The sequence below is a fragment of the Gobius niger genome, assembly GCF_951799975.1.
Source record: "Gobius niger genome assembly, chromosome: 10".
Taxonomy (NCBI): domain Eukaryota; kingdom Metazoa; phylum Chordata; class Actinopteri; order Gobiiformes; family Gobiidae; genus Gobius; species Gobius niger.
In genome coordinates this window covers 1097143-1169231 of record NC_136861.1, presented here as the reverse complement: position 1 = coordinate 1169231, position 72089 = coordinate 1097143, and the positions used below count along the sequence as shown (strand labels likewise).

The following is a 72089-nucleotide window of genomic DNA, read 5'->3' as shown; positions in this document are numbered from 1 at the left end:
GCCAGGAGACACAACAACACAGGCTCTGGACGGTCCACTGTCCAGTCAGGAGACACAACAACACAGGCTCTGGACGGTCCACTGTCCAGCCTGGAGACACAACAATACAGGCTCTGGACGGTCCACTGTCCAGTCAGGAGACACAACAACACAGGCTCTGGACGGTCACTGTCCAATCAGGAGACACAACAACACAGGCTCTGGACGGTCACTGTCCAGTCAGGAGACACAACAACACAGGCTCTGGACGATCCACTGTCCAGCCAGGAGACACAACAACACAGGCTCTGGACGGTCACTGTCCAGCCAGGAGACACAACAACACAGGCTCTGGACGGTCCAGTGTCCAGTCAGGAGACACAACACAGGCTCTGGACGGTCCACTGTCCAGCCTGGAGACACAACACAGGCTCTGGACGATCACTGTCCAGCCTGGAGACACAACACAGGCTCTGGACGATCCACTGTCCAGTCAGGAGACACAACAACACAGGCTCTGGACGATCCACTGTCCAGCCAGGAGACACAACAACACAGGCTCTGGACGGTCACTGTCCAGCCAGGAGACACAACAACACAGGCTCTGGACGGTCACTGTCCAGTCAGGAGACACAACAACACAGGCTCTGGACGGTCACTGTCCAGCCAGGAGACACAACAATACAGGCTCTGGACGGTCACTGTCCAGTCAGGAGACACAACACAGGCTCTGGACGGTCACTGTCCAGTCAGGAGACACAACACAGGCTCTGGACGGTCACTGTCCAGTCAGGAGACACAACACAGGCTCTGGACGGTCACTGTCCAGTCAGGAGACACAACAACACAGGCTCTGGACGGTCACTGTCCAGCCAGGAGACACAATAACACAGGCTCTGGACGGTCACTGTCCAGTCAGGAGACACAATAACACAGGCTCTGGACGGTCACTGTCCAGCCAGGAGACACAACAACACAGGCTCTGGACGGTCACTGTCCAGCCAGGAGGCACAACAACACAGGCTCTGGACGGTCACTGTCCAGCCAGGAGACACAACAACACAGGCTCTGGACGGTCACTGTCCAGTCAGGAGACACAATAACACAGGCTCTGGACGGTCACTGTCCAGTCAGGAGACACAATAACACAGGCTCTGGACGGTCCACTGTCCAGTCAGGAGGCACAACAACACAAGCTCTGGACGGTCCACTGTCCAGCCAGGAGACACAACAACACAGGCTCTGGACGGTCACTGTCCAGTCAGGAGGCACAACAACACAGGCTCTGGACGGATCTATCTAATTTGATAACCGATAATGACATTATGTACATATATTTGCACTTTATTTTGTGACAAATCAATGTAACCGTTCACAGTTCTGCCCAAAATGTATAAACTCCACCAAAAAATATAAAGTGTTTGAATATAGATCAAATAATCCACCTTTTTCTAAAGCTCAGGGTTTTTACAGTTCATTATCTGAGCAGGTCGGTCTCTGTCTCTGCTCATCTTATTTTAAAAAATAAAGAATAATGTAACTACTTCCTTCCGTCTTTTCGTTGACATCATACTAATGAATTCTAGATACAATAGTGGACTATAGAGCGAGTATGTGTCTGAGTCTGGAGGCGTGTCTTGTGCGGTGCTGCTGTCGCCTGTGGCTGACATGACAGAGGTGACTCTCCTGCATTGGGCCAATCTGCACATCGTGAGGCATAAACCCGAGCAGCGCGGCTCACTTCAGCAATGTCAAACTTCTCTCGCTCATCTGTATTTGATCAGAAATACGAAGCTAATACATCACTTTTGGACCCGCTCTGTTGGAGTGTTAAACTTACGTGAGCGTGGGTCCACTGTGCGCGACACCTCGTCTTTTTTTATTTTGTTGCAGTGAGAATGTTGAAGTGACTTTGATGTAAAAATTAAAAAAAACTCTTCCTTCACAGAGAGCGTCTGAACAGGGTTGACTCTTCATATTCTTCTCGGCCGGGGAGTGCGGATGTCTGCTGCTGTAAATGTGCAGTCCTGAATCTGCAGCAGCTCCAGGCTGCAGGGGGAGAAAGGCAGCGAGCTGAAGCCGCAGATTCAAAGCAATTTGAGCAAATAAATTATCGGCCGATCATTTTTTTTTTATTATCGGTGCATTATGGTGTCCAAAAATGATATTGATATGCTATTATGGTGCATCCCTTCCGCAGATGTGTTTTTGGTCATTTACCACCGATTGGAGACGCGCTCTCTCACTTTCTCGTGCGGTGTTCGAAGTTTGGTACTGAGGGACTTCCACGTCCCGTCAGTGAAACTGTTCATGAACAACACGTGACACAAATAAACAAATGTGATTACACAGGCTCGTTTTGTTTTTATCCTGATGCCGCCAACGAGGGCGGGGGTCCAGACTGATCCCTCTGTATAAAAGAATACAGAGGGGAAACTTACATGCAGCCCTAATCTGACTGCAATCAGCTCCTGGTCCAGACCCTAACGGGGCACTAAGCACGGCACCAAGACAAAGTGAGTCAGACAAAGTGTGGTTCTACAAAAACTAGACTGGGCTGGTCCTTCACAAATCTCCATAATAAAAGTCAGTTACCAACCGCCTCAGACTGCGGGGGCATCTTCAGCATCATCATCATAAAAACTCCACTTTATTGAGTTCCAGACATTGACACTAAAACTAAACCACCTCCAGAATCCCTCTGAGCGGTTCATTCAGATCAATATGTCACAAAATAAAAGCACACTTTTAAACTCTGACCGTCATTCCCATATGGCCACCAGGGGGCGGTATTATAGGGGGGCATACGTTAGCTGTGAGTGAAAGCTTTTACTTCTCCTTTTACTGACATTCTAGAATAAACTAGATGAGAACATCAGCGGTGAGGTGAAAGAATGTGCATACGTTTAATCTTAAATCACGTCACATGACTGACTCTATATGTTGACTTTGTGTCAGTTTGAACTGATCAAAAGAGATTTAGATAAAAACAGATAAAAAACGCTAATACCAGTGAAATGAGCTGAAGCCCCACTTGAAATCAGACAAATTCACTTAAACATTTAAAAATATTTCCTTTCATGTGAAATGATACAAAATGATCCACTGGTGGTAAGAGGTTTAGTCTTAGACCAGATATAATCTCTTCATTCACGTTATTTTACGTAATTTCTTCCTATGGATGATTATTCTTATCTTTCTTTCTCTCTTTCTCTCTTTGCTTCAAAAGACTTTAAAATGACTAAAACAGAAGATAAAGTGGAGCCAACTTCAAAAACAGCAACAAGAATTCAACTTTAGCACATTTGAGGCCACGTGTGTTTTTAGGCTGTGATATATCGTTACCAAAACACTGTTGCCATAACGATAATAATAGTGTGTCGATGTGCAGCGCGTGCCCAAAGGCGAGCCAAACTCAGACGTGTCCAGTGACGCCGGCACATCCTGTCGCTGAAACAATGGAGGAGCAAGACTTCACCAAAAACCAAACAAACACACATGTGTCCGGCCACGAACACACGACTCCAAACGCTTTAAGTGCGACAGAGGGACCTTCACAGGGTCAGGGGGGTCAGGGGGGTCCGGTGATGCCTTTACCGAAGCCTCGCAGCCCCGAACTATTCAGAAACACTCATATTCTCATCCGTGCCAAAAGAACCGTGCGTAAAAGTGTGCGCGTAAAGCAGGCTCTGCTTTGTGGGGACTCTCCTGGACGACAGAGAGCTTTCAGAAACGTAACAACGCGGGTGTTTCGGAGGTGAAGCAGCAGCAGGGTTAAAGGTCTGCAGACACTCCACCAGCCCACACTCATCTGAGCAGACTCTGAACGCGTCCGTGCATCACACTTCTCCAAGTTCCGCGAGGAGGAGGCAGTGACTCCAAAGCAGGACATACCTTCAAAATCCGATAAAATCCCTTCCAGGTGGTCGTTGACCGAGAGCTCCGACATCTTGGGTCGGTCTGGGCCAAAGCGAGCGGAGGATGAGCGCGGACACGGGCAGGTGCTGCTGCTGCTGCTCTCACTGCGCCCCGGTGCTGTGTGCTGCTCTGCGCCGCTGCTGGTGAGTGAGAGCCCCCCCCCTCTCTCTCTCTCCCTCTCCCTCTCCCTCTCTCTCTCTCTCTCTCTCTCTCTCTCTCTCTCTCTCTCTCTCTCTCCCTCTCTCCAAGGCTCCACTGCCCAGGGCCACGGCGCAGGGGGGCGGGCTCGTCCACGCAACACCTGGAAAGAGTCATTTCTCTTTTCCTCCGGAGTTTTCACTGCGGCCCGTGCACGAGGGCCCGGGACAGAAAGGGACAGAGGGGGTCTGTTCTGGGAAGACCCTCAGGGCCGAGTTTATCACCATCAAATATGCAGCTCTTCCGTGGTTCCCACAGGGCCCTGAGGTCTGTCCACCTCAGAGGGGCAGAACCAGTGTTGGGGTGACGGTTACAAAACTATTTTACTTTTTCAGTTACTAGTGTGACAACCTCAAACAGTAAGTGGGACCAGTCACGTGATGCAATGGGACATAGAGGGACAGACTAAGATCAGTGAAGAGCCCCACAATCACACATAAAGATTAAAACAGGTCAACATGATTCACTCAGACAGATAACAGACAAACATTGTACATTTTATTGAAAATTGGGCAAAATAATTGTGTAAAATGGGCAAAGAACATGAGAAGTGAATGGAAACGTGACGTTGAATGAACTTTTGAATTTTTTGAAGTTTGAAGTCGACGAGAGAGAGAATGGGGGAACAGTGAAGGAAAAGGAAACCTTTGACATTGTAACTATAATTTTCACTTTATATTTTGTCAAAAGTAACACCGTGTACCTCAGCTACATTTTGGACACAATAATATGTAATACAAACATATTACACGTTTAAAGTTGTAACTATAGAATATGTTAAAAGTAACGTTTGAAGTAACTTCTCCAACACTGGTGTTGTTTTTTATTTCCAAATGTTACAAAGTGAATGTTGTGTGAGCACAGCCTGGACAGTCCTGTCCGTCCACAGGGACCACAACACGGCCCCGTATTATTCCTCTTTGTTGGCTTCCTGTACATTAGAGCAGTGGTTCTCAACCTTTTGGAGCCGCGACCCCCATTATAACAGGTAAAGGGGTTCGTGACCCCCCGCCCAGGTCACATCGTGAGAAATAGGAACATTAGCCGACATAATTCTTAAAAAACAAAGAAAAAAAACAAATGGCTGAAATAAAATTCATGAAACTACGAACAAATAATGGCCCTCTGGTACAATAGCAAACACATGCTACAATAAAACATTAGAATATTTGCTAATGAAAATATGTATATTTTATCTAAATGATCTGGCGACCCCCCAAATTTGTCTCGCGACCCGGATGGGGGTCCCGACCCCCAGGTTGAGAACCACTGCATTAGAGGATTCAGGTTGAGCTTCATGGCTCTGCTCTCGTCTCTGTGAGATAAAACTCTAGATCAGACATGACGCTCGCTGATGTGGCAAACGTGGCGGCCATCTTGTGACTGGCCGGCGAGGCTAACCCCTATGCCACCAATGCAAAGCCAGGAGCTACATTTTCATTCATTTTAAAGTTGTGGTGTTTAGTCGTATTAGCTTTGTTTTCTCCATTCATTCCCAGCATTCACTGTATCAGTGAATAAATATATATATATATAATAAATATTGGTCATGTGTTAAAAAGTACAGAAATTCAGTTTTAAAGTCGGAAACAAATGTTGATGATTTGAAGTTTGAGGAAAATCCATGAACAAATGGAGTTAAAGTCTGAGCCTCCTCTAAAGCTGGAATAACATGAGAAAAAACAGATCTGACAGAAGGTCAGTCACATGATCAAAGAGTCATGAAGCATCAGCCTGAAGGAAATAAGTGTTTCCATTTGATGACACTACTCTGGGTTAGAAGGGCCAGGCACAAGATGGCCGCCAGAAACACCATTGGTTCAAAGTACTGTGGCCATGTCCTGTAGAGTTTGATTAAAGATGTCTGAGGACAGTCCCAGCTCTCAAACTGTGGAATGAACTCATTCACCTACCCATAAGCCCCAGGGCCAACTATCAAATATAGCACCCCTAACCCTAACCTGAGAGGCCTTACTTTAACCAAATCAAAACATTATTGAAACAAACTAAAAGTGCACTCTCCCAGTCGCTTCTACAGATAAAACAATATTGAAATAGTATTAAACTGACTTAGTTGCTTTTGCACTCGTAAGACAAGTGCAGTCTTTCACTTCCTCCTGAGCCCAACACTGAACCACTCAGGCCTAAAGAGGATCAGAGGTGTTAAACCACCAATGTAGATCAATGTAGACATTTCTATGATCATTCTATTTGTTATTATGTTGTATCAAATGTATATGTTTATTCACCTTATTACGCCCCGCCCACTTTTGCCTCTTTTTCCGTTGTCCAGACACTTCCGGTCGAGCGTGAAGCCCGTTCATTTAAACGGAGAACGAGGGAAAACATTCTCCGCTCAAATCTGATGTTTAGTCGATAGATTTGTGTAAAATGTCCGATGTTCATTTGCACCGACATGTCGATGCTGCAGCGTTTCTCAGCGCGGCCGAAAAAGGGCTTTCGTGTAGTGACTGATTTTATGTGGACTTCTCCAGCACCTAGGAGAGAAGGGGCGGGCACAATTCATGGCTGATTATGGGGATTATGTGCATCTATCCTTCTGTCCAGGCTATATTGTGTTTACATATTAGTTACAAAGTCTTTTTCATACGGATTTTGGATCTTCAGACTAAGAATCAGATATTATAAAATCCCTCTGAAAAAACAACCTCCAAACATTGTTAAGTCCGAGGCTGTAAAGTTTGAACTCTGTAGGAGCTACATATGTGGAGACACTGAGTTTAGTTTGTTTCTAGGTGAAAGTTTATATATTATTTGGCCCAAAACTTGAAAAGAAGTGACTTTATGTGTCAAAAGTTCCAGCCACATTCAGTTCCCGAAGTTGACCATAAAAAACAGCAGCCCTGCTCCACATGCAGACAGGCAGGGATGTGTGGACTTCAGTCGTCTGCGTGTACCGGCCTGAACTCATCTCAGTCTGAGAGGGAACCGCAGACTCATTAAAGAAAAGGCAGGAATTCAGAGCAAACAAAGTGTAACCTGAACGCAGCGCGGCCCTTTGACTCTCACTATCAGCGCATCAGCCTCACGCCCACCTTTGTGCACCGCGTTCTCCCACCAATCAGACCCTGTTACTGTGATGGATGTGATGGGTTTGTCTCCGGGCCTACGGTTTAATACAGCCCCAAACCTAGAGGAGACCAGGACTATTCGTCATCATGATACATGGTGACCTCTATCTCTAGTCTGTTCATCACCACACCGGTCTTCAGCCCTGTTCTCGGAGGAACCTCGTCCATCAGCCACTGAAGCTCCAACAAGGACTGGATGTTCTGAGGGTCTTGGCCCGTCTCTGAGGGGCCCCCATCGGCCCTGGGTGTGTCTAACGCCTGCCTGTCCATGGGGGTGGATCTCTCACCCTGTGGTTCTCCCTGAGGCGTCTCTTTTCTCCCATCAGGTTTTGGACCTTCTCCTTGTCGTGTAGAAGAGTCTAAGGACAAGGGAACGCCTTGGACACGTTTCCATTTCCATTTGGACACTATGTTTCTTTAGACGTCACATAGTTATTTGTGCAGCTCGTGTAGGGATAATGTGCTGAACTAAACACTTTAATTTGATTTGAATCAACCTTCATTTTGTATTAGTCTAATTTCACTCATCATATAATGACTTTTGGGCTAAAATTATGACAACATATTTTGCTGAAAGTCGATTTTTAAGATGTCTAACTCTGTATTTTGTCAGTAAGTAACAGTGTAATATGCCTCAGACGGCCGAGGGGGGCCCCAGGGCACACTGCAGTCATAGCTCACAGTAAGGCTGTTATAGGTGTGTAGAAGGCAGCCTGACAGCCAATCAGTGAGCTTATAGCAGACGTGTGGCGGACGTGCACACGGGCTGTGCTCGATCCAATCACAACATGAGGAAACTGGCGACTCCTTCATGAATATGTTGTTCCTATGCTTCAGTGCTTCTGTCTTTTCACTTTTTGTGAAAAAAATATCACATTGTGAGGGCAGAGGAGAAACGTTCAAGCCATTTTGACGGGATTACGGTGGACCGGCCGACCGACTATAAACCAGGGCTCTATCTAAGAAGTTCAGGAAGCTCCTTCTCCTTATCGTGGACCCGAAGGTGCGTCATCGTCAGCTGTGATGAGGAGCATCCTAATGTGTCAGTGCAGTTAGGAGGACACATATCACAGTATGGAAAAACGGTGGCCTGTTCCTTTAAGAGCTCCTTTAACCTCAGGATGTTCCTCATCGGCCCATAAGGAGCTAAGAACAAACCCACAATGCACTACTGCCACTGAACGTTTCTGAACTCTGTGATCTCCACTCCAGTGTGAAATGGACAGTTTTGGAGTTTGCATGTTCTCCCCGTGTCTGCGTAGGTTTCCTCCGGGTACTCCGGTTTCCCCTACCACTAAAAACATGCACAATAGGCCAGGATGAATGATGTGTGTGTGTGTGTGTGTGAATGAATGTATGGTGGTGGTCAGAGGGTCCGTTGGCGCAGACGTGTGTAGTCGCGAAAGCGCCTCTGACAGTCTCCCCCAGGGGAAACTGAAGCTACAAACGTAGCTTTCCACCACCGAGTGTGGAGTGAATGTACAACTGTCTCATGTAAAGCGCTTTGTGACCATGTCTGTGAAAGGCGCTATATAAATAAAGATCTTCTTCTTCTTCTTCTTCTTCTTCTTGCTGCGTGACGTTTCATTCAATAAAAACATGAGCTTTGTCCTAAAATGATGCATAAAGTGTAAAACAGGTCATGCAGCGTCAGAGCCACAGCAGCCTCTCAAAGTGCTACTAGAATCACAATGTTTAGTTATTACCATGGTTATGAACAGGATCACATAACTTAGATAATAATAACCTATAAAAACTTAAAAGTATAAGACTGTACGGGCACATGCTCCGCTGTATCTGTCCCGCTCGCACTCTCAGGGCGGCAGATCATGTTTTGCTCGTGGTGCCTGAAACAAACAGGAAGCTTTGAGGCGACCGCTCTTCCTCTGTCGCTGGACCTAAATGATGGAATGCACTGCCGTTGTACCTTAGACAGGCCCAGTCTCTCACAGTCCCAGCTGAAAACCTACCTTTTTAGATGAGCTTTTACCTTCTGCATTGATTCATTGTATTCAGTTGTTTTTTGCACTGTATATGCTTCCTTTCATTGCACTGATTTGACTTCATCTTTTTGTACGACCTCGTTGTGTTGTTGTTTTTATGATGTGTGTACTGCACTTTGGTCAGCGCTGTTGTTTTTAAAGTACATTATAAATAAAGATGGATTACATTGAAACTATGATGAAGACGACCACATTGAACAGCAGCGTGAGTGTCTTTACAGATGTGCAGGAGTGTGGACGTAATACATAGTGTAATGGAGCAGGGCAAATGTCTGGAACAGGTTTTTCATAAAGACCATAAAGGAAATGGATGAACTCATGACAACGTTACACACTTTTGTTTACATTTGATAAACTACACTTCAGCCTCGTGGATCATTTGCATAAACTCCACTGACTGACAGACTCTGTGAGAACCAAAGAGAGAAGCAGAAACTGGACTGACTCAGGTACATTTACTCAAGTACATGCACTGAAGTCCCTTTTTGAAGTAACTGTACTTTTTTTTCGAGTCAGAGCTTTTGTCAAGTCAAGTCTTTCTGTTTCCGGCTGGTCACCTTCACCTTCCACCATTTCAAAATGTGTTTCATCTGCATGAAAATATAAAGTGTTTTCTCAAGATTTAGCGATTTCGAAAATTTAGGCTAAAATCCAACTTTTTAAAATCTAATGGATTTGAATATAAAGTCTAATTAATATTCAAATCGCTACAAAATTTAAAATATAGATATTTTCAATGCTTGAGTCTATGTACAAAATTACTGGGACAGCATTATAAGGAGGGGGCCCGAGGGGGGCGACTTAAAACATTTTTTTAAACAGAGTCTTTTAAACATGAGCTGCTTCATAAAGATAAATATAAAATAATATTTTTTATTCTAGTTAGTTTCTGGCATTTGTTCTGTCAGTGGTTCCTCTGCAATGCCCCAGCCCCTGTAACCTTGGAATCGCCCCTGCTCAGCCTTCAGTCCCGCTGTCACTGGGCTCTGTGTGGCTGCGGAAAATCAAACTCATTTTGAGTCTCTATAATAGAAAATGTTTTTCAAATAAATGAATAATAATGAGCTGTGATTTGGTCAAAGCCCCAACTTGACTGTAGCTTAATTAACAACAATGGCTTATATTACACTTGTATTGCACTTTACAAGCCTGTGTCACAAGTTCCTCAAAGTGCTACATAGTCGTCATGTAGGATTAAACAACGAAGAGCCTTAGTGCATTAGACGGTTATAACGCACGACGCGGAGTCAAGAACACGCGCAGTGGAGTTCCTCCTGCATTATAACGGCTAACGCGGCTCCTCGTTGTTTAATCCGCTTATACCAGGGTCCCACAAACGTAACATTTATGATAAATGTTTTTTCATTGACTAAACTCACTAAATCTGCCAGACTACGGGACTATTTTGTGTGGGTTATTAGCCGGTCACTGAAGGCTGGTCTCAGAGCGAGTCATTCTCCGCAGCTATTACGAGGATCTCAGTCAGGCTCAACGACACAACATCAGCACAGAATCACAACACAACAGGACTAACCCGGAAACACTTTTCCCTGGAAGGAAACACCGATATGCGGCACTCGTGGGCAGGAGTTATTTACCTTTTACAAGGTTTAACCTGAAGCTAAAGCTAGCTAGCTCAACCAGCTCAACTGTTTATGGAAACAGCTGCGGTGGAGTCGCTCACACCTGGGCCCCCCCAACTGAAACTTTTATGTTTGACTTTACTAATCCAGACAAATATGCTTCAATGCAGGATCATTTTATGTACGCCTGAAAATCATGAATAGCCTTAACCGTTTCCAATAGAAATGTAAAGCTCATATGTTATTAACAGTAGCTAACCTAGCTGCTCACTCTCCTCTACAAACATTTAGCAAACACTAAATCCATCTCATACGTTCCTGTCAGTCACTAATTACACCTTTATCTGATTCAGCTGTGTCAGGCGTTGCTATGGCGACGCCACAGCGGAGTGATATCCCAGTGATTTAACTACCGGACTACGTGTGCGGTTATACCAAAATAATGCACCAGCCAATCAGAATCCAGTATTCACCCAGACCAGGGTATAATGTTAGTTATTCATTCACTCCACACTCGGTGGTGATAAACTGTTATTGAAGCCACAGTCGTCCTGGGGCAGACTGTCCATTAACCATAATGTGTTGTTCATATCCTGAGCTCTTTTTATGTCAGTGCCCTCTGCTGGACATGTGTGGAACTCTTTAGTGGTCATACCGCCTCTGCTCTGCCCCATCCCGTCAGATCTCGGAAGCGAAGCAGGGAAGGGCCTGGTCGGTACTTGGATGGGAGACCAGGAAGCCTGGTGAATGTAGTGAGTGGTTGGTGGTGGTCGGAGGGGCCGATGGCGCAGACTGGTTGCCTCGATCCGTCAGTCTACCCCAGGGCAGCTGTGGCTACAATAGTAGCTTACCACCACCAAGTATGGAGTGAATGAATAGTGCAATGTAAAGCGTCTTTGAGTGTCCAGAAAAGCGCTGTATAAAACCAATGCATTATTGTAATTTTTTCCTTTTTTTAAATGTAATGCCCCCTAGAATTCATAACTCCGCACGGGAATGGGCTACAGACTTACTTTTATTTAAACTTTTTTTTTTTACATATGGAAAATACATATGGAATTCACGCTCTACAGGGCAGGGGCCAGATTAAATCATCTCGCGGGCCTGATCAAGCCCACGGGCCGTATGTTTGACACCCCTGATTTAGATAGTAATGAAAGTTTCCTTTGCTTTTTTTTGGCCCAAAGTCACACACACATTAAATATTCTGATCCGGAAAGTTAAGACACAATATTGAACATTCGAAGCAAAATGAAGTTGTTTTTTTAACGCCTCAAATGCAACAGATCTATGCATTTATCATTTCCAAACACGTGGAAACATTAGATCAAGCTGAGGAGTGGAGTCACGTTATTACACTGGAAATGTCCTCAAAACATGAAGCTGAATGTGTTGGGGTTAGACCAGACTTTATGGCACAAACGATGAAAAATGTAGATTTAAACATGAAACATGACACAGATTGATGCTTTGCTGCCATCTAGTGGTCAGAAGAGAGTATTGTCTCACTGTGTCTGATTCTGAAGTGGTGTTTTACTACAAGGTCTTAGCTTTCAAATGAATTGCACTGGTCTGTGGGCTGTAAACAAAAACACAACAAAAAAAAACGTGACAAGAAAAGAGATAAAAACATGAAAAAGCTACAAATAAAGCCATGAAAACACACACAAACATAAAATAAACGTGAAAAAAATGATTATACGTCAAAGAAACTGTAAAAAACACTGCAAGAAAGTGACTTAAAAGCCACAAAAAAGCGACAAAGATGCAACAATAATGCAACAAAAACGTGAAAAGTAACGTAAACGTGATGAAAACACAAAAAAACCCTGAAAAGGCCGGAAAAAAATCAACAAAAACAACTAAACAGCAACAAAACATGAAGTACATGCATCGAAAACTCAACAAAAAGGTTTCGATGAGTTCTGTAGGTCTTAGCTTTCAAATGAGGCGTTACTGTGGCCTACAGGCTGTAAGAGAAGCGTTCAGAGAATAGAGTAAAGCAGGTTTTTTACTCTCTTTATTGAGCACTTTAATGATGCAGTTTTTGATTCACAGAATAAGTGAAGCTCATTATGTATTATGTTTACAGAAACAAACAGAGCACAGTCTGAAACAGGCCTGTCCCACTGTCGGCCCAGCCCAGTCACCCAAATGTGCACTTCTTACACCATTATAATGCACTTCAGAAACGCCAAAGGAGCCACACGGGAATCACAGCCGAGAGCTCATGAAGGTTTGCCCACACCACTGACCCACAAAAACTGACTTCAAGTGAAGGGTTGTCCTGACTTTTGCTGTTGATTCCTCCAGTAGAAGTCCCACATGTGTCACAAATACACAAATGGATTTTTTTTTTTCTCTGTGAGGTGACTTTTGAAAGCTCTTACATTGCAGGCAATACTACACAAAGTTAATCATGTATTCAAATGAAAGTATGTTTTTATTAATTTACTTTTCATTGATCCTGCACAAACTGTGAGGCAAAAACAGTACTGCAATAAGAAAACAAATATCAAGACTTAAAATATGAGACCAATATTCATCTTTCCTTATGCTAAAAAAAACACTAGATTGACACAGCCAGTCAGAAGTACAGGTTTACGGAGCGCATCCTTCTCTGAGGTCACAGGTCACCACTGTGAACGCTTGTCATTGGCTGGAGCGGGTGTCAATCATCCTGCACTTGTTGACATTTATCATGCAACTTTTCCATCCTCCATACTGAGATATGTTCTTACCTGAGCTTAGACGAGTTGATGTGTACCTGTCTGGTCTTTTGCGTGCCCTCAGTCTCGCAAAAGACCAGAGTGTTGCTGATTTCTGGTGTGTTTTTTTTTTGTAATTCATGCAGTTCTTATATTTGAAGAGCTTCGTGGCGCTAGGCTAGTGCAAGGCTAGTGCATGTCTATGGTATCAGCTAGCATGCATTAAAAACATTGTGACCCGCTCCACAGAGCACCTGAGGCAAATCACTTATAACACCAGACTAACCATATACATGTCTGTGTCCATAGAATCATTTTAACCATTTTGTATTTAAAATACCTTATATTTGAGCAGCATCAGCTTCGTGGTTGTAGAAGCTACACAGAAAATAGAAAATAGTCCCTCAAAATGCGATCATTCATGTGATGCAAGGTCAGTTACATTCCAAAAATCATTCTATCGGGTTTTTAATGCAGTGTAGCTGCTACCATAGAAATGCATTAGCCTAGCGCCACTAAACTAAAACCAGTTTTTGTGGGAAAATAGTGTGTGAAACCTTCGTGAGATCTTGGCTCAGAGTTTGCCTGAAGGGCCCTGGCTTACGTCTATGGAAGATTATATAATATATATAATAGGCACCTTAATTCAATTGTCTATTCATTTGTCAAATGGCTATGCATTATGTTATTTTAGTATACATTTTGTAATTATATTTGGCAAAGTATAATGTTATATCCAATTTTGATATTTAATATTCTATTCTAAAAGTTCTAATGGCAATTCAATATGTAAAGTGTCAGTGCAATGTCTTCATATATTTCAAAATACAAGATTTTGAAATGAATAGCATATTGCCATGGGATTTTGGTCTCTTTATTCATTTTACAATGCAATTGAGAATTATGCATTTGACATTCTACAATGTGTAATGCAATTTACATTTGATAATGTATTATGTATTTTTAGTTGACTTTTGAGAATTATACATTTGACATAAAAGAATACGAGGTGAAACAGCACCATCTTGTGGTTACAGCATTGTGGATTACAAAACGTCTCACGCGCAGAAAGTCTCTTTATTCAATTGTCAATGCAATCCACTCCTGGCCAATCAGAGAAGAGCTCGCCTCAGCAGCGCAGGCGGCGCAGGCGGCGCAGGCGGCGCAGGCGGCGCAGGCGGCGCAGGCGGCGCAGGCGGCGCAGGCGGCGCAGGCGGCGCAGGCGGCGCAGCAGCCGTGAACCACAGCCAGGCAGGCTCAGGCTACGGTGGAAATAATTGCAGTCATGGCAGATTTGATGCAGCTGATCAGACTTCATGAAGATTCAGAGCTAATCCAACGTTTTGGTAAGCATTTGTCTTGTGGGTGAAAAAAATAAAGCTAGTCAGACTGCTAACAGGGTGCTAATGCTAAGCTCGTAGCCTCGATTCGAGTGTTTATGACCATGGTTCCCAGTGTATGCGCGTTGTGCCATCACAAGCACAGCGGACATTGATGTGCACGGCGTCGGCCTACGCTCACACCAATGGTCCTTATCACTCCTGGGTCTTCAGTGTGCTAGATATAACTATGTCCTTTGGTTTGGTTTTGCACAACACCCAGGTGCACAAGTTCTCAAAAATAGTGAAGGAGCCTAGAGGTTTTAGAGTTAGCCTATGTTATTAAAAGTAATAAAGCCGTATAGGCATGAGACACTGATTCAATTAATAAAGGGAGAACATTGCATGAATATCCATACACTTTGTTTGCTGCAGCATTCTGTCACGTTTTGAAAACTCACCTCTTTAAAAAGGCTTTTAATATTGAATAACTGCCCTCTATTTTAATGTGCTAATTTTATGTGTGATTTTATTATTGTTTTTCTGTAAAGCGTCTTTGAGTGTCTTGAAAAGCGCTATACAAATAAAATGTATTATTATTATTATTATTATTATGGGTGTTATTATGTCAGGCAGCAAATAAAAGAGTCCTTAAACTTTGTGTAATTGCTGATTATGTGCCAAAAAGTCACAAAAAATTCATGAATATGGTGGAATGAGCTGTTTTGGATTTGACTGTTTATTTTTGCAGATTGGTCCTTCACCCTACGTGGCAGACGAGTCTCAAAGGGGGTTTCACCACGTATTCTTTTATGTCAAATGCATAATTCTCAATTGCATTGTAAAATGAATAAAGAGACCAAAATCCCATGGCAATATGCTATGCATTTCAAAATCTTGTATTTTGAAATATATGAAGACATTGCACTGACACTTTACATATTGAATTGCCATTAGAACTGTTGGAATAGTCAAAATGTCAATGTCAAAATTGGATATAACATTATACTTTGCCAAATATAATTACAAAATGTATACTAAAATAACATAATGCATAGCCATTTGACATATGAATAGACAATTGAATTAAGGTGCCTATAGTCTTCCATATACATCTACATTGGTTTGAACGTGGATCCTCTATGTGACACAGGTTTCTGAAATGTCTTATGCAGTAGTAAGAACACATGCGGGTGTGACTGTGGTCGGCCAGGGCCCTGTAGACACATTAAAGTGTGTCTCTCTGAGGGCTCCAGGGGATCACGGGTCGGCGCCCTGCTCCTTCACCGGCCACCTCGTTTCAGCCGGAGCCGCCGGTCCGTCATGTCCAGGGTTCCACAGGACACGCAGGCGCTACAGGACAGAGAGGAAAGTCCTTCAGCGTCAGCTTTACTCATACATTTTGACCTCTTTACCACCACCTGACTCGGACTCGGACCTGCAGGTCAGGGACTTACTGTATGTGCATCTCTGGTGAGAGGTTCAATAAGGACAATACAATAAGAGAGAGCTGGCTGTTTGCCTCACACTTGATATCACCATATTTTCCTGCCTCATTATGTTGAACTTGAAAATGTGCTTTTGTGCCAGGCCCTGTTCCCCTGCAGCGTCCGGCCTTAGACTGTCCACTGGACTGAGAATGAGTCCTAAAGCTGCCGTACCTCGCGGACAGGACCTTTGGTGAGGTAGATCTTGGTGAGGGCCCACAGCGGGGTGGGAACAATAACGGACAGGCTGAGGGCCCACCCCAGACTGTAGGCCCAGCCCGGGAACATGGAGCCGTCACTGGAGGTCAGAGGGTCGCTGTTCAGGAAGGAGCACACCAGGAACACCTGAAGGACACGCCCACACTTCAGTTAGAGTTTGTGGAGACTGTGTGTTGATGTTTGGATCATCCCGGGCTAGAGCTTGGTTAAGCTAAGCAATTCCCGTCTGGGATCGGGAAAAAGTTTAGGTTCCACTGGCACTGAAAAAAATGAAAGCTTCGAAAGCAAGAAAATCTTCTCTCTTTAGATCCAAGTTTTGATGCTCCCCATTTTTTTCAATCTTTTTTCCCATTTTTTTTTCTTGTTTTGGCCACATTTTTCCACCCTTATTTTTCACAAATTTTTTATTGCTCATGTCGTCCTCATCCCCCAATTTATTCCCCTATTTTTGTCCCTTTTTCCTTATTTTTGCTACAATTTCCCCCAATTATTCCCCATTTTTCACACATTTCTTGGCATTAGAGATGAACCCGATATTGTAAATTTGCAGATCGGACACACATTATTGTTTTGTTTTCTGGTGATAGATGACAAATACTTTAGTGTAGGTATAGGAAAGTGTTAAAGGAAAGTGTTCAGGTGTCGGTATCAAAAACTAAGTATCTTCATAATACTGGTCTAAAAAAGAATGGAACGGTAACCAGCCCTACTGGTGATACAATACATTCTGAAAAGTGAGCCGTGACAGGTCTTTGAACTCAACACCAATGAGTGAAAACAGCTTAAACAACGACTTCAATAAAAGACCTTTAGCTTGAGCTGTTAAATGATCAATAACTTCTGACTGAAAAGGAAAACTACACATTAAACTTTCCACACAAAGTACCACCTCATAAAGAGTCCAACTGTCCGGCACCCACACTGATCCTGGATCAGATATCAGTGCAGACTGAGGAAAAACACTGGACTGATTTCTAACATTCGACACTGAAGAAATCTGGACAAGCTGTGCTCTTAACCTGTAGAAGTCAGTCACTGACTGGTTTTGTTAAGAGAGCACACTGGCCCCAATTATGGCCCATTAAAGTGACAGTCTGTAAGATTAAATGTTTTACAAATGTCATAGATGTGTGTAATTATGTTAGTAATATTCAATAACAATATTATCATACCGGTATAGATCTTGGACACCGGTGTAACTTTCATACTGCGGGAGATGAGATCATTTGTGGCGCAGCTCATGTCAGAACCACACGGAGATGCTGCTCAGAGTCACTCAAAGCAGCAGCAGAAACATGACTGTGGAGCTTCAGGGGCAGCGCTTAAACAATCTAATGATATGAAGGAAGTTTGTTGCTTTTGTTTCTCATATTTACGAGGAAAGGTCTCAGGATTTGCGTCCTGGATGAACTCCGGAGAGTTGTAGCATCACCTAGCTCGCTAGCTAACTTTCTGGCGTGTGTGTGTGTGTGTGCGTGTGTGTGTATTGCCTGACAGTAACACACGTGCACAGAGGAGGTGAACTTACAGGAGCATTTACTGTGATGGAGATGATGAAGGTGCAATATTATTTGATCTAATCTTCTGTGTTTTTCCAGATGGAGGCAGAGATTTAGATGAATTTAGATGGATAAAGAGAATAAAACAGCTGTAAATGAATTTTCCAATCGACAAAAGGCTTTGATTTTTATGTATTTTGCCAGGTGTAAATTATATATATTATACCAAATATAACGTTATCGATATATTTCATTTTCACACAGTGATATACATTTTTATATCGCCCTGCCCTAGTCCCCGGCCTATCACTCTGACCAATGAGACAAGCTCTCCAGTCCGGTCCAATCAGGAGTGAGTGGGAGGAGCTTGATCATTTTGGAAACTAGGGCTGTCACTTTCCCACTGCAGAGTGTGTGTGAGTGAGTGTGGTCTCACCAGGCTGAGCAGAGGGGTGAGTGAGTGTGGTCTCACCAGGCTGAGCAGAGGGGTGAGTGAGTGTGGTCTCACCAGGCTGAGCAGAGGGGTGAGTGAGTGTGGTCTCACCAGGCTGAGCAGAGGGGTGATGCACTTCCAGCACAGTGCGAAGAGAGAGGGAACCTGCTGTCCGGTCATGGCCTTCACTTCAGCACACAGACGCTCCGCACCTGGAGGAGGAAACATCATCCATTATGCTCTTCACCTGCCTCTGCCCAGGGTTCAGAGGAGCATCCTGGCTCTGACCAAGCTGTTTTTAGCTAAAGCTCAGCCTTCCTGAGATAGCCATGTGAATCATCTGAAATGAACCCATGATTAATGCATTCGTTACCTTTGGATTCACGGTGAGTTAAATGTTTTGACAGCAATAATTTTAAGGTAAATCTGTTACAATTGTCACAGCACCTCAGGCCTCATCTGCCTCCCTGGGGGGCTGGCTCCTCCCCCTCACCTTTGTTTATTGCAGGAGTGAAGACATGCGTGCTGGAGTTCCCACTGTAATCAAGGAGATTCAAATATCCACTCCAGTGAGCTCAGCACTGCCAGATCCTAAAATACTCTAGTCAGTACTACGTTCCAGCTTTTTGCTAGTATACTTACCTTTGGAGAATATACTTACCTGTTTTTCCATCCTGCTTCAGATCTCCGTACTCCAGCTGCCTGTCTTCTCGCTCCCTCCTGCCTGGTTCCACTCCCTCCCTCCTGCCTGGTTCCACTCCCTCCCTCCTGCCTGGTTCCACTCCCTCCTGCCTGGTTCCACTCCCTCCTGCCTGGTTCCGCTCCCTCCTGCCTGGTTCCACTCCCTCCTGCCTGGTTCCACTCCCTCCTGCCTGGTTCCACTCCCTCCTGCCTGGTTCCTCTCCCTCCTGCCTGGTTCCACTCCCTCCTGCCTGGTTCCACTCCCTCCTGCCTGGTTCCACTCCCTCCTGCCTGGTTCCGCTCCCTCCTGCCTGGTTCCGCTCCCTCCTGCCTGGTTCCTCTCCCTCCTGCCTGGTTCCACTCCCTCCTGCCTGGTTCCACTCCCTCCCTCCTGCCTGGTTCCACTCCCTCCCTCCTGCCTGGTTCCTCTCCCTCCTGCCTGGTTCCACTCCCTCCTGCCTGGTTCCACTCCCTCCTGCCTGGTTCCGCTCCCTCCCTCCTGCCTGGTTCCCCTCCCTCCTGCCTGGTTCCCCTCCCTCCTGCCTGGTTCCACTCCCTCCTGCCTGGTTCCACTCCCTCCCTCCTGCCTGGTTCCTCTCCCTCCTGCCTGGTTCCACTCCCTCCTGCCTGGTTCCTCTCCCTCCTGCCTGGTTCCCCTCCCTCCTGCCTGGTTCCACTCCCTCCTGCCTGGTTCCACTCCCTCCTGCCTGGTTCCTCTCCCTCCTGCCTGGTTCCTCTCCCTCCTGCCTGGTTCCACTCCCTCCCTCCTGCCTGGTTCCGCTCCGTCAGGCCTGGTTCCGCTCCGTCCCCCCTCCGATCTGCCCTGTCCTGCTCCATTGCTCTGTTAAATAAATACTCACCTTTTTGCACTTGTTCCTGTGTGTGCTTTTGGGTTCAGCCTGATACGTAACAATAATGTCGGGGAAGAACAATACAAATCCAATAGGGAAGCTGTGATCACTGAATGACTTCTATATTTGTTACACAAAGTTGTTCTGCTAGACTGTAAAAGAAAACCTGTTCCTCCTGGGGGGGCCCAGGCCATCTCACTTCTCAACAAACCACAGGAACCTTTTCCATCACAGCCTCCAGACCTCCTGTGAAATATAGAGGTGTTTCACTGATGCCAGTGGCTCCAGCAGAACAAAGTGAAGGTCCTGCTATTTGGAAGAGATGAAGATGTGCAAATTTACAATATCAAGTTTATTTACAATTTCAAGAGATGGGGAAATTAGAATATATAAAAGAATATATGAAATAAGGGGGAAATTTAGGGAATGTTGGTAAAACAAATTGAGTCTGTTCGGGGCAGTTTTGTTTTTTTGAGCAGTGCATATTTCTGATGGTTTTCAAAATGACTTGATGGTCTCACCAAAAGCCCAGCCCGCTGCCACACACTGGACCAGGCAGATGAACAGGAGGCTGCCCCCGGTCGCACCGTAGTAGTCGATGAGCTGGAACTGGTACATCCCACCCTGACAGAGCAGAGGTCAGAGCAGAGGTCAGAGGTCAGAGGTCAGGTCAGAGCAGAGTTGGTCACAGAACGAGATGCCTGACAGACACAGGCAGACCAACAATGATGAAGTCCAAACGCCTTCATTGTGACTGGGATTAATACATGGAGGTCATTTTGGATTGTGACCTGAGCTCTCTCGTTGACCAGACGCTGTGGCTCGTGCTTCTCTAAAGTGACACATCTGTGTATTGACTTTATTACTACAATTATACTTGTGGTCCTACATGTTGTCCAGGCTTTAGTGACGACAGAGACCTTTTCTGAAGTGTGAGTGTCTTCTGAGTTCTGTGTTTGGCCCCGCGGCCCTCTGACCGAGCTTTGGTGGCCCTCAGGCTTCTTCTTGAATTGAGACGCATCACTAGAGAGTTTTATAATCGTACACAATTATAGCCTCAAATAACAAACGTGTTGTTTTGGGAATGTGCTGGATTTGAAGCGGTCACTGCATGAAGCACTGGTCACTTCTGTGGCCCTCAATGATGCTGCACATGTAATTATGAACTTGTGGTCCAGTAGATGACTTGGGTGGGTGTCTTGCATTATGTGCTCACTTATATTCATGCAACTGCATTACATTTACATGTGTATCTATGTGTCCTTTATATATTGTACAGATATAGTATTGTTTGCAGGAAGTATTTTACCCATAGGGCATTGTGTGTGCTTTCTCTGATGTTTGACATGTAGATGATGAGTGTGGTGCTCATGGTCGAGGAGCATCACACATATTACACTGCACACTGCCATGTTACTCCTCGGGGGTGTGCTGACTGACTTTGATCGCCCTCAGCTGGTCTGACAAAGGGAGGGAGCGTTACCGATGTGGTCATAGGTATCTGCATGATGAAGCAGAAGAGGCAGAAGACAGTGAGGAAGATCTCCCTCCTCCATGGTCCCTTCAGGTGCCGCGGGAACAGGTCGATGACTGAGGAGATGATGGTCTCCAGCCCAGTAAACTGAAACAGAGCCGTAATCAGGAGGGGGAGGCACACATCCCCCTTATTCACTCTTCCTTTCAGTCACAAGTCTGCACGAAGCACAGGCACTGAACGCAGGGTTTATCCAGGCAGAGGCAGGTCAAATGGATTTCTTTTTAATGCCATTTTAATGCTTAAATACTACATTTTAAAATCACAAACGCAGATATTTAATTTCTGAGGATTTGTAAACATTTCATCAAACAGAGGAGAGAAGATTGGACAAAATGGGAAACCTTTGGGTCCGTTTCAGCCCAAACTGCAGCTGAACATCTTACACTTTGAACTATACAGTCAAAATTGTCAACCCATGTCATCATTTTCCAATAAATATAGGTTTAATGCCAGTTTGAATCTAATTTACTGCTTTTTAATTTAAGCCTTGATTTGGGCAAAATGTGTTTCATTTATGTATTGGTTTATTTGGTCGGGACAGTAAACACACCACACGCACGTTCGTTCATCCTGGCCAATTGCATGATTGCACATGTTTTTTTTGGTAGAGGACAGACACAGGGAGAACATGCAAACTCCACAGAACGGCCCCGCCCAGGTGGGAATCGAACCCGGGACCTTCTTGCTGTGAGGCATGAGTGCTAACCGCTGCATCACCATAGGCAAAATATTCATGGACAAACCTGGGACTGCATGATGTTCATTCCTTTACATTGACTAAAGTGGGCGTGAGAGTTGCATTGTAAAGCCCTCAGTCACCACTGATGACATAGTGTTAGTTCCAAACAAAGCCTCCAGATGGAAAATGAAACGACCAAACCACGACAGATGACAGACAGTTGAAAAGCTTGTTCTGTGATAGAAAACTCCTGTAGGACCGAGAGCTGTGATGATAGAGAGAGAAAAGGAAGCGATGTCCTCAAAATGTGCTTTAGCTTGAAAAAACACCATTTTCATACAGGTCTCATAGCCGAGCGATTCATCCTAAAAACAATCGGTAGCTTAATCGATTACCAAAATAATCGTTAGATGCAGCCCTATCAAAACACATTAGTCCACACCCAGAGAAGAGACTTAGAGAGGCTTATTTAGTGCCAGTGAATGACCTTCAGTGACCATATTAGGGTCATTCCTAAGTACAGACTCACCACAGTGTCCAGGCCCAGCATGAGGAGCATGATGAAGAAGCAGACAGCCCACAGCTGAGGCAGGGGCATCAGGGCCACAGCCTGAGGGAAGGCTATGAAGGCCAGACCAGGGCCTGAAACACACAGCAGCACTCCCATGTTTAGGCTGAGAAGGGAAATGGGACTGTTCAGAGTCACAATCCTAAAACTGGCTGCAGTAATGTGAATACACAGACGAGCTTCTTGCCGTCTGGTGACCGACCGCCTGCTCCTTCTTCTTCCAGGCCAGGTTTTGGCGTTGTTGGCATGGTCTTTGGCTGATTTCTTCTCCAGCATAGAGACGACTGTGTGTGTGTTTTGGCCAACCTGGGACTTCAAAACAAAAAAGACCGTCCCTCCCTCAGACCCCACACACACACTAGGCTGTGCGTATCGTAACCGGGGGCACCGGGGGCACAGGAGCCAGTGTGTTTTAGGCCTCTTTCACACCACCAGAGTTCCTGAACGAGCTGAACCCGTCTGTGGCATCATTCACGAGTCAGGCTTCAAGTGGCGTCCTGTAGTGCCGATGGGACAGCACGCCGCGGCGCCTCCGCTCCCAAAACCAAAACTGGAACTCAAGCGCGTTGTTTCAACACTAAAATTTTATAAAGCAATTTCACGTCTATCAAATCGTATACTTGGAATACATAAGGAAATATAACTTTAGGTGTGTTAATAACATCATTTTCCATGTAATACATTAGATTTTTTTTTTATTGTGCACGTTAAGGAAACATATCAGTTGTATTCCTGTCTTATAGTTATCATAGTGTTGCTTTAGAATGAACCACGAGGAGTTGTTTTGAGTCCAATACTACTCTAGGCGCTTCGCCCGCTCCGTGGCGTATGAATACATGCCGCTCGCCGCAAAGGGCGAGCGCCCTGAGCGGCCGAGCGCCCTGAGCGGCCGAGCGGCCGAGCGCTCGTACATGTACACTGCAGGCGCTATAACTCCCATTGTTTCTTTAACAGCTGAAGTGTGAACGACACCATGTATTATTTTTGACTAAAACTCATCCATCACATACTGTTGTATGTCATGAGGATGTTGTTTTGTGAAGTCAACATCTTGCTGTTATCCACCTTCACTGCTTTCCTTTTGGGAAAGTGGCGATGTGGAAAAATGACATGGCAGTGTAGCTATACTGCCATATGTCAGGCAATATTCCTCTCTTTATGAAATAAGCACCCAATACTCCTCGTAGTAGTAATACTCATAATAATAATCTTTAACTTTCATACACTCATATAAATAATCATACAATGCAGGACAATCATTTATTTCTTTAGTAATAATGTTTTTCATACATTTTCGGACAGAAATCGTCTTTGCACCGCGAGCTGCAGACGGGAAAAATGTGCTTTAAGTTTAAAAGTGCTAAAACTAAGCATGTTCCTCCCCCTACATGTTCCAGTAATGTCCTAATGTGTAGAATGAGCTCAGACCTGTTCACCACAACTGCCTCGAAAATCCTGCTCTTAATATACAGTGCCTCTCGAAAGTATTCATACACCTTGAACTTTTGCACATCTTGTCATGTTTACAACCCTAAACATAAAGATTTTATTTTGATTTTTTTACTGAACGTTCACACACAAGTAACAGACAACTGTGAAGTGAAAGCAAAATGATACATGATTCTGTTATTTTTCAAAAAATAGAAAAGTGAAAAGTGGGGCGTGCATAAGTATTCATACAGCATTTTCTGAGTGCATTAAATTGCCTTTAAAACATTCCTAATGACTCCAGAATGTTCACTCCTTGGCCTAACGGGTAAATAGAGGCACCTGTGTGTAATCTACTCTCAGTATAATTTCAGCTGTTCTTTTAGGCCCTCAGAGCTGTGGTCGGAGTGTGTTGGTCACTAAACAACATCATGAAGGCCAAGGGGCACCAGAGAGGTCAGGGATAAAGCTGTGCAGAAGTTTAAAGCAGCCTTAAGTTATACAAAGATTTCCCAAGATTTAAACATCTCCCGGGGCAACTGTTCAATCCATCATTCGGAAATGGGAAGAGTAAAGCACCACTGCCAACTTACCAAGACACGGCCGTTCACCAAAAATATCAGAGCGAACAAGGAGACACTGGTCAGAAATGCAACCAAGTGCCCCATGATAACTCTGGAGGAGCTGTGAAGTCCTGCCGCTGAGCTGGGGGAAACTGTACATGGGACAACTATAAGTCGTATCTACACAAATCTGGCCTTCATGGACGGGTGGAAGAAGATAAGATAAGATGATACTTTAGAAGAAAGCCATTATTGAAAGGAGGCCTTAAGAAATCCCGTTTGAAGTTTGCTGAAGTCATATGGAGGACACAGCTCCATGTGGAAGAAGGAGCTTTGGTCAGATGAGACAAAAATTGAACTTTTTGGCCCAAATGCAAAACGTTTTGTATGGAGCAAACCTAACACTGCTCATGGTCCTGAGTGCACCATCCCCAGTGTCAAATATGGGGGGGGGAGCATCATGCTGTGGGGCTGCTTTTCCTCAGCGGGGACTGGGGAGATTGTAATAATAGTTGTGAAGATGGATGGAGCCAAATACAGAGACATTTTGGAGGAAAACCTGCTGGAGTCACAAGAGAACTGAGGATGGGGCGGAGATTCACCTTCAGCAGGACAATGACCCTAAACACAAAGCTAAATCTTCAATGGAATGGTTCAATAAAAACATATTAATGTGTTAGAACGGCCCAGTCAAAGTCCTGACCTAAATCCTATTGAAAATCTGTGGAATAATCTGAAAACTGCTGTTCACAAACGCTCTCCTTCTAATGTGACAGAGCTGGAGTTGTTTTGTAAAGAGGAATGGGCTAAAATGTCAGTCTCTACATGTGCAAATCTTGTAGAGTCAAACCCCAAGACTTGCTGCTGTTATTGCCGTAAAAGGGGGTTCCACAAAGTATTCATTCATGCTGTATGATACTTATGCAAGCCCCACTTTTCACTTTTCTATTTTTTGAAAAATAACAGAATCATGTATCATTTTGCTTTCACTTCACAGTTGTCTGTTATTTGTGTGTGAACGTTCAGTAAAAAAATCAAAATAAAATCTTTATGTTTAGGGTTGTAAACATGGCAAAATGTGCAAAAGTTCAAGGTGTATGAATACTTACGAGAGGCTCTGTAGAAGGTGCAGTTACACGTATGACCTGAGGTGGCAGTAGTGAGTATAAAATGGCCAACTTGCATCTAGGCTCTTTAAGGAGCAGAAACGAGTGCGGCCGCCTCGGCTGTAGTGCACACACACGACACATCTGGTAAACAGGGAGTCACCTGAAGCGAGCCTTGTGAATGCACGAGGAGAGAGACTCCAAGACCCATTTGGCTACAAAAAGGCGTGTGGTGTAATACTGGCAAAGGCTGATCCTGTGTGCTTCAGCCAGCCCCATCCAAGAACACGCCTTGTTAGCGAGCTAACAGAGCTAACAGAGCTAACTGAGCTAACAGAGCTAACAGAGCTAACAGAGGGGGGACGGACCGCTCCAGTAGGAGAGAGACAGAAGGCAGTGACTCTGCAAGTCAGCACCATTGTTCTTTGAGAGAAAATGGGAAAAAGTCAGTCTAGAGACGCTACACTGAGGGGACTTCAGACGTCCCACAATGGCAATCAGGAAAAGGCCATTCTAACGTGTGGGGGACCTTCACAAAGAGTGACGGAGGCTGGAGTCAGAGCATCAAGAGCGTCCACACACAGACGGGTCCTGGACATGGGCTTCAGATTCCTCTGAAGCATCCTGGTCTTCAAACACCTCAGCAGAGCCACAGGCTGAGAGCATCCATGCCACGCCCCCGCGTTAAGGCAGTCATTCAAGTTAAAGGGGCCCAAACCAAGTACTAAGTACTTATACAGGATTAGAGTTTTCAGAGGACCCACATTTCTCTGTTTACATTTTTTTTTCATTGATTTTATGTAATATTCAAATTTTCAAAATTTACAAGCAGCAAGACAACATCTTCAACATTAAAACAAACAAAGGTCTGACGTATGTCCCTTTGCATGTCATGAGTCTATGTCATATATTAGTTTCACATTTTAAACTGAATTACAGAGATAAATGAACTTTTTTCACAATATTGTAGTTTTCTGAGTTTCCCCTGTAAGAAGGTAGAAAAGAGAAAACAAAATGGGAACATCACGAGAGCTCTTACTGGGGAGAACTCTAAGATGTGGAAGTAATGTTCAATAACAGTGTGTAAAAGAGTATACTGCACACACAGCAGGTCCGGGTTCCAGTCCCACCAGGACGGGGCCTTTCTGTGTGGAGTTTGCATGTTCTCCCCTTCTCTGCGTAGGACAACCCAAAGTAAACCAGACCCAGGGAAAACAGGCCAACTCTACACACACATCCTCAACATGAGTCATGACCTGCTGTGCTGACCACTCAGCCACTGCTGGGAGAGAGTCGTACCTGAGCTGACCACCATGTCCACAGTCACGCCCTGTTGCTTGGCCATGAAGCCCAGAGTGGAGAAGACAGCGAAGCCCGCCACGAAGCTGGTGCAGCTGTTGAGCACACAGAGCCACAGGCTGTCCCTGCACAGAGAAGAGACGGTCAGCACATGACAGGCAGAGACGGTCAGCAGAGACGGTCAGCACATGACAGACAGAGACGGTCAGAGATTGTTAAAAATGACTTATAAAACAATTGATGCTCAACTGACACTTTCAAAATAAACTAATATGGCATTTTCTTTGAGTTAACGAATACATGAGGTAAAGTCACTGTGCTGCAGATACAGGTGCTTTTGTTTTGTTTTTGTTTTGTTTTTTTGCACTATATTGCTACAATTGTTGATTTTGTTCTACTAAAACAAGGCTTTTGCCATAGTTACCATTTGTTTTAATATAGCTTGTTATTTGCATGGATAGAATTACATTGAACAAATAAAAATAAAATAAAATAAAGTAACTATTATTATTTGCAGTTATATGTGTTTCGTGCTTGACATCGCCGTGTTTGGCCCGTGACTCAGACACTTTTTCATTTCGGCCCTCAGAGACAAAAAGTTTGGGCCCCCCTGTGTTAGGGCCCTGAGGTCCTCAGGGAGGGGTCTCTTGGTGGTTCCCAGAGTGAGGACTAAACACGGTGAGGCTGCCTATAGCAATTGAGTGCTTTTTCATCAATAATACTATAATCATATATACAGTTGTGCTCAAAGTTTACATTCCCTGGTGCACTTCCTGTTGTCAACCAGGCCAATGATGGAAAAGTCACCATACCTTCTGTGAAACATGGAGGTGTTTCACTGATGACAGTGGCTCCAGCAGAATAAAGTCAAGTATATCATATACATATAATATGCAGGGTGTTACATACGGTTGTTAACCAATCAGGCGGCCTTCCAGACACACCTTGGTCTTGTTTTAATTGGTGAATAAACAGTCTGCTGCCCTCTGTTGGTGATTGGACCTGTTTTTGACATACACTTACCATTGAAGTCAGAACATACAGTGTGTCATGCTGTGACTCACTTGTAGCAGTTGTTTTGCTCTTTGTTGTAGCTGCTCAGTATGATGATACTTCCAGATGCCAGGCCGTAGGAGAACATGACCTGAGAGCAGGCGTCCTGCCAGACCTGGAAACACGCACCAGGATTCAGTAAAACATGCTTACAGCTCTCAGACCTCAACTGTAGCCATTATTACACAGTTATTTAATGGAATCGATGAGAATAGAAATATCATTTAAAACAAACATTTTTCTACGGTTGACAGTCCATGTTTTGTCATAATTGTTAAACTCTTCTAAAGTGTCTGTGCTGTCCGTCAGGGCAAACCGGTTTATTGGCCCTGACTGTTCCACTCTGTTCCTCATGGCACAGACCTCACCCCCTGCCCATCACTGGCCCATCATAGCACCAGGCACTGCCCACTTTGGACGGTCTTTTTGGACTGGAAGTGTAGACATTGAGGGCCCGATCTTCCCCCTCGCGCACCAACAGTGTTAGTGCAGATGAGGGTGACGTCTTACGTGCAAACCAACAGTGTGCAAATGCTTGCGTGGCTTAGAAAGAATGGTCCAACTGAGACATGGCGTGACTCTCCCGTCACTCTACTCATCTTTACATTAGCATCGAGCACGGCCTCATGTACTTCAGTCAGCGTTTAGGCTGAATCCTTTTCCTGTGAGTTACACATTAGCCGTGTCCTGAGAGAAAGAGAACATCCGGCCAGTCCTGCTCTGGCGCTGATATTGAAGAGCACGGGACAATTTCACATAACGCCCCTATCAGTGGCACAGTCTAGTCGACCGCCTGTGTTTAAAACAATAAATCAGGCCCTGAACGTGAACATTCAAGCAATAGCTGGACCTTCACTTCTGTAACCTGATACAGTTACTACAGGCCAGCCATTCATTTTGCTTCTTAATATTTTGAAGAGCTACAACACAGCTCACTCCACAGTTTTACTGCAAACATTCCTTTGGATATCTCTATGTTATATTTTTTCGCAAACATCATTTTATTTGATTTATTTTTAATTTGATAGAGACAGACACAAAAACATAGACAAACTGTAACATAAGTCTGATGAAGTATGTTGTGCCTAGAGCAAAAGCTCATTTGCAGCACTTGTCCCATTAGACAGTAGAGTTCTGAATGACAATCGACAGCTTACTAATTAGGAAAGAAGAACTTATTTTTAAAGGTTATTGTGGTCAACATACAGTGCCTCTCGAAAGTATTCATACACCTTGAACTTTTGCACATTTTGTCATGTTTACAACCCTAAACATAAAGATTTTATTTAGATTTTTTTTACTGAACGTTCACACACAAGTAACAGACAACTGTGAAGTGAAAGTGAAATGATACATGATTCTGTTATTTTTCAAAAAATAGAAAAGTGAAAAGTGGGGCGTGCATAAGTATTCATACAGCATGAATGAATACTTTGTGGAACCCCCTTTTGCTGCAATAACAGCACAAGTCTTCTGGGGTCTGACTCTACAAGATTTGCACATGTAGAGACTGACATTTTAGCCCATTCCTCTTTACAAAACAACTCAAGCTCTGTCACATTAGAAGGAGAGCGTTTGTGAACAGCAGTTTTCAGATCTTTCCACAGATTTTCAATAGGATTTAGGTCAGGACTTTGACTGGGCCATTCTAACACATGAATATGTTTTTATTGAACCATTCCATTGTAGATTTATCTTTGTGTTTAGGGTCATTGTCCTGCTGAAGGTGAATCTCCGCCCCAGCCTCAGTTCTCTTGTGACTCCAGCAGGTTTTCCTCCAAAATGTCTCTGTATTTGGCTCCATCCATCATCACAACTATTCTTACAATCTCCCCAGTCCCCGCTGAGGAAAAGCAGCCCCACAGCATGATGCTCCCCCCCATATATTTGACACTGGGGATGGTGCACTCAGGACGATGAGCAGTGTCAGGTTTGCTCCATACATAACGTTTTGCATTTGGGCCAAAAAGTTCAATTTTTGTCTCATCTGACCAAAGCTCCTTCTTCCACATGGAGCTGTGTCCTCCATATGACTCTTAGCAAACTTTAAACGGGATTTCTTATGTTCTCCTTTCAATAATGGCTTTCTTCTTCCACTCGTCCATGAAGGCCAGATTTGTGTAGATACGACTTATAGTTGTCCCATGTCCAGATTCCCCCAGCTCAGCGGCAGGACTTCACAGCTCCTCCAGAGTTATCTTGGGGCACTTGGTTGTATTTCTGACCAGTGTCTCCTTGTTCAGTTTGTTAGTTTAGGTGGACAGCCGTGTCTTGGTAAGTCTGCAGTGGTGCTTTACTCTTTCCATTTCTGAATGATGGATTGAACAGTTGCTCCGGGAGATGTTTAAATCTTGGGAAATCTTTGTATAACTTAATGCTGCTTTAAACTTCTCCACAGCTTTATCCCTGACCTCTCTGGTGCTCCTGGACCTTCATGATGTTGTTTAGTGACCAATACACTCCGACCACAGCTCTGAGGGCCTAAAAGAACAGCTGAAATTATACTGAGAGTAGATCACACACAGGTGCCTCTATTTAACCGTTAGGCCAAGGTGAGAACATTCTGGAGTCATGAGGAATGTTTTAAAGGCAATTTAATGCACTCAGAAAATGCTGTATGAATACTTATGCACACCCCACTTTTCACTTTTCTATTTTTGGAAAAATAACAGAATCATGTATCATTTTGCTTTCACTTCACAGTTGTCTGTTACTTGTGTGTGAACGTGCAGTAAAAAAATCAAAATAAAATCTAAACCTATGTTTAGGGTTGTAAACATGACAAAATGTGCAAAAGTTCAAGGTGTATGAATACTTACGAGAGGCACTGTAACCTGCTCTTAAAGTTATAATGCAGATCAGAGGTTACAGTAACCGACAGTTCTCAGTCATTTACACAATAGTTTTGCTCTGATGGAAAAATTGGAAGGCCATCCGTCATTTTGACAGATTGTAGATTGCAGCAAAAAAAATCCCCTCCTGGAATGGCCACCTTAACGTGGTGGAGGGGTTAGAGCACCCGAATGATCCTGGAGCTCTGTTGTCGGGGGCTTCGTGCCCCTGGTAGGGTCTCCCAGGGCAAACAGGTCCGAGGTGACGGGTTAGACCAAGAGCGGTTCAGAAGCCCCTCATGAGAGACCAACAGGCCCTGTTAGAACCATGAGGCCGTCCTTCTGTGGACCCACCACCTGCAGGAGGCGCCATAGGGGTTGGGGCAATGTGATTTGGGCAACTCCAACGGCTGCCCCCGCAACCCGGCCCTGGATAAAGCGGAAGAAAATGGATGGATGGATAAAGTCAGTGAAATAAACCAATCAGCGATTAGTGGACGTGACGACATCCGTAGACCAATTCAAAAAATATGAAGTGAATATAAACTCACGCGGAGAACGCGGAGGCAAAATCCCTGAGTACTTCATCCATGATTAGTTTTGGCTGATGTTGAAGTTAATTGAACTAACAACATAGTGGTGCGGCGAGTGACGTAACCTTGTCATTTCTCTGTGACGGTCGTGATTGGTTCGGCCTGAGCCATCAATCAGCAACTTGTTGACTGTGTGTGGCCACACCCACTTCTTCTTCGTGCAGAAAGAAGGTGGTTTATCAGGCTAGCGTGGTGAAACGCCGGTGTAGAGAAGGCTTCAAGATGCACGACATGAACTGCTGAATATTCCCCATTGTTTCTTAAAAATAAAGTTAAAATTGAGGAAATGCTAATAACAAGCTCTGCATTTGAAGTGGTGAAATATGAGCCTTAAAGTTGATGAGCAGAGAATGCTCTGAATAAGCCGTCCAACTTTGACACTTTCGTATGAGTTTTAATGTGTTTTTGTAGCAAAATGTGTGTTCCATGATTCTGTTTAGTATAGCTCCATCTATCCAGAAATATAGGTATATGTGTCTAATTAAATACCTTTAAATGGATATACATGTTTTTCTTAATTAGAAAATGAAAAAAGACAAAGACTAGCACGTTCTCCCTCATGTTTTTTTAGAATATACTGTAGGGAAAAGCTGCAGCTGTGTGGACTGAACGGACAGCAACAAGGGGGGACATGCTGTGGACCCTGGTTGGATAAGGTTCAAAATTTGATATGAAGATGACATCTAATACATAGTTTCATTGTTAAACTGACTGACTGAAAACATTGGCTGTCTGTGGTTCTGTACGGGCTTTGGCAATGATACAAAAAAATAATACACAACAACACAAAAAAAGATGAATTGAATGAGTTCATTTTTGGAACTATGAACGAACTATCAATGACACAATTATGAACGATGTAAAAAACAAATGGACGATCTCTTTGCTCTGAGATATTGTTAGGGGCACTATGCAAACGTAAACCAATGCTGAGCTCACCTCCAGGTCGGCCAGGCGAGAGGGCTCCGGGTACAGGTAGAACAACACTCCATCCCAGGCTCCAGGCAGTGTCAGGCCCCGCACCAGCAGCACAGCCAGCATCACATATGGGAAGACTGCGGTGACGTACACCACCTGACACAGGGTGCATGGTCCTTTAAACACATGTGAGGTCAGGCAAACTCACATCAACCCTCCTGAATCTGGAGTTCAACCATTATTCAGTTTCTTACAGTCCCTGGACGACCTTACTGGGACTGTAAACGGTTCACTAACGTTTCAGTTCAGCAAAAAAAAAACACAGAAAATAAACTTACAAAATGTAATTGTTTAAAAACAGACTGATCATTCCAGATGATTTAATGGGACACATTAATGTCTCTTTGAAAATCAATTCCAATTTCTGGAGATTTATCCACAATATTAGATTATATTTTCAATCATAGTTTTGTACTTCTACACCAAAATATGTCCAAGGAGAGATCTGTCACATAGCGTCCGTGTAAAACTGGTTCTGCTGCACTTCAACTTGCACTGCCAAATAAACTGACCAAAACTGTATCAAAACATTTTACGACTGTACCGAAGCTAATGTGCGGAAGTGAAGCGGTTTGTAGATTTTTAATCTTATTGCTTGCATATATAAGTCACAAAAAACATCTGCCTGTAATTGGCCATATGATTTCTGTTCTGTCATGGTTATATAAACTGTTTGTGCAAATGTTATTGTGACGGGGCTCGTATGGCTGATAGTGTTAGAAACGGCGTGACAAGGTTGTACGTTTTTTATAACACCATCTGTTTATTTTTACTTTATACAAACAACGTTCCCAAGGTGCTTACTACAAAAAAAAACCCAACAAACAATACATTATTTACAATTTCAATATTTACAATAATGAGGCACACAAGGCTCTCATAGTTACCTCCTTTGTAGATGGACCAACGCAGACTGGATGGGGTGAGAGGGCGCCCCTCTTTTATACTCACTGGCCCCTCCCCCCAGCCAATCACCACCAGTGTACTGTTTACTACCCTAAAACAGTATCAACCAGTCCTGAACAATTTACTACACACGCAGAATATCAATCTAACTACTTTAGCATACTCACAGAGCCCAGAAACTACCCTTTAACTTTACAATAATTTATTCACTGAAAACTGGGCTGGCCATGATGACGTCATGCGCCGGCGTCCCGCGTGTGACGCAATATACCCGGAAGAGTGCAGACGCTCGGTTTGCCCGTGGGGACATGGATGGGGAACACGGAGGTGTGGAAGAATGTTTGGTGGACCACGGGGTTATGGAAGGGAGATGGTTCAGCGACGGCCTAGTGTGCACCCAAGACCCCCGCGATGGACGTTGAACTACTAGCGTTTCGCAAACGCGGAACAGACGGAGGGAAAACGGGACCGAGCAACAGGTGAGTGTGGATGTGTGCGCGTTAGGTCCTAGGTGGGTCGCGGTAACTTCCCCGCGGGCTCGGACGGGGTCACTCCGTCACACCATCCTTCTCCTCCCGGAGGTTGACAAAGTCTTGGCAACCTGGAAAGGTAGTCGGCCACCAGGTTAGACTTCCCCGACCGGTGCTTGATCACAAACTTGAAGGGTTGCAATGAGAGGTACCAGCGCGTCAGTCTGCTGTTATGGTCCTTCATCGAGTTGATCCAGGCGAGTGCTCGATGATCCGTCTCCAGATCAAACTCTCTCCCAAGTAGGTAATACTTCAAGCTCTCCAGAGCCCATTTGATGGCGAGTCCCTCCTTCTCAACCACGGAGTATCTGGATTCTCGAGGCAACATCTTGCGGCTCAGGTACAAAACAGGCTGCTCCGCTCCGGTCTCCCCTTGGACAAGGACCGCCCCAAGGCCTACATCTGAGGCATCCACCTGCACCAGGAAGCGGCGACTGAAATCCGGACTGCGCAACACTGGAGAGGAACAGAGGAGAGTTTTCAGGGTGCTGAAGGCAGTTTCACACTCACCAGTCCAAGCCACTGGGTTCCTCTGGTCCTTCATGGTCAGGGCAGTGAGTGGGGCTGCAATCGTGGCAAACTGTGGCACAAATCTCCGATACCATCCAGCCAGGCCCAGGAAGGATCGCACCTCCTTCTTAGTTCGAGGACGAGGACACTTCTGGATAGCTTCAACCTTATCCATCTGGGGTCGTACCTCTCCTCTTCCCAGCTGATAGCCCAGGTATCTGGTCTCATGGCGGGCCCACTCACACTTGGCGACATTCAGGGTCAGTCCAGCCGTCTCAATCTTCCCCAGGATGGTCCTCAGGTGCTGGACGTGCTCCTCCCAGGAACTACTGAAAACCACCACGTCGTCCAGGTAAGCTGCGCTGAACGCGTCACAGCCCTGGAGCACTCGGTCCATAAGGCGCTGGAAAGTTGCAGGGGCACCATGCAGACCGAAAGGCATTACTGTGAACTGGAACAGTCCGGCTGGTGTCCTGAACGCGGTGTAGGGTCTACTGGAGGGCTCCAGCGGCACCTGCCAATAGCCTTTACACAGGTCCAGGGTCGTGATGAAGGCTGCAGAGCCAATGCGGTCCAGGAGGTCGTCTATCCTTGGCATCGGATAAGCATCAAACTCGGAAATGGAATTGAGCTTTCGAAAATCGATACAAATGCGCAGAGACCCATCCTTTTTGAAGACAATCACGACTGGACTGCACCACTCCGAAGTTGACGGCTCAATGACCCCAAGTTCCAGCATCGACTCCACCTCCTTCCTGAGTTGTGCCACCAACTGCTGAGGAACGCGGTAAGGCCGTTGACGGACAGGGTTGCGGTCCTTCAGCCGAATCACGTGCTCAATCAAGGTGGTCCTGCCAGGTTCCGCGGTGAAGAGTGATGGCATGTCTCGGAAAATCTTCTGAAGGTCAGCCGCCTGGTCAACCGAGAGGTGGGCGATGAGAGGTTCGGAAGCATTTGTCACTACCGGAACACCAGGGTCCTCCTCTTCCTCCACTTCCACCTCCCTCACCAGGAATGCCGGTACCGGAAGGGTTGGGGAGATTTCCTTCCATTCCTTCAGGAGGTTCACATGATAGGTCTGCTTGGGCCTCTTCTTATCCGGCTGATGCACCTCGTAGGTCACAGGTCCCATCCTTCTGGTGATGGTGTATGGGCCTTGCCACTTGGCCAACAACTTGCTGTTGGAGGAGGGAAGCAGTAAGAGGACCTTTTGGCCTGGCTGGAAATCTCTTCGCCTGGCCTGTTGGTCATACCAGGTCTTCTGCTTCTTTTGAGCCTCCTTCAGGTTCTCTTCAGCCTCAACCCGGTACCTGGACAGTCGATCCCTCATTTGCAGCACGTACTGGTGACCCCGTGCGCTTTTGACTAACGGGCCCACAATGTCCATTGCTATCCTGCGGAACGGAGTTTGGATAACTGGGAGCGGATGAAGGAGTGCCCTATCAGATTTACGAACAGGAGATGTCATTTGGCAGGTAGGACATGTGACGCAGTATGTGCGGATGTCATTGTACATACCGGGCCAATAAAACCGAGAACTGACGCGTAAATAGGTCTTGTGACGGCCAAAATGCCCTGCCCAGGGGAGCGTGTGCGCAACGTGCATTACCAATTGCCTACAAGACGCAGGGACAACCAGACGTCTATGAGCATTGCTATCGACACACAACACCCCATCCACTATGATAAACTGTTCTTTGCCAGTAACATTATAAATGTCCTGGTCAAATTACTGTCAGACAGTTCTGGTCAGAATAATGCCAGACTGACCAAGCTGTAAGGTTAATGATTAATGATTAAACAAACTTGTTTTGCCCAAACCTGCACGTACTATCTGAGTCAAAATCAGGTTGTACGTCTGATTTAGAGGCAGGACTAACAAGTATATAATGACAGGACAGACTTCCACAGACAGACTTCCAGTCGAATGCTTGTTGAGATGGAACTTGTATTTTTGTGCTATTTGATTGAATAAAGACTTCTTCGAACTATCTTTTCTTCCTGGGGGTTATTTTTGAGTCACGGACCGGAGCAGATAAATCAATAGGTTCAATACTCAGCGTGGACCGTTATCCCTTAGACCTGAAGGTCAAGGACCAACCACTCTGTAGTTGGAAAATGCTCTGCAGTACTGGTGTGTCTGAAGTGATCTGTCCCTCAGTGTAAAACCCTGCCAGTGATCTTAAAGGAACAGGCCACCATTTTTACATACTGACATATGTTCTTACCTGAGCTTAGACGAGCTGATCCGTACCTGTCTGGTGTTTGTGCGTGCCCTCAGTCACGCAAAACGACCAAAGATGTTGTTAGCATTTGGCCTCTCCCAATGTATTCCTAGAGCTCCAAACAGGGTTGAAGCTAGAAGCGACCACGCTCTTCCACGGGCACACAGACCACACAGGTCGAAGCTCAGGTAAGAACATGTCTCAGTATAGAAAAACCATGGCCTGTTCCTTTAAACTGAAAACTGATTCAATCTATGAAATGCTTTTCCAAGAATATAAGGCTTCTGTCCAAGGACCTGACGACCACATGTTTTAATCTGTAAAGTACTTTGTGATGCACCTGTGTATGAAAAGCATGTTATAAATAAATGTATGTATTTATTGATTAACGTCTTGACCAGACACTCCAGATATTTGGGTTTGTTGAAGGGTTCTCAGCTTCCTCCGGAGCGTTGCCCCACATAGAGATGAGTTGACAGCACAGTGTCTCCTCACTCTCGTATCAAAGTGACATGCCTCACAGCCCAATGATTGATCATCAGCAACCTGCTGCCAAAGGTGTCCAGGTAAAAGCTTCTTAGTTATGGTTACAGGTACAAACCTTCCCTGTGGAGCGGACTCCTTTCCAGACGCAGAAGTAGCAGATGATCCAACAGACAAAGAGAGACAGCACCAGCTGCCAATGCACCGGCCCCACGTCCTGGATGCCCTGGGACGTGGACAGCACCCCCCTCCTGAGAGGACATTATTATTAAGTCATTCACTTGATTTGTTTCAGAGATACAGACACACAAAATTCTTCACAAGGGACTGTTGTTCATTCATGGTAGTGGAAAACTCTGTTTGTAGCCACAAAGCACAGTTGCTAGTCTTTCATACAGGCCAGGTGAGTGAACTATGTGGATGGACTCACAGTCTGCTTACATCTGTAATGGAACTGCAGAACCTCCTGATCCAGTGATCATTGCTCTTTCCACTGAGCCACTGTCGCTCTGAGCTTACAGCAGCTGGTTTAGAGCTCAACAGTCATGTGCGTTATTTAATATATATATATATATTTATGTATACTAAGTGTTTAAAAGCATGGCACGGCTAATTAGCTCTGTGCTAACTCATGGACATAAAGCATCCATCCTTCCATTTTCTTCTGCTTTATCCGGGGCCGGGTCGCGGGGGCAGCAGTCTCAGCAGAGATGCCCAAACTTCCCGATCCACACACACCTCCTCCAGCTGTTCTGACCCCGAGGCGACACCAGGCCAGCGTGTCCTGGGTCTTCCACGAGGCCTTGTCCCACTAGGACATGCCTGGAACACCTTCCGCGGGAGGCGACCAGGAGGCATCCGGAACAGATGCCCGAGCCACCTCAGCTGGCTCCTTTCGACGTGAAGGAGCAGCGACTCTACTCCGAGCTCTTCCCGGGTAACTGAGCTCCTCACCCGATCTCGGAGGGTGCGCCCAGCCACCCTGCGAAGGAAACTCATTTCGGCCGCTTGTATTCGCGATCTTGTCCTTTCGGTCACGACCCAAATCTCATGACCATAGGTGAGGGTGGGAACGTAGATCGATCGGTAAATCGAGAGCTTTGCCCCGACTCAGCTCCCTCTTCACCACGACAGACCGATACAGCGACCGCATCACTGCTGACGCCGCACCGATCCGTCTGTCCATCTCACGCTCCATCCGTCCCTCACTGAGAACAAGACCCCGAGATACTTGAACTCCTCCACTTGAGGTAAGGACTCCCCACCGACCTGTAAAGGAGAGGCTCCTTTTTCCGGTGGAGAACAATGGCCTCAGATTTGGAGGTGCTGATTCTCATCCCGGCCGCTACACACTCGGCTGCAAACCGCCCCAGAGCAGCTGAAGGTCCTGATTTGTTGAAGCCAACAGAACAACATCATCCGCAAACAGCAGAGATGAGACTCTGAGGCTCCCAAACCGGACGCCCTCCGGCCCCTGGCTGCGCCTAGAAATTCTGTCCATAAAAGTAATGAACAGAACCGGTGACAAAGGGATGTTGCGATGTTGCAGAGACGTGTCAGTCAAGACAGTCCTACAACATCCAGAGACTTAAGGTTCTCAGGGCGAATCTCATCCACCCCCGGAGCCACCGAGGAGCTTTCTCACCACCTCCATGACTTCAGCCCCGGTGATGGGTGAGCCCACCTCCGAGTCCTCAGCCTCTGCTTCCTCATTGGAAGACGTGACGGTGGGATTGAGGAGGTCCTCGAAGTCCTCCTTCCACCGCCCGACGACATCCCCAGTCGAGGTCAGCAGCTCCCCACCCGCACTGTAAACAGTGCTGGTGAAGCACTGCTTCCCCCTCCTGAGGCGCCGGATGGTTTGCCAGAATCTCCTCGAGGCCGACCGATAGTCCTCCTCCATGGCTTCTCCGAACTCCTCCCAGACTCGAGTTTTTGCCTCTGCGACCGCCCGAGCTGCAGCACGCTTGGCCTGCCGGTACCTCTCAGCTGCCTCCGGAGTCCCACAAGACAACAAGGCCAGGTAGGACTCCTTCTTCAGCTTGACGGCATCCCTTACTTCCGGGCGATGTAATGGAACTTGCAGAACCTCTTGATCCAGTGACCAGTGCTCTTTCCACCGGTCACTGGATCAGGGACATAAAGCACACAAGGTTAAATTGAAGATTTGTCTAAAACGTTATAAATTGGATAGTTATTCAAAGCATTCTGTTGTATTTAAGAATTAGCCATGTCATGCTTTTAAACTGTATGCTAAAGATCCGGACTAAGGCACGTGTGGGTGGGTGGGACGGAGCTCCTGAGATGATCTGAGCATAGGGGGCGAGGTGTCCTCACACATTACAAATGCCTTCACACCACAGAGCGTCACAGAGACAAGTACTCACTCCCAGAACTCCGACACAGATGAGCGGGTCCCGTTTCCAGGGGCCAGGCTCAGGTTGAGAGCTGAGGTGCTGTTCATAGAGGTTAGCTCCACACACCTGTCTGTTCACACAAGTACACGGTCAGTGCATTGCAGAGGTTGAATTCACCCAAAATTGTTGATTCCCTTAAAAGCGGCTGAAGACCAGGGGCCTCATTTATCAAGCTTGCTGCGAACAAAATGAGGCCAAAACTTTGCGTAGCCGCTCCTCTGCGCCAAAGTTGGTATTTATAGAAAACAAACTGAACGTGAAACATTGCGCTCCTCCACGCAAACTAAAGAGCTGCCATACGAGGTGCGCACTTATCATGATTCGTCTTTTGTTCATATGTTTTCTTGTGTTTGGTCTTGTCCTGTGTTTTATTTTGACATGTGTTCTGTTCTTGTGATTTTGCTTTACTCCTCTCGTTATTGCCTGCCCCGCCCTGATGTGTTTCACCTGTGCCCCGTTTCCTCTTGTATTTATACCCCTGTGTTTCCCTTGTCCTTTGTCGCGTCAATAGGTGTGTTTAAGATGAAGTGCGCCTCGCCTCGATTCCAGACGAGACCAGGCGGTGGCGTCCGAGGGCGGAGAAAGGCGCCTCTAATCAAGGCAGACACATCTCAGCCCCGAGAACAGAGAGGAGCCTCAGGTCACGCAGCGTCTCGCGTTTGTTAGAAAGAGTTTGGGAATAAAACTATTTTAAAAGTTTGTGAACACATTTCTGCTTCTCCCACACACCAGACAGACCCATCACTACAGCTACAATAACAGACTCTCCTCTTACAGTTTAGGATTAGAACAATAAACTTATGAATATTTAAATGTAGGCCATATGTTGAACACACTGGCACTTCTGTCAAATATGAACCCTGTGAAGCATTTCTGCAGATTTAAGTAGATCTTGGTGATGAGAAAAAAGGAGGCAGGAGCTGCGGAGCGTCAGGGCAACACGTCTCCGATCTAAACACGACTCGTATCCAATCATCTGTCAGTCCTCTGTCAGCGTACGTGTTTACGGCACTTCATTTCCCACAATCCCTTTGGCCTTTGTAGTTCAGCCAGCCGAGCGAGGCGGAGAAAAGCAACTTCGCTCGCCTACCCAAGGCGCTCCAGCCGCCTCGGTCTCACGAGAATACGGGCACCGTCGCACAGGTGGCGTCAGAGCGATTCTGACCGGCATGCACCGCTCGCCTGCAGCCGCCTGCAGCGCCTCGCTCATCTTAAACACACCTATTGTCTATGTCAGCCCTGGTTTTTGGTTATGTCTGGATTTTGTTATTTTGGTTTTCATCCATTAAACGTCACCAGTTTTGTTGCAGTCCGGCATTTTGGGTTTTATTTTCTTCACACCACCACAAACCGTGACAGCACTTTTCTAAAAACACTGCGGAGAGACGGGGGAGCAGAGACATGACTTGTTTGAGGAAGTCAGGTTTGGTTTGAATTTACTTTCTTCAGCAATTACAAAGATTAGAATGAAATAAGCAAATTATCACGATGTTTGTGAATATTGGTGCGCACATACGTGCACGCTCGTACCCGTGCACGTATGCGCACTGGCACTAAAGCCTTTTAAACGGGAAGCAGGAATGACCCCGGACACTGACCTCTCCTCACTCCACCCGGACACTGACCTCTCCTCACACCACCCGGACACTGACCTCTCCTCACTCACACCACACCACCATGAAATCTCATTCATAAGTCACTTTGCATTGCCTTTTATGGTCAAATGGAGGCGGGCAGAGGGCGTGTCCAGAGGGCGTGGCGTGAGGTCCACAGCTTTCTGCTACAGGTGGAATCAGCGAAGGAAAGCTTGCGGTCAGGTGTGCGTACCGGCGCATACGCAGGGTTTTATAGATTGGAAACAAACTTTGCGTACAGAATTTTGCGTTACTTTCCTACGCACTTTCAAAGTCAGAGTCTCACGCACAGTTTGATAAATGAGGCCCCAGGCTGTTCAGACGAGCTTTTAGACGACAGTAAGTAATACTTACTTACTTCTAGACCGAGAACAAACTGAATTATATCTGGGATGTGATCATTGTGTGTTTTAAATAGTTTTATCTTCTGTGAAGCATTTTGGTCTTCCTGATGTCTGTGTAGGCGCTCAGTCTACAAAGACTTACATTACAGAGATGTTTACTATCGGGGAGAACAGCTGTTAATAGAGGGGAGGGACTAACTCCTCCCTATGGTCTTTATCTGAGCTGCAGGCTGAGCTGAACCTTAGTGCGCTGACGAAGCCTTTTGGATGAGAGGCGAAAAGTTGGACACTTCAACACCAGAGTACAGAGGATAACTCTTCTGTACTCTGGTGCTGTTTATAAATAAATATTGAATAAACTTTGATTGATTGGTTGGTCGGTTGACTTTAATAAACCATGTGACCTGAAGTTGAATGAGTGATGGTGAGTCTGGTGCTCTGACCTGTGTTCCAGGGGTTGCTGCAGGTGGCCCAGGGCAGCGGGGCTCTGAAGCTGTAGACCAGATACAGTAGCGCCCAGGCCAGGATGATGATGTAAGCTCGGGAGTACAGTTGGATTACCAGGATAGAGTACCCAGTTCCTGAGACACAAGCCACACGGGCACACTCTCAGAGGCGGCTAAACTCATGGGGAGCCTAGCTTTTAAATGTGTGGCTATGTCTTCTGAAGTTGTGTGAATGCTCACCCCGAGACAGTGGACACAGGCGGCTCCAGCACGTCACCGCCCCCTGCTGACAGTACTGCCCAATCGCGGTCTCCAACAAGAAGACAGGCATCCCTAACAGCACAGCAAACAGGCAGTAGGGGATCAGGAACGCCCCTGTGCACAAACACATGGATGAAGGACAAGGGCTCAATCCAAAATCCTCAAATTTGGTCTAAGTCAAAACTGGGCATGCTTCACCGACTGCCGTGATAAGAAGTGTCTGAATTGTCCTGTTAGTGAAGAAAGGAAAGGAGCCTGTGCTTCTTTAGGACAGGGACCTCTGTAAATGAAGTCTCCTCCAGGGATTCCTCTGCGCAGCATCGGACACTCTCACTGTTCTCGTTAAACAGGGGCAGGTTTTTGTCAGCTACATTAATCCCATTCGATGCCATTGGCCTCAGTGTGGTGCCCCTCGGAGACCTAATGCCTGACCCACAGTGAGATATGAGCGCATTGGCACATTTCAAAGTTCAACAATTCCAGGATTCATTGTCAGGGCTGCTCCCCCCACACCGATTACCACAGTCTGTCGGGTCACGCAGGTTTTATATTGGATTAAAGGTGCTTGTGTCTGTCAGAGCGGGAAACAAAGAGGGGGAAATATACTCTTGCACCAATTACTCCACCACTACTTTAAGGGCGCATCGTGCAACTGTTTATGTTCAAAAGAAAGTTGATATTGGCGTGTGTTTGACCCTTCAGTGACCCAGCGGTGAACAAGTGGTTCAGGAGCAGGATTCCTGATTTTCAGTTAAAGGTTCATGGAGAAAGAACATCTTGTGACATTGCAGAAGCTTATCACAACACCACAGTGAACGATGTGTGTTATCAAAGACAAAATGGAGCGTGTGACCTTGTGCTGTCTTTCGTTTTGTTGGAGTCAGGCAGTGTATCATTAACCCTGCTATGTGCGTCACGGCCGATATGTTGTCTGGGAGGAACAGGTCAGCTTGCATTTCTTTCTGTCAGTTCTGCGATCAGTGCTGGGGTAACATCTTACAAAAGAAAAGGAATGACAAAATATGACTTTTTTCAGTAACTAGGGAATTGAACATGTTACTTACACAAATACATGAATATATCAGCCATTACAATTCAACTTGAGTTACAAGAGCATTTAAATGTATGAACAATGTTTTGGGGTTGTTTTGCTGTGGGAGGGGCTGGTGCACTTCACAAAATAGATGACATCAAGAAGAAAGAAATCTATGTGGAAATATTGGAGCAACATCTTAAGACATCAGCAGGAAGTTGAAGCTTGGGGCAGACGGGTCTTACAGATGGACAATGACTCAAAGCAAACTGACAAACTGGTTACAAAGTGACTTAAGGAAAACAAAGTCCATGTTTTGAAGTGATCGTCACAAAGTCCTGACCTCAGTCCAGTTGAAAATGTATGGGCAGAGATGAAAAGGCATAGGCACACAAGGTGGTCTACAAATGTGTCTCAGTTACACCAGTTCTGTTTGGACGAATGGACCAAAACTCATCCAACTATTGTGGGAAGTTTGTGGAAGGAAATCCTAAACGTTACACAGTTTAAAGGCAATTCTACCAAACATTAATGAAATGTAAACAAACTTTTGGTTTTGTAAAAAGTCATTAAAAATGTGTAGAAAATCAAATGTGTTTTTGTGTAGGCGGACACTTGTAAAGACCATTGATGCACTTGCCCTCTTCTGTTTTTATGGACTTTTGACTTCTACTTGAGTAATATTAAAATGAAGTACAGTTGGAGGAAAAAGTATGTACACCATTTGAAATTTGATCTGATCTTTAGTAAAATCACAGGAATGATTAAACAGTGTCTGCTTAAACTAATACCACCCAAACATTTACTTTTGATCATGTTTTTATTGGCCATAACATGTCAACATTCACAGGACAGTGTGGAATGAGTAAGTGCACCCAGTTTTATAAAGAGGAATGATCTAAGATTGAATCACCATTCAACTTTGGGTCCATCAGTCCACAGTATATGTTTCCAGTAATGCTGTGGAGCATCCAAGAACTCTTTCACAAACCAAAGTTGAATAGTTTGGGAGTAACATACAATGTCATGTGTGGAGGACAAATGGAACTGTGAAGTCTGGAGCAGGAGAATCATGGTGTGGGGCTGTTTTGTTGCTTCAGGGCCTGGACAACGTGCTATCACCAATGGGAAAACTAATTCACAAGTTTATCAAGATATGTTGTAGAAAAACCTCAGACATTCACAACAGAGTGGTTAGTTTTTTTGGCAGCAATAACTTCATCCAGACATTTCTTGTAGATTCGACATGAACAACGATCAGGCTGAATCTTGGATCATTCCTCTTTACAAAACTGTTGCAGTTCAGCGAGATTCCTGGGTTCACTTACTTTTTTCTCCCTGGCCTGTGAATGTTTACATGTCATGGGCACTAAACATATGATCAAATGTAAATGTCTAGAACCATAAAAATAGTAACTAATGCACTTTGAGTAAATCTTTAAGTGACAAATCTTCATCTTGATGAATAAAATAGATGTATTTTGTGTTTCATTCTGATTCTTCAGAATGTTTCAGTGGGATTTTCTTCATGTTCTGTATGTTGCTCATCATTGATGTCATAACTGAAACATGAATCAAACTTTCACGCTCAAACTGTTACTCAGTATCCAAGTACATTAACTGTTTCTTCAATAAATACTTTGGCAACTCTATTATGTATTTATTTATTTGACAGGGGCATTTCTGTAAATGCACCGGAATTAGCTGAAAGGCTACTTTTCATGCGTAGTCCCTGGACAGATGTAAATAGTCTCAATAAAAACATTCAAGGTCAGTGCAATGAAATACAAATTAGGACACAGTCGATACAGTAAATACAAATACACAACAGAGCAAACAATAAAAGTGTCACATGATACGTGTACAGGCCGGCTTAATGAACCACTCATGCACTCTCCCCACATGAACTGCAAGTAGTTCAATTCAGCCTCCTACCTGAGAGTTAGGGTTAGCAGTATTGAATATTCAATATGCCAGTGTGGTACCTCATTTGATAATTGTTTGTTGTATGCACGTTTTTATAATCAAGTTGTTTTAATTAATTGATGCACTTAATTTTAGTTTCTTTAACAAGTTTGGCTATTTATTACGTTTCTATTTTTTATATAACACTTGTGCTACAGCTGGACTCAGACACACAGAAGCCTCTGCTGAGGCACCACTGTGACCCGTGAGCTACTGCGGGTTATAAAACCTGGTACCCCTACCAAAGTGACTTCAATCACTGGAAAAGCCCCTGTAAACTTCACTGTCATTGACGATGCATCGAAAAAAACACAATGATTTTCCTCACAATTATAACGGCTAACGATGAGCAGACAAACTGCTGAAATCATTCACTAAAGTCTGTGTCCATGTTTCACCTGAAGCTGAGTGTAAGGTCTGAAGCTGTCCTGACCTTAACCAGATCTGACGGGCCGGCAGGTACATCTTTGAATATCTATGAATGTTAATGAGGTCCAGTTTAAGGCAAACATGGGCCCAAATTCAGAATAGATTTAGGCTCATTAGTTAAAACTTTTAGTAAATCACATTTTTATGGCACTTTGTTGACCTGCTGTACTTGGGACAAGGCATTGTGTTATTGTGTATGGAGTCCTCATTAAGACAGATTAGTGTTTGCTCTCTTTCCCACTAAGATACACTGGACAGTAGAAGACCTTGCTTAGCGCCTCAGACTGATGACCCAGGGCCTGTGTTCTGTCGTGAGCATCGCAGCATAGGCCCACGTCCCACACAGATAACCGGGTCGCAGTTTAGCATATTGGACAGTAAACCTCACTCCACTGGCAAAGCACATGACTAATATTGTCTCGTCCATTCAGGATTCTCAGATGACTCACATCATCGTTAGGGTTTCATGTCTGGAGATGGGTGGGCCAGTTAAAATAATAAAACTCCCAGGCCAAAATATGTCCCAGCACGCACCTGGCCCCGCCCCCTTTTAAGATGCGTTAGCGTCAGAATCTATAAAGCAACAGTAAAAATTAAAAACCGGAATAACAGAGAGTACAGTGATGATGTTACTGTTCATGCCTCTTTCTTACAGGCATGTTTGTCATTAACCTCTGAACCAAGCCAGTTTGGCTTAACCCAAAAAAGCAACAGAAAAGCAACAAAAAAGCAACAGAAAAGTGACAACAAAGCGACAAAATGTGACGAAAACAATGGGAGGATAACGAAATGAACAAAAATGATGACAAAAGTCTGTCGACTGTTTTGTTCTGGAATCTGCAGATTTTTGTCTTTGAAACAAGCTCCCTCTGAAGTACTGACTAAACATAACTGTCCTGAATAAATCAGCCCTATGCCCATCACACAGCGCCCCCTGCAGTTCAACACTGACACAGTTTACAGTTTAGAAGCTTCATACACAGGATTATAGACCAGACATTTGGAAAAATCTTCTAAAATATCGGCAGCATCAGCCTCAGACTAGACTGGTAATTAGCGATGTTCACACATTGTTTTCTATTTTTGAAATAACTGGTAGCCCACTGTAGTGCCACCCCCCCAATCCCATAAACGTCTTCATTAATATATCACAGTTTATTGTGTCAAATGCTGGAGTTACTGAAGGACAGTCACTGGAGCATGTTACAAACATCATGCTCGCTGTGAAATGAAAGATGTATTAAATAATGACAATATAACATGTAAACAACTCAGTAACATTGAAAGTGCTCACAGGCCCAGGCTCGTTCACAACTTTTGAGTAAACCTTTGTAGACTGAGGTTTCCTCCAGTGAAGTCGTCACATCTCACTGATGTTTTTATCCTGCTCCAGTCACATCCTAACTTTAGCTTTACCCTGAGCTGTGGCTTCATTTGTGTGGGACCTGCTAATCGTGAATGTAGAAGATATAGGGGAGAGGATGTTACTGTCCAGAGGAAATCACATGGGGTCACTGTGTGTACAGTCCATTTTTAAAAGTCATATTTGGGTGACAATGTTTAATCCAAGTGCTGTCCTGCTCTGACTGAGTCATTGATCATTATTGGCTTCTGTAGACTGTGGAGCTCTGCTGCCTCATTAATACGCACCATGTCATCAGAAGAATCCATTTTGGAATAAAAGGTATGGGTATCGTATTGTCACTCAAAATAGCACGATATATGGTCACACCTCTACTCGACCCAGTGAAAATGGCTCCGCGACCCGACCCACCACCTGAGAACACTTGCTTTAAAAAGCCGTAAATCCATTCACTTGACAATGTTTTGTTTTTTTGTTGCAAAGGCCACAAACAGAAACAGTTTGAAACAATGTGCAGCACTGACTCTCATGTGAGGTGCAGACAGAGAGTGTGGAGGGTTCCTGAGACTGAGTGTGAGGCCACAGCCTAATGTACTACAGTAGAAGTAGAAGTAGAAGTAGTGATAAAGCAGCGTGGGCTCACCTCCTCCGTTCTTGTAGCACAGATAGGGGAACCTCCACACGTTCCCCAGACCCACCACGTTCCCGACTGATGCCAGGAGGTACTCCCGCTTATGGCCCCAGCGCTCTCTCTTCAGCTGCCCCTGCACTGCCCCCTCCATGCCGCTGTCCCGTCCCGTGTCTCCTGTCCTGACCTCCGGTTGTCTTCAGGGCTGTCTCCTCGTCTCACGCCGGTGACTTCACTCACAGTCGTCTCCTTGGCATTCTTTGCATTACTCCAGCGGTGTAGCAGTGTCCTCCTCCTCCTCCTCTTCCTCCTCCTCCTCCCCCTCCTCCTCCCCCTCCTCCTCCTCCTCCCCCTCCTCCTCCTCCTCCCCCTCCTCCTCCTCCCCTTCAGGTGTCCCCAGGGCTGTGGGGGTAATAGTAGTAGCAGTACTGGTAAAAGCAGTTTCTTTGTTTTGTTTTGGTAGTGGGAGGGGTACGAGCCATATTTGCATACACACCCTTATCATGACCTATTGTACATGTTTTGAGAGGACGGTAATCATAATCATAGTAATGATAACAATGATGCAACAGTGAAACAGCCCACAAACTGAATGACCTCCTATATTTGGCAGAACTCGGAGTCCTGTGATAAGACTCAAAGTGAACAGCCTGTCTGTGATTTGGGCAGGACACGGGACGAGGCGTTTTAGTTTCCTGAGCACATTTGTATTTACTGTTGGTGAAGAATGGAGCTGCATTAGTGTTTAAACCAGTGGTTTTGTTAGGCGTCATAATTTGTAAAAAATCGATATATCAGATTCAGATTCCGTTGATGTACATTTGCAGTATAAAACCACATTGGAAAAAAGTAGCTCGAAGTGCACTGTCAAACATTCATCCATAAAACACACATGGTTAAATAAGTTAACTATGTGAACCCGCTGGACTTTTTATATTTGAACTCCAGCTGAGATCGTCAGACTATTTTTAGCAATTTCGACCTCAGCACCATTTACCAAAGCGGACAGTGCTCCAGGACAGTGGTCATTTTCAAAGCTCAGAGCTGTGAATCTGCCTGACCTGAGGCTCTTTCAGACGCTCATTAAAGTTTGGATGATTTTAGTCTCTCCTTTTTATTTTTATTTAGTCTGATTTTAGTCGACCAAAATATCGGAACATTTTAGTCCTAGTTTTAGTCTCATGAAAACTTTTAATTTAGTTTTAGTCCAGTTTTAGTCATTTACCCAACGATGATTACATGAACACTCGGTTCTGTAAAAAGATCATTTGAGGAAATCAGGCCAACAATAGTTGTGTCATTTGCTTCATTATTAATTATTATTATTATTATTATTGATGGGACTTGAGCTGAACTTGGTCTTTCTTCCATTTCATTTGTGTGGGAATAATCTGACCTTGTGTAGCAAATACAAACATTTGGGACATTTTATCCCTGATGATCTGGCAGATGATGATGACGTGCTCCGACAGTGTTGCATGTTGTATGTGCAGGCTAACATGCTTGTGAGCAGGTTTGGTGCGTGTGCAAATGCAGTGAAAAGGACAGTGTTTAATGCCTATTGTACCCGCTTTATATGGTGTGGTCCAACTATAAACGTACGAGCATACGGACACTTACCGTGGCATATAACGACTGTCTAAGAATTCTGCTGAAAAGACCTCGATGGGAGAGAGTCAGACACTTATTTGTTTCTGCATCAGAAACTTATTTGTGCTTATCCAAAGTAAACAGAGTTCAAAGCAAAAGAAATGGCGTCTTCCACCCTCCTGTTCTGTGTGTATGTGAAGCGGATCCACAAACACAGGGATCTGGGCCTTAGTACTGTCCAGCACAAGGCCCTGTCCATCAGAGCTGAGCTGAGAGCCACAGGCTGGTCGTCATGTGACAGGTGTCTTCTGAAGCACTGGGATGTTGTGTGGAACAGTGCAGTACCTGAGAGACATGTTAAAAGGTTGTTCTGAGCACAGTTTAGGAATGCCGTCCGGTCCGGCCGCTTTCCTGACCCGCCTACCTGAGGAATGATGAAACTACTTTCCTCACAGCCCACCTCACAGACTCACTCCCCAGTGAGCTGTCAAAGGCAGAAATCTTCTCTTTCGGAGGTTTCCAGGAGGTGATGGTGTTCAGTCCCATCCACATGACTTTGAATATAGTTCTTAGATCATGGTATAGAATTAGATTGTCAAAACGGAGCAGTTTGTACTTACTCAGGATATTGCAATGATGATAACTAAGTGTCTTTTGTCAAGTGCCTGATTATACCAATGGGCACTGGCTGCTCTGCTTTATGACCACGACACTGGGGGCCGCCATTGCTCCGCCATTGCGGTAGTACCTCCATATCACCGCTAGTTCCCCATTGAAAAGCATTGGAGTTTAGACATGTTAAAAACAACTTTAACGCCTGGTTTCAATGTTTTCAACACTAGACTAGGCTGATCTTCCTCCTGAGATAACGCTGGGTTAGTCACAATTTAAGAAACCAGGCTGGTTTTCGTAAGAAGAATTTTTGAAATCTGATACTTAATGAGGGCCGGACTGTTAGCATTGGAGCAGCGCGAGCTACACGTCACGCAAGGGCCGAGTCTACAGTGAAGATCCCGCCCCTATGACCTTTTAGGAACATGCTTCGTCAGAGCTGGGGAGGAGGAGTCTGTAAATCCGCTATGAATTCCCCCTCGAGCGTGGTCATTCTGGTAAACGGGGAGGAGTGAGCAGAAGACAGATCTTAGTGGTTTGAGCCTGGTCTCTGTGACCAGCTGGATAAACAGCTGCTTGTTGTTTAATGACTTTCATCAGAACACAACAGTCTATACAAACGTCCATATATCCAGTGACAGCCTCACAATATTCATCCAATCTTCAGAATGGAAATCAGAGCAGTCTCTGGCATCCAAACAGCCTTGCATTTAAATGTCACTCTCCTTTGTCCCACAGTGTACAGTGTGTGATGTTGGCTTCCATTATAAACTCTTGTTTTGACCTCCCATCTCTAAATCAAGGTGAAACTTATTTTTCCTGCAATTTCCCTTTTTTATCTTCTAAACCCTTTACATTTTTTTTTAAATGAGGTCATTATAAATTTTGCTCACTTTTAACCCCTTCTATTGCAGACCCATAAACCAGTGTTTCCCATTGACTTCCATTAGAATTTCAGACTTTGACTTCCCCTCTAAAAATCAAGGTTAAAATTATTTTCTCTCACAATTGCAATTAAAAACCCTGTTTTTTGAGAGAAGATGGGGACCTGTTATTGACTTTCTGAAATATGACACAAGCCCAGCCTTGAATTCTTTGTTTCTGATTGTTAATAATGTATGAAGCCCAATTTTAATGTTTTATTTGTGTGTAATCCCCATAAAGTTCATCCATCCTTTTCTTCCACTTTTCCGTTGCCGTCACACTGCACCAGCCCCTGTGGCTCCTCCTGCAGGTGGGGGGTCCACAGAAGAACCGGGCCTGTTGGTCTCTCATCAGGGGCTTCTGAACCGCTCTTTGTCTTAACTAAACACTAAAACATGTACAATAGGCCAGGATGAATGAGAGTGTGTTTGAGAGCATGGGGATGACAGATGGAAATTAGCCCAAGGCCACACCGGTGTGGCTTGTTCATTAACTTGTACTGTCCCGACCAAATAAACCAATCAAATAAATAAAATGACCCGTCACCTATAGGACCTGTTTGCCCTGGGAGACCCTACCAGGGGCACGAAGCCCCCGACAACAGAGCTCCAGGATCATTCGGTCGCTCCAACCCCTCCACCACGTTAAGGTGGCGGCTCCAGGAGGGGGCAATAAAGTAAAAAAAAAGATAATAATTTTCTCTGCATTTTCCAGTTTTTATGCTACCACCCCCATACTTTAATGTCAAAATATGTCATTATTAGTTTGAGCCATTTTAACCCCTTCCTTCCCTTGCCTATTATAGCCCTAAACCATAAGCAGGACTGGATTATTCATGTCTAGAAACCAGACCTGTTTTTTCCTACAATGGTTTGGATGTGCCGTCAGTGAGACCCTGTTTGAGTGTGAATGATTGAAAAGAAAAAGGAGTGTCTATGGATGGTTGATCAACAGGCGCCATTCTCCTCATTGTGTTCTCAACTCAAAACAGGACTTCTTGCTCCTCTTGCAAGGCTTGGAAAAAAAAACTATATTTACAACAAGTGCATTCATTTTAAAGGTCCACTTTTCTTTTTTTTACCCAGATGTTGATTTAGAGGGTTTTTAATAGTTTTCCTGAAACGAAACAACCAAGCCTAAAAAATACTGGTAAAACATGAACAAAATAATAGAAAACTGTAAAAATGTGGACATTACAGGTCACGCTTACATAATATCTGACATTTTTGGGGGATATTATTGTGGAAACGCGCAACTTCATGTTCAATACCCACTGACCCTCTGTGGGGGCGTGCGGAGGCCGTGGGAAATGTGTGGGAATCTCAAAAATATGCATTCAGGGACAATGTTTGGGGTGGGAAAACATTTTGAAAAAAAAAATTGCAAAATTGTATTATTCTGCTTATTAGACGGATACTACTGCCAGAAAGTGGGCAGTAGAAGAAAAATTATATGTTTTCACTTTATGTTGCAGGTGGGTGAAAATCTTCCAATGTAAGTCAATTGGACACGTCTGTAGTTTAACACTATGGGAGTAACTGTATTGTTCAAACTGATATTATAGCAAAACAAAAACTGTTCCACACTTAATCTTCCACATCTTAATCTTAATATTCCCATATAAGCTCCTCCCCCATGAGCCTCTTAACTCCACAGAAACAGCCTCACTGTGATACTAGGTTTTTCCCATAGAGAAGCATTGGAAATGTATTTTCAGGATAAACGCTGGAAATTCACTTTGAACTGTAAAAATCACAAACGTTTCCTATCATTTTTTTGTCATTTTTTTATGAAATAGTAAAATATTTTGCTGTTTTCAAACGTTGGTAGTTTTGTTCAGAACTGAAGTGGATTAAGATAATTATGTGAAAAAAGTTTGAAAAATATTCATCGACAATATTTTTACAGCCGTCAAAAAAGCCGTAAAATGCCACTAACATGAGTTTAGGGAGAAAATGTGAAAACTGAACTCTACATAAAAACTAAAAAATACAGAAAATCAAAGTTGTTACTGATCTTTGACAGTTTGACAGATAAACAAACAGTGCCTCATGTTTACAACCATAAACATAAAGATTTTATTTAGATTTTTTTACTGAACGTTCACACACAAGTAACAGACGACTGTGAAGTGAAAGCAAAATGATACATGATTCTGTTATTTTTCAAAAATTGAAAACCGAAAAAAAGTGGGGCGTGCATAAGTATTCATACAGCATGCATGAATACTTTGTGGACCCCTTTTGCTGCAATAACAGCAACAAGGGGGGCACGGGGGGGTAACGGGTAGAATGTTAACGGGTCGAACTTATTGTTATGATTTTGCTTGTGTCATTGTTACATAAATGTTCTAACTCACACCAGAATCACGGTTAAATGAGGAAGACGGTATCATGCTACCACAGATGGAAAACACAGATCTGAATGAGACGGTGCAAGAAGACAGGCCACAACAGACATCTACGCCCCAAAATACACCCCCTAAGGACGAAACCCAGAGGCATCCTTCAAATCTTTTGGGAAAGAGAAATGTTGAGAAGTTGAAAGCAAAGCTGAGTAAGACTGAAAAGAAATAACATGAACTAAAGAAACTGAAAAAGATAATAACAAGAATGAAAGAAAGAGAAGAAAGAACCACTACTGCACCACCAGCCAAGAAAAAGGCCAAGAAAAAGGGGAAAAAAACACTGGCCACCAATAGTGTGCGGCGACAAAGACGCAAAAGGGTGAGCTTTTCCTTCCATTGTGATGATGCGTCTACTATCCAAACGTACAGAAAGAGACTTTTCATTCATTTACACAAGCGACTCTGTACTGAAAATCCTGAACTGCGAGTGTCAAGAGCCCAATTCTGCCGATTGAAACCATTTTGGATTGTAAGACCAAAAGTGAAGGACAGAGAGACATGTGCATGCAATATGCATGAAAACCTCCACTTCAAAACTAAAAAGTTACATCAGTTAGGGGTACTACAAACATCTAGTCCTGAGGAGCTTGTGAGGTCCAATGTCAGTGACACACACAACATTTCGTACATGTATGGAACATGTGAGACCTGTATGCACAATGTATTCTCCAGCTCATTGGATCCTTTAACTAAGGGAAATATTGTGACCTGGCATGAATGGACTACAAGATCTGTGACCATATCGAAGATATTAAAAGATGGAACCGAGGAAGAGAAAGAGGTGAAAAAGACCTTCCTTGAAAATCGCACTACATCTATTGACAAGTTATTGGTGCTGACAATGGACATATGCTGTGCATATGTTCAACATCTCACATCAATATAGGACCTTATAGTCGATGAAAGAGTCACTCAGAGAGGATTCTGTGCATGTGGATGGAAAATTACAGCTGCAAATACGCCAAAGAAATCAAAGACACCCATTTTGGAGGGGGCAACAATCAGGTGACGCTTCACACTGGGGTAACTTACCTGAGTAGGGGTAGGGTTGAAGCCTTTGCTTCCCTTTCTGACTCCTTACAACATGATGCAGTGGCAACATGGGCCCATCTCGAGCCAGTACTGAAAACCATCAGAAAAAACCACCCAGAGGCCAAAAACATACATTTCATTTCAGATGGTCCGACGTCTCAGTATGGAAACAGAACATGTTTCTATCTGGCGTCAGCTGTGCCTTACATGCATGGATTCCAGTGGGTTACCTGGAACTACACCGAGGCATCACATGGGAAAGGTGCACCAGACGGCGTGGGTGGCTCAAGGACATCCACCAGATCCCCCGCATTTGTTTCAGCCTTAAAGACAAGTTCAAGAGGGTACTAAATAATAGAAACACAAAGCTTTTAGAAAAACAGAGACATCTTCATCTTCTTGCTGTCGCCAAGTATTCAAAAACTTGATGTCCCGTTCCAAACGACAAACCACATTGAAACACACGTTGCACGCTCGTATTGACCGATTGGGATTTGGGGATAAGAACAAACCCAAATCCGCCACTCTTTCAACAAGTGGCTTGTCACCTCTGCTTGGAACAAAAAGCGGAATTGAGTTGCTAATAACTCCTCGTCTCTTTAAGTTTTTGTTACAAAACCGACAGCAGTGGTTTACATTTGTACATCGCTTCCTTGTTTTGTGTTTCCTGTAAAGGCTTAGTGCCGCTTGTTGCTACGTCATATCCGGCGTTCGTCTAATTGGTTGATGCACTCTGTCAATCTTTGAAAAAGAATATAGTTTGGCAGGCCAGGCAGGTGAAAACAGTTAATCTTGCATTCTAACATTTTTAGTTGCATTTTACAAAGAAATGATCACAAACATATGATTTGACAAACTGCATTTATTGTGTACTTGAGCGAATAGCTGCCTCTCCACGAGCATCAATGAGACTGCACTGAAAAAGAAAGCAAGTCAGAATTAGATGAACAGCATTTTTTTTTTTTTTTTAGAAAACTATGTTTCAAAATATGTACCTGAAAATGTGAGTCTTTAATTTTCCTTATTTTCTCTTCAGTCGCTCCTCCAAACCATGATCCCAGTTCCAATAGCTTCAACGAACAAAGATCCAGCTGGGCCATAAACGTGGACTCCAGACTTATTTTTAAATTCTTCATTCAGCTATACAAACACAAAAATGATCACAGTTAAAAAGGCAAAAATAAATCAATAAAGGTAATGTATTGCAATATGCAAGACTTGAACAATACATCCTAATAAATACAAAGTGATAGACATGAAATATATATACAAATGTTTAAACAAAAAAGTGAAAAAATAAAAATGAATGACCTGTGATGGATAGAATAGTGCAGCCTTCACAGCAGACTTTGCAGATCCGGTCCATTTTGAAAAATGTTATTGCAGAATGTTACAAACAGCATTGCTTTCCTTACGAAGACAGGCCAAAAAATCTATTGGAGCAAAGGGAGGAAAAAAATGTTTTTAATAAGCAACAAAGTCTGATGAACAAGTCTCAAATGAATTGTGCAGTAGAACACGTTGTAATGGTACAACGACTAACTTAATTGGCGTGCTGCTCATATCACTAGTTCAAAACTATTTTTTTGTGTTAAATAATGGATACGTACCTTAAAAATGTAACTTAACAATGTTTTTTTTGCCTCCTTTGTGAAGAAGTCAGACAGGTCAAGGCCAGTGCAGCCATGTGCCCTGTTTTGAACTTGCCGACCCAAAAAACTGAGTTGTGGGAGTGCTTTTTTTGCGTCAGTGCAACTCGATTTTCACTATAGTTGTTTTAATGAGAAAATGTCCCTCTTAGCAAGTGTGTATTTGAACCTAATTCAACATCTTGAGTTTTTGAGTGAAACTAAAGATTAAAATCACAACTAAAGCACATACATTTGAGCTGGAACAAACAATGCACATTTTCTACTTCCATCAACACAATAATTCAAGTCATTGCAACAGAGTCCATGGATGACTTATTAGAGTGTAGTTAAGTTTACTGTTTGATGTAATTCAAACATTGGATTTGAATCACAGGAGGTAACAACACAAGTGGTGCCACAAATCCCTCCTCATGTGCTGCTGTTGAAGAGACCGAACAGCTGGCCACTAACACAGCTGTTTATGCAGCTGTTGTTTTATAGATAGATAGATAGATAGATAGATAGATAGATAGATAGATAGATAGATAGATAGATAGATAGATAGATAGATAGATAAGCATGTTCTGAGCTGATCTTTTAACACTTCATGCCGGCTCATAGCAGTCCTATACAATACATTATTCGTAATAAGAATACTTTGTAGGCCTTTTGCACATCACAGTATTTACAACAAGTTGGGAGAGTATGATGGGCCTATGTCTTTCCATTTACATATTCTATATTACGAAAGATAATGGGGGGTATGCAGATTCCTTTGAAATATAAGTGATAAGTGGAGCAGTAAATGAATGGACAAATCAATCAAGTGAAGAACAGAAGAAACATGGCACACAGTCACTGTATGTGTTTGCAAAGTTATGACATCACACTCAAAACCTCTAATATTGATGTGTAAACTTCCTGAATGAGCATCGTTACGCAGATGGCTGTATTAGGTTGGAATCCACTCCAAAGTAGAGTCTTCAGTGAGTGTTTACTGTCGCAGCATTTATCAGTGAGCCTGCTGGCTAGAGCCCCCGCAGATTCAAGACATCCCTAATAAAACATTTTTGGGGGGCATTGTTATAACTGTTCTTTGCCCATGTATATGATTTTATTACTCAGAATTCAGCCAAAGGCAGATGTGGGACATCTGCATGGACAGCAGCTTGTCAGTCTGCCAGTATATGTGATGAAGTAGTGTCTGCAGGCATGGGATCTTGTGGAAAGCTCTCAACATGTTCCGGGGTGAAATTTCCACATATCCCCTCTACCTGCAGAAACAAACATCCATTATCGAACCACAACTTTTCTGTTCGGACGTGATTTGCAAATACTGGCTGTATTTGAAGAAAGTTGCAAAACACTGGCCAGAAATGGCGGAGCTTCCTAACATGAAGCTAGTCCTGTCGGTAATGCACACAAAGGTGCATGCTTGGACATGTGAGGTTATTGTGTTCTAATGCAAAATGAATGTTTACTTTACATCACAGTAATGTCCAACCATTGTTTCAGCTGAAATAGGGAGGGCGTAACCATAATGCAGCTGAAGAGGTAGAACAAGTAAACAGTTTCCTAGAGCCTTAGAGCCTTGTGCTCTAAGTACATGACACAAGCAGGTCATCGATATGAAGAAGAGTTGGACTCACTGAGGACACTGTCCAACAGTGGGACTGTAGAGCTTTGGACTGCGAGTGGGCAAATCAATTATTGTTTATTTTAGTTGTGTTGTGATCGTGTTCAGCATTGTGACACAATACTATTCTTAGCAACATCTGAACCAAGTGATCTGCAGCGGGAAACAGTCACTGTACCTTACCATGAAGCAGAGGACACTTGTCCTGTACAGACAGACAGGGGAGAATTTTATATGTTATACTGTCATATTTGAATAATATACATTTACTTTATATAGTGTAATCAACACATCTGCTTCAAAGTAACCGTCTATTGATTATTGAAGGGATTAAACATTTTTGGGTTTATTTAACCTTTATTTCATCATTCTTTTTTGCAATGTTTACAAAGGGAAGGGAATATGAATTTGTTTCAAAATGAGTACATATACACAGACAATTAAAATTGAAACTGTAAAGCCACTTTGAGCATCTGGAAAAGACTAATGCATTATTATTATTATTATTATTATTATTAGGCCCGAGCAACGGACACGCAGTGTCCCGCGAGGGACTAATTAAAATCGATAACGGGGGACGAAAACGCAAGAATTCACGTAGCAAACGTGAACCGATTCGCAAGTAACAGGGGTCAAAACGTAGTGCTCCGCAAGCTCTAATTTTGGGTGGGGTTCGCGAGAGAAAATAATAAAAGTTGACTCTGTGGCGCCCCCTCAAACAGGCGGTTTACATTGACCCAATGGAGGAGCGGTCGCAAAAAAAATCATCGTACAAACGTGACATTGGCCAGGGACATAGACCACGTCAGGACATGTCAAAAATGATATTATGACCCCGCCCTAAATGCTACAGGAAGTCGGCCATCTTGGCCCGAACCTCAAACCTTCAAAATCGTACCTCTTGAACTTCTGGCCCCTGATCCCCGAGTTTTCAATGCAAAGCCTCCAATTTTGGCCAACATGTCCCAAACCCATGTGGCTTTCTAAATCATCATTTCAATTTTTTTTAAATTATTGGGCGTGGTCATGACAAGGCCGCAACTGAGAGGCCATTTTTAGCAAATTTCAAAGCCTCATATCTTTCACAGACTCGGCCGGATTGGAACGGACCCAATCCGGCGCGCGTGCACATTCCACACCTGGACCTAATGCTGTGCACACGCAGCCGCTATCGCCAAAAATGACTCACTGGCGCCCCCTCAAAGGTTTTGTCTTTAAAAATTCGTATAAAAAAAACGGGATGGTATGGAGGTGTGGAAAAAATCATACAGACCTTGTCAGTGATGGGGAACAACATATCAAAGCTACGTCACTCTGAGTAATGTCTTTGTGGGAGAAAAATAATGGCCGAAAAATCGTTTCCATTATTATTATTATTATTATTATTATTATTACGTCTTTGATCTCAATTTTGACCCCCTGAACATTAACGAAAAGTCAATTTTATTTGACCAACGGTTCAAGGTTGGTGTAAAATTAACTATTTTGATATTCGCAAGACAACACTTTGAACAATGCCTCAGTGGCGCCCCCACATGCATGCCCCCCATTCATTTGGAAGCATGCATTTTTTGGCCTAAACCTTTGTCTTTGAGTACAGTGATAGAGCACATCAAGACAAACTTAAAACATCATTATAACTCCGCCCTCTGACAAACAGGAAGTCGGCCATATTGGATTGAAAATTGTAACCTGAATTTCTTCACCTGATATTTTGTCAAGTCACTCGAAGGGTTTTGGACCAAATGACATCCAACTTGGTGAGTGTAATCTAGAGGCGTAGAGCTACAATAATCGAGCTCTTTTGTTCGGATATCTGTTACGGTTTGTCTCTACCGCTCTGCTAAAAAACATGCTTTTTCCCCGCCTCTTTGGTGACAACTCACAGGGGCACGCAAATTCAGATCACACTCATATTTGGATCACATAAGCCCCTCTATGGATCGTACTGATTACCCTTGATAATTGTACAATTTTCCCAAAAATAGCGCCCCCTACCTATACCTTCAAAATTACACTTGCACGAAAGTGAAAACAAAGGTGATATCCTGATTCGGCACGTCGCACTGATCAAAAAAGTCTATTACAACATGCCTCTATCTCGCTTAATTTTCTGTATAATTAGGCCCGAGCAACGGACACGCAGTGTCCCGCGAGGGACTAATTAAAATCGATAACGGGGGACGAAAACGCAAGAATTCACGTAGCAAACGTGAACCGATTCGCAAGTAACAGGGGTCAAAACGTAGTGCTCCGCAAGCTCTAATTTTGGGTGGGGTTCGCGAGAGAAAATAATAAAAGTTGACTCTGTGGCGCCCCCTCAAACAGGCGGTTTACATTGACCCAATGGAGGAGCGGTCGCAAAAAAAATCATCGTACAAACGTGACATTGGCCAGGGACATAGACCACGTCAGGACATGTCAAAAATGATATTATGACCCCGCCCTAAATGCTACAGGAAGTCGGCCATCTTGGCCCGAACCTCAAACCTTCAAAATCGTACCTCTTGAACTTCTGGCCCCTGATCCCCGAGTTTTCAATGCAAAGCCTCCAATTTTGGCCAACATGTCCCAAACCCATGTGGCTTTCTAAATCATCATTTCAATTTTTTTTTAATTATTGGGCGTGGTCATGACAAGGCCGCAACTGAGAGGCCATTTTTAGCAAATTTCAAAGCCTCATATCTTTCACAGACTTGGCCGGATTGGAACGGACCCAATCCGGCGCGCGTGCACATTCCACACCTGGACCTAATGCTGTGCACACGCAGCCGCTATCGCCAAAAAGTCCTTTAAATGTCTTTTAAGTGGCTTGTAAGTGGCCCGCCCATCCTCCGTGAAAATCGCCAGAGGTCTTAACCTAGCAGCGTGCTGGCCTCTGTCAGAGTTTCTCCTGAAATTCGCCAGTATTCCACATTTCCCCCTTTCTTCACAAAAGCTACACTTTTGGACTCGTATATACTTATACTACCCCTCTGTAACAGACATCAGCTTTAATTTGGACGTTTTTGCCTCCAAAGTCACGTTTTTCTCAACTGTACAATCACAGGAAGTTCAATTCGACTGTTTCCTGTCCGTCTCTCTGTGTGTTCCTCATACTATATGGGTCTTACCAAATAATACCTTCAATATCGAGGGTGCTGCAGGGCTGAAACCCCCTCTCAACGATTCTTTGGGCAGCCAGGAATTTACCCCAATTACAAAATGATACAATATATTATTTTCTAAGCTGTTAATCCATTTCCTGCAAACACACAAGTGCGGAGTCTCTCATGACATTTATTTCACATCCGCTATATTTTTCTCAGCCTAAGTAGCTCCATTGGTAGAGAGCTGGGTTAGTGTACAGGAGGTTGCTGGATCAAATTCTGACCTTGACTCTTTTTTTTTTTTTTTTTTCTTTGGACTCAGCACTTTCTGGTTAGAACATGCATCGTCGCCGATGGTTCCACACTCATTAAAAACAGGGAAATTATCCCTCCAGTGTGTTGCTGGGATCAAATTTCAGCCTGTGAATTTAGAAAACCCAAGCAGTCATCAGGCCCATGTTTGCTTGGAATTACAGCTCAGTGATAGCATGTTCGTCTCAAGTGAAGGAGGTAACTAGTCCAAACACAACCTTGACACTTTCATATTGCCTTCACCTTTTCCATTGCCCGCTGCACACATTGTCACAGCCTAAAACACATGATTGCGGGACGTTTCGTAGCAGTTTACTCAACCTGAGTAGCTCCATTGGTAGAGTGCTGAGCTAGTGTGCAGGAGGTTGCTGGATCAAATCCCAACCTAAACTTTTTTTTATTTCCTTTTTCTTTTGGACTCAACACCTTCCGGTAAGAACATGCATCATTGCCTATGGTCCCACACTCATTAAAAACGGGGAAAAAACCTCTCCTCCAGTGTGTTGCTGGTACAAAATTGCAGCCTGGGAATTTAAATAAGCCAAGCTGTCATCAGGCCCATGTTTCAAGTGAAGGAGGTTGCTAGTCCAAACACAGCCTTGACACTTTTCTATTGCTTTCACCTTTTACATGGGCCACTGCACACATTGTCACATGAGTACAGCACGTTTTATAAGATTTGCTGTGCCCGTGTAGCGTTATTGCTTGTGCATTGGGTTTCCAACCATGAGATTGCTGGGTCAATTTTGACCTTTGCTCTTTTTTTTTTTTTTTTTACCGCACCTACGGTCCCACTCTCATGAAAAACGCTTTCATATGCGTCACTAAAGAGCTAGAAATGGGGGGATCGTAGGAAAACAATTGAGGCAACACAAGGGAAAATGCTCCAGTGGGATGCTGGGAACTAACTTCTGCTCGATAACTTAGACAAAACTAGCGCACATCACAGTCCAAGTACCATGGAGCTACAGCTCAGTGATAGTGTGCTTGTCTTTGGTGTAGGAGGTTGCTGGTTCAAATATGGCTCTGACACTTTTCTAATGCTTTCTCTTTTCTTGCCGGCATTTTAATAGGATTATGATACATTGAAGTCTGGCAGTGATTTTAACAGTTTATACAGTGTTAAGAGTTTCTGCAATTTCAACAGTTCTTACAGTTTCTGCAACAAAATAGGGATTTTTGCAATTACAACACAATTATGCCACTACATAGGGATTTTCACAATAGCATGCTACTTTAAGGGACTTTCGCATATAATAAACTGTAATGCAAGTTAAAGGGACTTTCGCATAAAATGCACTGTAATGCAACTTAAAGGGACTTTCGCATATAATAAACTGTAATGCAACTTAAAGGGACTTTCGCATATAATAAACGGTAATGCCACTTAAAGGGACTTTCGCATATAATAAACTGTGATGCAACTTAAAGGGACTTTCGCATATAATAAACTGTAATGCCACTTAAAGGGACTTTCGCATATAATAAACTGTAATGCAACTTAAAGGGACTTTCGCATATAATGCACTGTAATGCAACTTCAAGGCACTTTCGCATATAATAAACTGTAATGCCACTTAAAGGGACTTTCGCATATAATAAACTGTAATGCAACTTAAAGGGACTTTCGCATATAATGTTCTGTAATGCAACTTCAAGGCACTTTCGCATATAATAAACTGTAATGCAACTTAAAGGGACTTTCGCATATAATAAACTGTAATGCAACTTAAAGGGACTTTCGCATATAATGTACTGTAATGCAACTTAAAGGGACTTTCGCATAAAATGCACTTTAATGCAACTTAATAGGGATTTTCGCATATAAAGCAGAATAATGCAACTTAAAGGGACTTTCGCATATAAAGCAGAATAATGCAACTTAATAGGGATTTTCACGTCAAAATGAGCAAGTTCAATCATGGGGCTCGCAAGGACCTAGTGTGATGAAGAGTGGTCGCAAGGGACGAGAGCGAGCGGGGTGGTCGCAAGAGACGAGAGCGAGCGGGGAGTGCGCCAGGGGCGAGGGCCTTTATCGCCGCGCGCGGCTTTAATTATTATTATTATTATTATTATTATTATTATTATTATGTGATGTATGATGAGTAGGATAAGTGTATTTCAAACATTTTCCAATCACTTAAAACATTGATTTAATTTTTTTTACCGAGTTATAGGTGGGCAATCATCCTTCAGTCTACTATAGATGCATACATTTCAAAGATATTAATGGTTTCAAGGTTTGTTTTAACTACTTTTTACATTTCAGATTCCAAAAAGTGCCGGCATCAACTGAGGAGAAAATGATCTGATGTGAGGAGAATGTTTGTTTACTGTAATGCAGGACAGTTCTCATCCCGACTCAGAACTCCCTCAGTAGGTGACATCTTGGCTGAGGACAACTTTAAATGGCCGTGGGAAAGCAGGTTCCTTTGGTTTGGTTGGTCATCAGTGGATGACATTTCTTGCCTTTTAATTTTATTTTAATTGTAGGTCAAGGTGATATGAGCCTGAAGAGGAGGCTGTTGGATAAGGTGATGCTGCTTCGGCGCATGAAGGAAGAGGAGGCCATAGTCCGAGAAATAAAGCAGCATGGCCAGTATCTGACCTCCACGAGGGATGTCTTCAAAGATCTTTGTGGCAAAGACAAAATATATATAGAGATTATGTCTGCTCCTAATGAGAGTTGCAAAATTAACTGACACTTAAAATGATTAGTATTAACTATTACTATTAACTTTAAAGTTAGTTTAGTCACATTCACATTTGCTCTATCCCAGTGTTTCTCAAACTTTTTCAGCCCAAGGACCACTTTAACTTCCAATTTTTTCCTGAGGACCACCTAACAGAATCCCACTCCAACACGCCCCCAAAAAACAACAGAATAGGAAGGATAAGCTAAATTGATGTTTAATATGCAACTGTTACAAGTCAAAAACAAATGATTCAAACTCAAATGCAATGATGTGATCAGAAATTCTTATATGAAATTCATTTTATTTGAAAAAGTTAATGAAATGAGCTGCAGCTTAATATGAACAACAAAACATGTGCAAAAAAGCTGCTGTAACTTAACCTTAAAGGAATAGGCCACCGTTTTTACATACTAAAATATGCTCTTGCCTGAGTTAATATATCCCCGTCTGGTCTTTGTCCGTGCGCTCACACATACGCAGCCTCTCCCACATGTCACATAGCTCCAAAAAAGCTCACGATAGAAGCTACCAAGCTCTTCCACGTGTTCCCTATTTAAATAAAGTTACGTGAAGTGTTTTCATGCAAAGTATATTTACACAGAAATGTAACATGTCGATTTTATAAGCAAATAAAAAGGGGGACTATATTGTGAGGCGTAATGATACAGGAGTAAAACGTCCGCGCAGTAACTCCTAAAGCACATATGTCAAAGTCAAGGCCCGTGGGCCAGATCCGGCCCGCGAGAGGGTTTTTTCTGGCCCCTGGGATTATATAATTTTATTATTAGAACTGGCCCGCAGGTCACTGCACGCCAGCAGCATCCAGGTACTTTACACGTACCAACGCACTACATTTCCCACAATGCAACGGTGGCGCTCCGAGCGGGAGGCCACTTCCTTTTTTTTTAATAATTCAAATATTTATTGTGTTTTCATAGACATGGTACATGTTTCCAAAAACAGTCTTTACAATAAAGAAAATGAAAGAAAAATGTAAATACATGGTCTGGTCTAAAACAGGTTGATTCTTTTATTTATTTATTTTAGCTAGGGTGTCCATTTACTTTTATATGATCCCAAAATCTGTCCAATGGTGACACATTGTCCCCCTCCTTCAAAGAGTCGTCCCATCTTCTTAGCATACATTCATATGACACAATTTCAGTCATCGCACTGGCCCATTCCTGTATGCTTGGGGCCTTTGGTGCCTTCCAATGTCTTAAAATAATTCGACAGGTTGTTATTAAACCCATAGAGATCACAGAGAAATATTTTCTAGAAACATTTGGCAGGCAACTTTTGTCTCCTAACAAACACAGCTCTGGACATGATGGTATGTTTGAGCCAAACCAACTGCTTAAAATACTTAAGACCCTAACCCAGATAGGTCTGACTAATGCACAGTCCCAAATACAGTGAATAAAAGTTCCCTTTTCACTTCTACATTTCCAACATAGGTCGTTCCCCAGTAGTTTCATTCTATATAATCTTGATGGAGTAAAATAATACCTGTGCAATACTTTATAGTGTATAAATTTGCTTCTGGCCTCTCTTACATATTTACCACACTCTGCAACTATTTTTTCCCACTTGTCTGGTTCGTATTCGTGACCGAGGTCTTTTTGCCAACTCAATTTCAGGCTATCAGAATCAGTACTCATGGCAAGAGTAGCTACTTTATAGAACTGAGAAGCTCTGCGTTTTAACAATGGGAGCTTCATATAATTTGTTATTTGATTATCATTTAAACTACATGAGACTGAACTAATACAACTTCTAATCTGTAAATATTTCCAGAAATTACTTTTACCCATCAAATCATATTTCTGCAACAGCTGGTTATATGATAACAATATACCATCTTCATATAGATCATAAATAGTGTTTATACCTTTAGAGGACCAATGCTCCCAATACAATGACTTTTTCCCAATACGAAGTTCAATATTATGCCACAATGAGGAATATTTTTGAGTTGTATGTTTAAGTTGAAAGATTTTGTGAGCTTTTACCCATACATCTTTGGCGTGTGATATAACTGGATTCTCGATATCACATTTTTTTTGTGTTAACATCTGTATAGGCATTAATGGGGAGCATATCTCCTCCTCCACTGCGATCCAGGGGACCTGGGACTCATTCTTATGCCAATGCTTGGCTTGCTTTGTCATTTCAAAGGTCAAATAATACAATCTTAGATCAGGGAGCCCTAACCCCCCCTTTTCCTTATGTGCACATAGTTTACTCAATTTAATCCGAGGTTTTTTCCCACTCCAGAAAAAATGTTTTATGATGTCATCAAATTGTCTGAAGATACCTGACGGCACTCTGAGGCCACTTCCTTTCATTATTCATCAGCGGGCATTAGCATCACTTCAAAAGTCAACTTTCAGATAGTCTACCCTTAAAAATGGCAAAACGGAAGGTGGACACTGAGAACTGGACTTTTCTGTGTGACATCACGACTCATCTGAATAGTAGTATATTTTTAGGTTTTCAGTCTGTTTAATGGGGATCACTAGACTATATGCGGTCATTACATTTTTTTCAATGAACATTCGATCAGTCCGGCCCTCGGCTTGTTCCTAAATTTTTCATTTGGCCCCCCATCCATTTGACTTTGACACCCCTGTCCTAAAGGTTATTGACGGAAGTGAGCGGGGAAGTCTTTAGGAGTTACTGCGCGGACGTTTTACTCCTCGTATCATTACGCCTCACAATATAGTCCCCTTTTTATTTGCTTATAAAATCGACACGTTACATTTCGTAAATATACTTTGCATGAAAACACTTCACGTAACTTTATTTAAATAGGGAACACGTGGAAGAGCTTGGTAGCTTCTATCTGCGTATGTGCTCCGTTTGCCTGGCAGAGCGCACGGACAAAGACCAGACGGGGATATATTAACACGACTAAAGTGAGGTAAGAACATATCTTAGTATGTAAAAACGGTGGCCTATTCCTTTAATGTCATTCTAAAGAGCCAATAGTTTCAAACTGAGGTGGTGGCTATAGGAAGTCTACGGTTGTAACTATGACAACAATAAAATGCTTTTCTCTTAATTTTTCCCTTAATGTCCAACATCACTGAAACTACTGGGATTTTCCACATTAAACAAAAAGAATTTCAGTCAAACCAACCAGTGTGGAAAACCCAACTTCACAGTTACAGAGTTGTGAAGAGCAGGAGCTTTGAGGGCAGACTCTGAGCTTTGGATGTAACGCAAACTCGTGCACAGACGCACACGCCTCGTGCACAGACGCACACGCCTCGTGCACAGACGCACACGCCTCGTGCACAGACGCACACGCCTCGAGCACAGACGCACACGCCTCGTGCACAGACGCACACGCCTCGTGCACAGACGCACACGCCTCGTGCACAGACGCCGTGGGAAATAGGAGACGTTTGGCTCCACAGGAGCTTCTCTGAATCACAAGCAACAAAACGCTGCTGATTTCATGAAAATCCGTTGCATATTGACGTGAAACACCGGCTGTAAAGACGAGAGAATGAGTCGTGGCTGCAGACGCGGACGCACAGACGGCCGCAGTGAGCGGCGGCAGCAGGCCGTTCGACCCGCCCCAACCCGACCCAATTGTATGACCCGATCTGCAACCCGCTCATCAGGTACTCTCCTGGCGTTCTGCCCCAGCCATGTGAGAAATCCTACATGTTTTACAATAGCTACATATTGACAAACAGGATGAGGAAAGATTACGCACGGTTCTGGTCACACTGCGCTGGTTACTGTTAAAGTTTAATCAAATGATAAGAGTCGGCCAAAACGGCCCAACTCCCTGTGCAACGTGCGCTGTGTCGGGGAAAAAGGGGTTCGCGGACCACTAGGGGGCGATGGCGGACCACACTTTGAGAATTACTGCTCTATCCCATCCCAACTATACAATGGAGATCAACCTGTCCACACTTCCCTGAGATTACGCTGCGGCCATTTCTCTCTCTCGAGGTTGAGCACGGGCTGGTTGCCTTGCCTTGCCTTGCCTTGCCTTGCCTTGCCTTGCCTTGCCTTGCCTTTGAAGGCAGTGCCTCCAAACTCACTTCCTTCCAGTCCAAGACAAGGGTCCTGCCTTGGTCCAAAAAGAGCTGCTAATGGAACACACTTCAGAGCTAAAGGAAGTGACGTCACTAAATAAAAAAGGAAGTTATGTTTCATCCAGGGGAGAGGGGAGGGTCTGCTTAAGAGGGGGGTTCTGAAGGGCTGGGGGTGAAAGTAATTATATTTTTAACAACTAAAAATAAATGAAGAAAAAAAGGAGGTCCGAGGCACAACCGACTTTCAAGTAAAAATCCTTTATTTTCGATTAAGTAATAGTCACAAGTCACGTGTTGCCTGAAATGGACATAACAAATACAAATAAAAATTAAAAAACACAGCTAGTCTGAAATACATGCCTAGCTTGTGATGTGGAATGCATTCGAGTACATCTATGGAGAAAACACCAGCTAATAAATACATGGTAGTTTACATTGCAGACACATCCAACTACAACCAGAGACCTCAAAGATCAACATAGAAGGCCAAATATGAGTCAAATATTGAACATCTTAAGTTGGTGATAGCTCTATTACCAAACAGATCCTTGACAATGTACATACTTTTATATTGAAGCAAGTTTCAGGTATCATTTCGCACCAAACCTTACATAAAACAAGGTATAGATGGTTTTCCGTTCCCATGATCCTCTGCGCCACGCTGCCATGTTGTGTGTTTTTTTTCACTCACAATGAGCCGTGTGATGGGTAGGCTAACATAATCATGGTAATGTACACATGCACGGTAATCATAACAGTAAAACACGTAGGCCATAGCGTGCACTTAAACTTGTCCATCGAACCAAACAAACAGCATCATGTGAGCGGATAAACAATGAGAAATGGCTATATTTATAAAGTGTGTCAGCGCCGATCTGTGCAGCGTTTACCTCCTGACTAACACCAGGCTAAAATCACAAGTGATATTTAGTCTGTGGACCACCAATTCATTTTCTCGTAGGAGAGGTGTGGTTTACGATCGTCCATAGCCGTTTATTGGCAATGTACATTAATGAACATTAAGACAATGTAAATGTACCGTACCCGAATTAGCCAAAAGGCTAGTTTTCACCGGTCGTCCCCCTGCCAGATCTCATAAGGCAACTTAAAAAGATCACATACTACAGTAAAATACAATATAAAATGGACAGTGTCAGCGGACATAACAGATAAGACAACCGCATCAATTATATACACACACTCAAATAGTTTAGTGTTCACAGATTTGCGACTCAACCAGACATTTTTTGGCACTCAGTTTAAAAGAGTGATGAGATGGAGCCTCTCTTCCTGATGGAGGCGCTGTGTTCCAGTGAAGGAGAAAACAGTCTGACTGATGCACATTTCCTCAAAGGGATAGTGCAGTCTCCTCTGGTGGTGCCTCTGGTGCTTCGGTTAGACTGGACAGTGATGAACGTGGAAATAGGAGGTGGAGCTAAATTGTGCCAAATGTTGTAAAGTGAACAGATATGGTGAAACTTCAGTAGATTGTCCCAGCTTTAGAGCCTGTGTTTCTGTAAAATGTGACAATGGTGAAAACGTATGGGTTTTTTATCAAGGACTTTCAGTGCTTGTTTGTATAATGATTCCAGCGGTTTTGTAGTTGATTTGTGTGTGTTGGACCAGCACGTTAGACAATATATGATGTGACTAAGAATGAGTGAATGGAAGAACATCTTTGCTGCTCGCATTGATAAGTTGTTCCTAATGAATCTGAAATTTGAAAGGGAGTATTGAATCTTAGTCCTAACTGTTTTAACGCGATGTTTGAAACTGAAATGGGAATCAATATGTAAACCTAAATATTTATACTTGGTTACTAATTCTAACCGCTGTCCTGAAATAAAAATATCAGATTGAGGGTTTAAATGATTCTTAGAGAAAAACATAGCTACGGTTTTTGAGATGTTCAGCAGCAGACAGCAGCGATTGAGCCAGGATGTAATCTTTGACAAAGCTTCTGTTCATTTCATTGCAACGTCATCTGGAGTTTTGCCGTGTGTGAAGACGACAGTGTCATCAGCACATGAGTGTCTCACACTGGTCACAGACGGAGGGCAGGTCATTAACATACAGGCTGAATAAAATTGGTCCCAGTATAGAACCTTGTGGAACCCCAGTGTTCAACTGTAGGGACACTGATTTTTAGTTATTGACCTTTACAAGTTGAGAGCAGCCGGATAAGTAAGACATGATCAATTGACTAAAAACATCTGAAAAATTAAAAGATTGGAGCTTATTCAAAAAACAGTGTGGTTAACAGTGTCAAAGGCTTTTCTCAAATCAAGAAAAACAGCGCCAACGGTCCCCTGCAGATTCGATAGAGTGTTTTTATCTAAATCCAAATTGCATTGGGTGCAGTGAGATTGAAGTATAATTAACATGGTCAATGATTTGTTGAGAGATTATTTTTGTATTTTATTTTTGCAGAATACTGATGAGCCTATAGTTTGAGGTGAGTACAGGATTACCAAATTTTAAACACTGGTGAAACCACTGCCGCTTTGGGGAATGTTGCTTACTTTAGTGCCATGTTAATAATATGTGTCAAGGGAATCACTATTGACGGAGATGTTTCTTTAAACATAAATGTATCCATTCCGTAAATATCTTTTGCTCTGGAGGATCTGTGTCAGTGACTGGGCATGGGACTAGTGCATGCTCTGAACAAAGCAACATCTCCCATTATCACAACAGTGGAGAAGCTCTGAGCGATGGTTCAACTGAGTCTACAAAGTAATGATTCAACTTGTTTGCCACATCCGACGGATTATTCAGGATCACACCATTCATTTTTAACTGGATTGGCTTATCAATATTGCTTTGTTGGCAGGTTAATTTCTTAATCTGATTCCAGATGGTTTTTGAATTATTATTGGAATTTTCCATTACAGAAATAGAGAAATTCGCCTTTGCTTTTCTTAACGCAGTAGAAACTCTGTTTCTCAATGATGCAAATATAAATCTGTCATGTGACAGCTTGGATGTTGTGGCTGATTTAAGGGCTTTGTCTCGGTCCTTCATCAGTTTTTCATTTCTTCATTAACCCACGGAAGAGTTTGTTTCTTATATTTATGGTTAATTGTAACTGAGAATTCATTGACGGTAGACTGTATTTTTTCTGTAAATTTTTGACTTGTTATTATGTGCATCCGCACTGTAAAGTGAAGATTACTGCGCGGATTTCAAACTACTCCTGGTATTATTACGCCTTGCAATAATGTGACAGAGCTTGAGTTGTTTTGTAAAGAGGAATGGGCTAAAATGTCAGTCTCTACATGTGCAAATCTTGTAGAGTCAAACCCCAAAAGACTTGCTGTTATTGCAGTAAAAGGGGGTTCCACAAAGTATTCATTCATGCTGTATGAATACTTATGCACGCCCCACTTTTCACTTTTCTATTTTTTGAAAAATAACAGAATCATGTATCATTTTGCTTTCACTTCACAGTTGTCTGTTACTTGTGTGTGAACGTTCAGTAAAAAAATCAAAATAAAATCTTTATGTTTAGGGTTGTAAACATGACAAAATGTGCAAAAGTTCAAGGTGTATGAATACTTTCAAGAGGCACTGTATATTGTACCACAAAATGAAGAGGAAAGTGAAGGTGCAGACGTTGCATCTGAAAATGCACCCACTGAATGAGCTTGCTCAGTCCTGTGGGCCAAAATGCAAAAAACAATGCAACAAAAATAAAACAGAAGAAGTCAGGCAACACATTTTGGAACAATACAAGATTATCACCTATAACGAAAAGAAATTATTCATTTTACATCGAGTAACGCAACACAAACCAAAACACACTTCAACTGAGGCCCCAAGCAGGAGGAACAGATCACTCAAATATACACTTATTAACAGTAACGGCCGACCTCAGGAAGTCTGCAAAACTGTTTTTTTGGACTACATTAGGATATCATCCCAAGAACGACAGACTTATAGTCACAGTTATAAAATACTCAACTCCAACAACTTTGACCGCCCCCCAGGAAACAAGAGGAAGACAAGCACCTGCAAACAAAAAACACAAACACATTGAGTCATTGAGAACATGCTCCAAACAGAAGATATCTACCAAGCGACATCACAATTAGGTCCATGCATAAAGACTGCATAAAAACCAAAAAACAAATGTTCTTATAAAGCGTACAGGAAGGTTGTAAAAGAAAAAAATTGGCTTCCCAAAGCTTGGGGAAGAGGAATGTGAAGCCTGCATGAAGCAAAATGTCCACGTTACAACATCAAGCACCCCCAAATAGCCTTTCCACCCCTGACTGCCCCACCTGTTGCCAGTGGGAGAGTCACAAAAAGAGAGCAAGGTGTCAT

The 72089-nt window shown here is 43.7% G+C and overlaps 2 protein-coding genes across 2 annotated transcripts in view; both read right to left on the bottom strand.

Annotated features, from left to right (window-relative positions):
* LOC306969739 (uncharacterized protein) overlaps positions 1-3988 on the bottom strand; it is a 78705-nt gene extending 74717 nt beyond the window's left edge. Inside the window, exon 1 of the mRNA XM_079565443.1 lies at positions 3874-3988. Within this exon, the coding sequence (XP_079421569.1) occupies positions 3874-3928 (55 nt within the window). The 5' untranslated portion in view covers positions 3929-3988. The remainder of the gene's footprint in view (positions 1-3873) is intronic.
* Positions 3989-16060: 12072 nt separating this feature from the next.
* On the bottom strand, positions 16061-47933 carry LOC306969146 (sodium- and chloride-dependent GABA transporter 2-like; the record flags this gene model as incomplete). Its single annotated transcript, XM_079564746.1, has 14 exons — positions 16061-16153; positions 16462-16632; positions 18478-18650; positions 20492-20594; positions 21454-21591; positions 22716-22828; positions 27151-27275; positions 28215-28318; positions 32567-32701; positions 37378-37510; positions 39647-39746; positions 42098-42235; positions 42341-42475; positions 47795-47933. 14 exons carry the CDS (start codon positions 47931-47933, stop codon positions 16061-16063), a joined length of 1800 nt encoding a protein of 599 aa, XP_079420872.1.
* Between the last annotated feature and the right edge of the window lie 24156 nt (positions 47934-72089).